Here is a 68,169-nt window from a genome sequence, read left to right as displayed (position 1 = left end):
AAATGCTAAATTACCAAACGTAGAAACATCGATATTATAATATAGAAACATCGATATTATAATATAGAAATATCAATATACTATATAATAGTATGTTTTGTATGCGAAATCAGAATGAGCTTCTTAACAGCAGGTAAGGGAAGTGGCTCGCCGAGGAGGCTCAGAAGAAGAAAATTAATGTCCGTCAAAAAGTAATAGACAAGCTAAGCTAGGTCTGTTTCTTATGTCGTTGATTTGAGAACTGTTACAGTTAAGAATTATATTTGACAGTTACTTATATATGTTCATTCTTATCAGGCACAATTGAGATCATGGCGCAAACAATGTTTGGAAGAGGCTGCCATAGAGCTTAATATGACAGTTCCTCAATAATAAATGGAAGCCTATTCCATGGGGGCATAAACCAACCACACTTCTTTTATAGCTTCACTCGTTTTGAGTTTGAAATCGCTTATTGTCTGCTTGTCATGGTCTCTTCCATTCTACATTTCTAAGTGGAACAAAGGATGGTCGCTCATGTCGTGTCATGTAAAGAAGATACAGATTTGATCAGGGTTAAAGGAACAACAAGAGAGGTACAGATGATAAGCATTTCTTGGACTTTTTGTCGAGTTTGAAAGAGTTGGAGATAGTTGCTGAAGAAAATGAAGCTACATTGTTTGACATCCCTAAATGGGTAGAACTTGTGGAGGAAAGACTGAGGTATTTCAACGAGAAGTCTAGTTGCAATGTCATATTCAGAGTGCACGCTTTCTTGTACTAGAAGTAGACTTGAAAGTGGTGGAGTCCTCGAGAATGAAAGTTTTCTCTTGCAATGTCTTTTTTTCTTTGGTTATTTTATATGTGAAGTATTATTTGATTCACGTTCGAGATGATACTACCATGTTGTTTCTCTGCAACTTCGAAATTTACTTTTTCACAATCCTTAATTATAAGGAAATCTCAGTAAATTGTTATATGGAAATCTCAGTTTACTACACAGGTTCAGTATGCCAAAGATGAAAAGATACCAAAAATTGGCTTTGATCGCTAGGAAAAAAATAGCGTATATTTCAACTTCTGTTAGGACAAAAGTATCACCGACACAAACTGTTACATGTAGTATATGTAAGAAAGAAATATACATCATACATCTTTGTTTCTAAAGTGGACAAACAACTTCATCGCCATACTTAACTTATCTGGTGACAGATGGATATGAGAATGTATGCGATGACTGCACATGCACATTATCATGATGATCTTTATGATGACATCACTTCACTTATGATCTTGATGATATTCTCCTAGCTAGCAGATCCGACGCATGTGGCTTGTGGCAGTAGGAAGCCCCATGTCACGAGCATCACTTTATTTTCCTCTTCGGAGCTCCACTAAAAAAAAAAAAAAAAACCCACCCTAATCACTTAAATCAATATTTTTTACCAAAAAGAAATTATATACCAAAGAAAACCATATTCAATTATCTTTGGATGTGCAAAATATTTCAAAAAGTGTATACATCCTTTTGTAGAATTAGCTTTTGTGTTTGTTTATGTGAACTAACTGAGAAAGAACAGCATTTCACATTAAAAAGGAAAGAATACAATTAAAAAACATTTCTCATTTCAAGATACATTCAAAACGTGTCCCATTAATGATACGTATGAATATACAATTCATCAAAGAAAGAAGTAACGAGATTAGAGAGGCAAAGGATGGTACAAAAGGGACCCATGCCCATGTAACCATTGTCTCAAAGATAAAACCGTCACACTGGGTCTACCTTGTTTGGTCCATATCTCTCAACCACATAAAAGAGAAGACAAAGTCATTTGCAACTAATAAAACCATAACATAACACTTGTTTTTTGTCCTCTTCATCTTTGTTTTTCTTCTTTTTTTCTTCCCACATAAAAGACCAATTATCTCAACTCCACGTAAACCTAACAACGCACATTAACTGAGCCTATTGATGTGACTCTTTAAATATTAATGAAATCCATTAGAAGAAAAGTTGCGTCTGAATAAATGAGCGAATGCGAAATCTGGCTGGCTGGCTAGGTAGATATATGGCCAACAAATATTTAAATATACCAGAATTGAGGTAAGTGTCAGGTTTGGTAGATGGTGAAATCTATTCTGTAAATCTCAATCCCAATAAACCTACCACTCTCCGTTCCCTTATTGGAAACATCACCTACTCTCTCTTTTTCTTATATAATACTAACTAGATTTTGACCCGCCCTTTTCAAGGGCGGAACAATTTTATAAAATTTTAAAAATAAAAATACAGATTTTTATTTATGTTTTAATTTTATTTGTAGTTCAATTTATTTTCAAATTTTTATGATAAACACGATACATGTTCGTAATTATGGTTTGAAATTAGATTATTTGATTTTGTTTTTTTCTTTGGTTTATGAAAAAGGTTAGTGCTTGTATGTGAATATTGTTTTTCTAATTATTCTATATATTTGGTGGTATATAATACTTAGAATATAAAAAAGGTTGGGCTAACTAATTAGTTTTTGGATGAAGTCCATGTATTAACATAATACTATTTAACATATAAAGAATTCAGTGAGAGGTCGTGTATATATAATTTAATTTGGTTTACTTATAAGAAATTAGATGTTGGTTTAATATAAGTTGGCTGGTTTGGTTTGTAAAAGAAGAGAAATATATGTAATAATTAGATTATAGTGTATTAAACTAAATGGTCCATAAATTATGCATTTTTCTAACAAATTTGAAAGAATCCAAAAGTTAACGACAACTTTTATGGTAGATAAATTTAGGATTTAATAGAGTAAATGGTTGTATTCACTTTGTAGCATCAGATAATATACAATCTATCAATTTCAGAGGATCAACCATAATAACACAATTGAAACAGCCCAAATTTAAATGTGAAACTTTTAAGCAGATAAAATTTAGTACCCCTAAATTAATAGATTACACAACTAATAATTTTAGATATATTAATGTTTTGTATTTTTCAAATACTTATTCGGCTTTTGTTCAGGTCGGAGTTGGTTCGGCTTTTGTTCCGGTCGGAGTTGGTGTCGGTTCTTTGGATATAACAATTAATGATATGTTCGAGTGTTTATTCATATATCCAATCAGATTTGAAACTTTTATTTTTGAGTCGATTTCAAATCGGTTCTTTGGTGTGGTATCTTGTCAAATCCTAAGTTTACTCATAATATTATATTGGTTCTAATAAATGAGTCCAAATATCATATTACCTTTTTGTATGTAGAGTTTCTGAAGATAGAGATAAATCAATAAGCAATATGAACTAACTATTTATTTTATTTTGTTTGATAAAAAACTTAGTAAACATTAATCAAATTTAGGCGTAATTACAATTCAGATGCACCTTATTTCAAAGTTTTATATATGTTAATCTACATCAAAAGTTTAAAGAGTTTAAAACTTGAGTAATCCAGAAACCAATCATCATTATGTCTTTACAATTATGGTTACTTGTCTTAACGAAAGAGAAAGTAAAAAAAAAAGTAAACAAAGTGAGAGAAAAAAAGTAAACAAAGTGTATCTAGCGTTGTAACACAAATGATCACGAAAGCTCAAGAAGAAGCTCCTTTCTTTGGCTTCTCTGCAGAATATATATAAAAAAGTGAGAAGAAAAAGATCAATGAAGATAGTGAAAATCAGGATTACATACACCCATTGAGGTGGATAACGTACCTCTTTCTCAGAGGCTCTTCCTTCTTTGACAAAATCAACTCAATGTGGCATGGGTTTGACATGTAAGCAGCAAAATGGAGAGTCAGCACACTGTGACTAAAACAAAAGTTGAAAAAAAAGTAGCATAAATAGAAAAAAATACTACGGATTCTTACAGTACACGATACGTCCTCCACCTCTGTTTTTCTGCTTGGTTCAGTTGGATGTGTGATATGAAAAAGGCATCAACATCCAAAACTTTGACCTGAAAATCACAATTGGCAATTAGCAACTGGACATATGGCCAAATCAATACAACACATAGCAATGGAGTCAAAGCTTTAAAGTCACCTCAGCATTGCTCTCAACATTCTTGAAAACATCAAGTCTGAACTGAGTAGATTTAACAGTGACCTTGATCTTTTGAATGCCTGATCCGCACGTCTAAAACCATACAGAAACGTGTGAAGGGAAAGCTTGCTTAGGAGCTTTCGCATCTTCTAAATATCTTTTGGCATTGACTCAAGAATTCACTCTTGTCTCTGTTCCACTCATATAGTGACTGACCTGAGCTTTGCATTAAACAAAACATAGCTCTGATACTTTGATTCAAGAGAAAATTCACGAAAGAGTGCATGGGATGGGATGATCAACAATCAAGGGTAGAAATCACAGATACTAACCTGAGCTCTCGTCTTTGTTTCTTGCCATCAAAATTCATATAGTTTTCTAAGGACCCGATTGTTATTTCTTATTTTGCTAGATAAATCGTGATCCTTTAGTAATGATTGAGCAATGGTCTCAACTCTAAGTTTTTGTTTTTGTTTTTGAAGATAACAATTTTGTAGAGTTTATGTGCTTAGTCCACCAAACCACAAACACCTTATTTTAAAGTTCTGTATACCTAGAAACAAAATTGCAGAGATTTTTTGTTTTTCATGATTCAACCTACTCAGTGAAACTATATAAAGCAAATTGAGGATTCAAAGGTAGAACTTGAAATCGAATGGAACAGATCTAATACACTTACATGGCCTTTCGTATGGATCAACCGGACCTGATATCTGAAGATTCCTTTCTCTAAATGATTGAAAGAAGCAAAAACTCTTGATCGAATCAAAGAGAATTGCTGGTCCACGAATCAGTCCACCAACCCTAATTCCACTTTGTTCTTTGTTTCATGCAAATTTATCTGTGTATAATGGTCGGAGGTAATGATGGTGGAATAGAGGAGAGGAGAAGACGACACGCTAGAAATAACCTAGATGTTGGATAGATTTTAATATTAATCACGAATGATTAAAGTTTGTTTAATGTAAATATATCGGTCATCAAATAAGTTGCATGTCATATGTTTTAACATTTAGTCACAACATTATTCAATAGACCCAAATTTAAAATATGCCAAGGTAAGTTCAAATAGGACTCTATTTTAATAGAGTAGATATGAAATTTCATACTACTATAAGTCTATAAGTCCTAAAGCACTAACAAAAGTTAAACAACCAACGCCAAATCTAATCTATGTTATCAAAAGAGAAGTACAAAAATACACCTCTTAATTTTTCAATTTATTTACAAAGTTACACCAATAAAGTTATTAATTAATATACCTTTTATGATCCTTTATTTTTTTTTATGTTTAATTAATACATTTCCAAAAACAAATTCTAACTAAAACTCATGGCAACAATAATTAATAAATCTAGATTTAGTATTCTTTGTCTTTTCCTATTTTATTATATGTATGTTTAGAAATAATTAATAAACCTAGTTTTAAATATTTAAAGAACAATATTGCTCTAAATTCTATATAATTATATTTTTATTATTTACTATTTAAAATAAAAGTCATATAAATGAATCATTTAAATATTATAAATCTATTTTCAAATGTTGAAAAATATAAATTATATAGCTCCATATATTTTAAATAGCATATACAATATTTTACTGTACATTATCATAAATTTAAATCCATAAAAATATAAAAATTCATTTGTGCAGATATATAGTCATATTCTAAAAATATGAATGATACAACTGATAATTTATAAGATAAAATAAGATTACACATTATAAACTATTAAATTATTGTATTTAGAAATGTCATATTAACCAATTATTTAAATGGGTAAATTTTAAAATATATACTATCACTTATACAAACAAATATTTATTTATAAAAAACTAAAAAGAAACATCCACGTGGATGCACTTTTCCGATGTTTGATTTGTTTATATGATGCCGATAAACTATTAACTGCCGCAAAAATAATTCAATGTAAAACAACTAACTTTGACAAATGCATCATTCAATACAAATAAAAAAACTAAAAATAAAAATAAATATATGTGCGGTTGCACGGATCAATGTCTAGTATTGTATTATTATATAGGGCTATATATGCTACATGTATCAAATAAACAAAATTTATGATTATGTACTTTCAGATTAAAAACAATTAATCCATATCAAATTTTCAATTAAACAACTAAATATGTATTTTACATAGAAATATATGTGTTACAAAAAAAAACATAGAAATATATTTAACTTTCAAAAGATCAAATAAAACTTGAACTATTTTCAAATTACTTCCACATCATAGGATATTATATGGACATAATTTTTATATAGTTCCGTATTTATTATTTATCTTCTAAACCTTCAAAAAAATAATTTTTTTGGTTGTGCAAACCAAATAAAATGATGACTTTGGGTTGTATTAAGTGTGAAACCAAATAGATTTATTTTTTTGTCTAATAGTTATCCACTAATATATGTATTATAACATGCTAGATTTATGTTTATATGTTGTTTCCAGATTTTTTAAGTGCATTAAATATTTTTCAGATGAAGGATATATCCTACCGTCAGTAAAGCTATAATACTCCTGGTAAGCTATTTTCCTGAAATCAAACATAAGAACAATTTAGGTATCATGAGCAGCTTAATAATTACGAGCAAATTAATTTCAGGAGCAGGTTAAGAATTAACTATAAGTTACTATGTCATTCTATTCATTGACGATAATAAAAACATGTAAATATAACTCTGCCATTTTATTCATAGACAAAAATAAATAAAAGTATATATATAAACTGAAACGACTCTAACAAAGTTTCATTTGTAACCCAAACATGTATAAGAAAGCTTACACAAAAAACGTCTTAACAAAAAAGAAAAGAAAAAGAAACGTCTTAAGAGGCACATGTGTTGAAATTACATATTGTTTGTTTGATGAAAGTTCTTTTGGAGAAAAAATGTTTGATGAAAGTTCATAGATGTTTAACTTTTGTGCTCCTATCCTTGGTGCTCACCTATAAAAATGAATCTCATTTTAGTCAAAAAAATGAATCTTATTTTTATCAACCGGCTCAAAATACATATAATTTTGATAATCAGATAAATGCCTATAATATTAAAAGATAAAAATAAATAGTAGAAGAGAGAGAGGTAAAATTACATGTGAATCTTCAAGATAGTTTGCTTCTGGTAAAAAATGTAGGTTCATGGCTAACAAGTAAAAGGTTGATTTATCTATTTAAGATATTATTTTATATCTTTTAGAATCTTTACGAGATTATGTTTACATATTAAAAGATATATAATTACAAAAAAAAATCTAGTTTTTTTCATTATCAATTTCTAATTTATCTATCATTTCCCTCTGCTTCTTTTTATTTTAATTTTATTGAATCCAAACAAATCGATCATCATGATATTGTTAATTGATTCATAAAAACATAATCATCCGGCCACAACTAACCATTCACCACCATAATCTTGAACAAGATCATGTGAAATATTTTTCAGAGTTTGAAAAATCCTCAGTTTTTTTCTACAATGATTAAGAAGATGTGTTTCATCCTGCCTCTAGAAACTCAAAAAATGTTTCTTTGAATGCCTACATGAATTATATTGAATCACTTTTAAATAAAATACACATGTATTTCAATTGATATGTTAATTTTTGATGTGTAATTTTAGAATCTGACTTGCTTTTCATGAAATTGTAAACTCTAATGCCGATTGGGGATTAATGTCATGTTAATGATAAGTTGCCAAATTATTAGCCGACCAATAATTTTGTTGGCCAGCTACAATATATGTTAGCTGGATATATTATTCATCATTAACAACAGTTTTATACGAGACATGCTATTAATAAAATTTAATTGATAACTTATTGATTAGATTATCAACTATAAAAAAGATGACTATCTTCACAAATTTATAAGTGAAAGTCATGCAGTAGATTTCGCTAGTGATTCTATACAAGGATAACACATTTTAAACCGGTTATCTATATAGTGACAAGTTACAAGTACACTTATGGTTGTGTCCACAATAGTTGTTTTCCATGATATAAAATTGATTAACAAGAAATACATATGGTTAAGCACCTACAAATTAATTTAACTTTGTGTTTTAAAAAAATACAGCTGTTGACATAACCAATATAATGATGATTATCATAAAAGACATTCACAAGTTTTAACCCATATTATGTGTTTGCTTGACTCGAAGAAAGAGATGTTCACATTGGTTTACAAGTTTTAGCTGACTCCATTTCACATTGTCATGATATAAAATTGATTAACAAGTTTCAGCCGACTCCATTTCATGAATTGGTTTCTGCAGATCGGAAGCAAGAGCTGTTGTAATCTCCTGCAAAATATATTATCACATTGAATCACCAAAAAGACTAGAACAAAGGACAACATCTGAAATGTTTCACTGTTATAAATCGCTGTCCCATACTGATCTTAATACATGCTTCTCCGGAAATAAAACGGGGTGGTCTTTTTCTATCACCATATCCATAAAGAGAGATCTATGATTATACAAGTGAAAATTTTCCAATGCATGTTATTAGAAAACTTTTATATGAAATATAGCCCGGCATTATAATTAAATATTAAGTTGCACATATGTTACCTTCTTCCACAAATATATTATAATTCTTATGGGTGGTTTAACAAAACATGTCCCGATTACAAAAAACTCTCTTTTCAGTAGAAAAGAAACCCTCTTGCTTTGTGGTATTCCCCCCCCCCTGCTTGTTTTGGTCTAAAGATGAAATTCTTAATGATAGTTTGTTATTTTTGCCAAACTTTTCAATAATAGCTTGTTCAACAACGGGATTAACCGCATTTTATATGTTTCGGATTTATTTACTTACTTTTGAAGGATATTTAAACACTTATTTATAAATTACAGAGGAAAAAGTCGATCCTTCTATTCAATCTCTTTATGGGGTAAAGATATATATAATGTATAAAAGCAGTAGCACATTTGGTGTGGTTGGTAGTATGCAGTTAGAAGGATCAAATATTATATCATGTAACAAGGAGTGGATCGAGATGTGGTTTTAGAGATCGAATCTTGTCTTTGGATCACGACTTTACGTCAGACATGAGATGAGTCACGTCGTCTGGTGCCGACGATTATTTGGGGTTTGAACTCGAAGAAGGTCTTGTAAAACTGAAAATTGATCAGATCATATCAGATGGGAAGGGAAACATAGATAGGATGTGGCACATAGGAATGTGACATGATGATGAACCGATGGTGGAAACAATGGAGATTTCAGATTTGCAGAAAATGAAGATTTTAAAAATAAAAAAAGTTTAGGAGAGAGAGAGAGAGAGTAAATAACATAATATTTTCACTCTCAACCAAAAACATTTGCGTATTTAGCTATATATACAATGTAGGAATATGTGCAGTAGGGTCATTGTAAATTAGAAATATGTGGGGGGGGGATGATGGAAATGTATATATAGCTAAATACATTATAATGCTTATGTTGAGAGTGCAAATACTCTTAACTTTTACTTTTTCCGTTTCTAGTAGAGGTTAGTTAAAAATTATTTCAAATTAGATGATGTTTTCAATTTTTAATGTAAAATTTATTAATTTTTATATTATATGTTTTTTAATTGCCGTGGTTATGTGGATATTTAATGATATTTTGTTTAAAATGTACAATAAATTGTGCAATTACTTGAAACTAATTTTTTGAACCAAGAACCAATGTACAAAATACTTCATTCTTTTCATTTTAATCGTCGTTCTAGGTTTATTATACACACAGATTAAAAACATGTGATTTTGTATATATAGCTAAATACATTATAATGCTTATGTTGAGAGTGCAAATGCTCTAAAAACTTTTACTTTTTCCGTTTCTAGTAGATGACGTTTTTAGTTAAAAATTATTTCAAATTAGATGATGTTTTCAATTTTTAATGTAAAATTTATTAATTTTTATATTATATGTTTTTAATTGCCGTGGTTATGTGGATATTTAATGATGTTTTTGTTTAAAATGTACAATAAATTGTGCAATTACTTGAAACTAATTTTTTGAACCAAGAACCAATGTACAAAATACTTCATTCTTTTCATTTTAATCGTCGTTCTAGATTTATACACGCAGATTAAAAAAACATGTGATTTTGTATATTTTCAAAATAAAAACACAATTCCTATACATGTAACCATATTTTAACCAATTAAAAATAAAATGAAAAATTTTATTAATAAATTTTGTATTAAAAATTCTAAAATAACAATTATTTTGAAACACAATTTTTTTTACAACGACAATAAAATTGAAATGGAAGCAGGTTGTAAAAACAAATTAAAAGCCTTGTCTTTATGGTGCAAAAAGAAACGTTAAAGGACGGGCCTTGTGGTCAAGTGGCAGTGGACGGGCCTGGGACGCTAACACGTTTCAGGTTCGATCCTCCTGCTATGCGAAACTAAGTCACATTGTTCTGTTCACCTAACGCGGATATGGGTCCATGCTTTAGGACCCATTTGAATGCCCAGGAGAAGGAGTCCATCCGCGGGCTTGCGACTCCCCCGGGGGTTAGATCTGGTTCCAATAGTGACCCGGGTTTAACCCTTTTCTTTGTCAAAAAAAAAAAAAGAAACGTTAAATTGGAGTAAATTGTGCACAGATTAATGCCGACATGAGCACGGCTTTTCTCCTCCTTTAAAATTTATAGACATTATTTAATAAAACTTCATAAATCTGAATTTCTTGGAATAATACGAGAAAAAAAAGAGTTGACACAAAATGAGGGATAGATTTATGGAGATTTCAAAAGGTAGGTTCCATAAAAGATGTCACGTGGCTGCCATGAAAGAAAGAAGAAGAAAGCATGTGAGATCTTCGGTGCAACTAGTAGATCATCATAGTATGATCGTAGTAGTAGTACGTCCACCACACACAGCTTCACTATCTACGACTGTATCTATTCATTCTATGTGTATATAGAGAAAGAGAGTGTTTTTGACCAAAAAAAAAAAAAAAGAAAGAGAGTGTGTGTTAGATGAAAGTAAAGAGAGGAAGCACATGGGAGATAGATCGAAAAAACTCTCATGTGAGCACATGTGCTTTCCTTTTCTCTTTTCCTTTTTTACGGGGCTTTTCTGGGTCCCCTCCTATCACTCTCTCTCCCATGCACCTGACGCAGGTGAATCCTCTTCTCCTCCTCCTCCGCTTTTACTCTCACGCGCCTCCACTCTCTGGCTCGTTTCCTTTTAGCTCGTTGTTGCTTTCTTACCATAACGTAATCATCACTATTAACTGGATTTAAGTCATTGCGTTGTGTAAATAATGATTATAATCATACTTAACCTATATATTAAGAATTTAAGATATATGTTCCATATGTTAAATTAGAGAGCACATCATCATTAAGACATAAACCCCATACATAAGATTAGTTGGTTTTTTTTTTGGTAAAAATAAGATTAGTTTGTTGTCATACATTATCTTACATTTCCAAATACATTTGTATGGAATCTTGATCCAAGAAAAAAACATGCATTAATATATACATTATCTATGGAATCAAGTGATTCAACAAATTAAAACAGTTAGTCAAAAAAAAAAATTAAAACAGGAATAAATCAAATACACACATACATTTTCTCTAATTAATCATCGTTTATTATAAATATTACATTTTCTTAATGTATTGCAAATTAACGTCTCTTCTTATATTAAAAAAATGTATTTTTTATTTAACTAAATTAAACTAGTACAACTTCATTAACTTTCACTCTGAAACACATTGATTATTCGCATGTACTGCATTTGTCTACATATTCATGCATTAGTTAGATTAGATATTATTTAGTTCTTGTTTGCTACCATAAGTTAAAAATACACCGAAATCACCATCCCTGTTTCCGAAAAGAATACTAAACAAAGACCCACACAAGTCAAAGTCTGAACTAAAGTTTAACACATGTCATTAAGTCTATTATTACTAAACTAAGCATGTTACTTATTAATGACTCGGCGTTTTCATTAGGTCTACTATTAGTACTAAACTAAGCATGTTACTAATTGTTGACAACGGAATGTGTTTTTCAGTATACATAACTTTCTGAATATATTAAAAACAAATAAAGATCCAATCTATCTATCTGTCAGGACCTCAGGAAGATCCACTTGAGTAAAGTGACGTCTCCAAAAACCACTCAAAATAGCGCGTGGTAATCACTGATCCAAATCACTCCAACAAAACAAAACAAAACAAAACAAAAAACACTTCATATATAATTCGAAAAACAGAAAAACCAAAATAAGAAAATCACAACTGGACCCAGCTTTGATGGCATTTACCCAATTTTAGAAACATAAAAACCAAACCACGATCTAAACCGAACCAAAATTAACCATAGAAAAGCAAAAGCATAAAAACCAAACCCAAAGCAAACCAAAACCATTAAGATTCAACTCCATAAATCCATTAAATACTCGAATAGGTCTCAAATCTATGGCAAATTTTTAGAGTAAAGCAATGTAAATTTAAACCGGGATCCGGTTTAACCGGTCCTACCTTCAACATACTGATTCTATCATCACTCATATTATAAATCACACACATCTCTTTACCCCTTTTATTCCAACACAGCCTCTCTCTCTCTCTTTGTCCCTCCGTCAATGGAGAAAACCCTAGCTACTTCCAATACCAAACGCTCTTCTCCGTCGCCTTCCACCGCCGTGAACACACGTCCCGCTGGTTTCAAGCGCAGAACCAGACAAAGATTGTCAGATTCAAGGGAGAGTGTAAGAGAGAGCAGCGTAGAAGATGATGATGAAGGAGTGGAGGAGAAGATTGAAGCTCTTCAGACAATAGTTCCAGGAGGAACGGCGCTTGGAGTGGACGCGCTGTTTGAAGAGACGGCGAGTTACATATTGGCTCTGCAATGTCAGATCAATGCCATTAAAGTTCTTACTTCGTTTCTTGAGAGTTGTGAGAAGGATGATGATATGAAGTTTGGTGGTTAAATGTTTAACAAACAAGTTGTAATTCTCTCAAATCGTTTATAAGAAGAAGTAAAAACAGTCTCTTTTCTGTTTTATTTAATTATTTTTACTTTATATTTTATTTTTGATTGTGGCTCACTAGCTCTTTTACCCGGGGTTCATAACTTATTTTGTTCTGAATTTTTTTAAATTCCGAATATTGAGAAAATTTGGAAAAGATCTCCATATTTTCCTTCAAATTCGGAAATTAATGGTTTAGCCATTAGATTGGTGCAAGATATATGGTTTTTTTTTACGGCAAACGGCTGTGCAAGATATATGATTAAATTTGCCAAATTTTAGCAAAAAAAAAAAAAAAAAAAAAGATATATGATTAAACAAGATATATAATATGTAAAAAAAAAGATATATAATATGTAGTCACAACATTATTCAATAGACCCAAATTTAAAATATGCCAAGGTAAGTTCAAATAGGACTCTATTTTAATAGAGTAGATATGAAATTTCATACTACTATAAGTCTATAAGTCCTAAAGCACTAACAAAAGTTAAACAACCAACGCCAAATCTAATCTATGTTATCAAAAGAGAAGTACAAAAATACACCTCTTAATTTTTCAATTTATTTACAAAGTTACACCAATAAAGTTATTAATTAATATACCTTTTATGATCCTTTATTTTTTTTTATGTTTAATTAATACATTTCCAAAAACAAATTCTAACTAAAACTCATGGCAACAATAATTAATAAATCTAGATTTAGTATTCTTTGTCTTTTCCTATTTTATTATATGTATGTTTAGAAATAATTAATAAACCTAGTTTTAAATATTTAAAGAACAATATTGCTCTAAATTCTATATAATTATATTTTTATTATTTACTATTTAAAATAAAAGTCATATAAATGAATCATTTAAATATTATAAATCTATTTTCAAATGTTGAAAAATATAAATTATATAGCTCCATATATTTTAAATAGCATATACAATATTTTACTGTACATTATCATAAATTTAAATCCATAAAAATATAAAAATTCATTTGTGCAGATATATAGTCATATTCTAAAAATATGAATGATACAACTGATAATTTATAAGATAAAATAAGATTACACATTATAAACTATTAAATTATTGTATTTAGAAATGTCATATTAACCAATTATTTAAATGGGTAAATTTTAAAATATATACTATCACTTATACAAACAAATATTTATTTATAAAAAACTAAAAAGAAACATCCACGTGGATGCACTTTTCCGATGTTTGATTTGTTTATATGATGCCGATAAACTATTAACTGCCGCAAAAATAATTCAATGTAAAACAACTAACTTTGACAAATGCATCATTCAATACAAATAAAAAAACTAAAAATAAAAATAAATATATGTGCGGTTGCACGGATCAATGTCTAGTATTGTATTATTATATAGGGCTATATATGCTACATGTATCAAATAAACAAAATTTATGATTATGTACTTTCAGATTAAAAACAATTAATCCATATCAAATTTTCAATTAAACAACTAAATATGTATTTTACATAGAAATATATGTGTTACAAAAAAAAACATAGAAATATATTTAACTTTCAAAAGATCAAATAAAACTTGAACTATTTTCAAATTACTTCCACATCATAGGATATTATATGGACATAATTTTTATATAGTTCCGTATTTATTATTTATCTTCTAAACCTTCAAAAAAATAATTTTTTTGGTTGTGCAAACCAAATAAAATGATGACTTTGGGTTGTATTAAGTGTGAAACCAAATAGATTTATTTTTTTGTCTAATAGTTATCCACTAATATATGTATTATAACATGCTAGATTTATGTTTATATGTTGTTTCCAGATTTTTTAAGTGCATTAAATATTTTTCAGATGAAGGATATATCCTACCGTCAGTAAAGCTATAATACTCCTGGTAAGCTATTTTCCTGAAATCAAAGATAAGAACAATTTAGGTATCATGAGCAGCTTAATAATTACGAGCAAATTAATTTCAGGAGCAGGTTAAGAATTAACTATAAGTTACTATGTCATTCTATTCATTGACGATAATAAAAACATGTAAATATAACTCTGCCATTTTATTCATAGACAAAAATAAATAAAAGTATATATATAAACTGAAACGACTCTAACAAAGTTTCATTTGTAACCCAAACATGTATAAGAAAGCTTACACAAAAAACGTCTTAACAAAAAAGAAAAGAAAAAGAAACGTCTTAAGAGGCACATGTGTTGAAATTACATATTGTTTGTTTGATGAAAGTTCTTTTGGAGAAAAAATGTTTGATGAAAGTTCATAGATGTTTAACTTTTGTGCTCCTATCCTTGGTGCTCACCTATAAAAATGAATCTCATTTTAGTCAAAAAAATGAATCTTATTTTTATCAACCGGCTCAAAATACATATAATTTTGATAATCAGATAAATGCCTATAATATTAAAAGATAAAAATAAATAGTAGAAGAGAGAGAGGTAAAATTACATGTGAATCTTCAAGATAGTTTGCTTCTGGTAAAAAATGTAGGTTCATGGCTAACAAGTAAAAGGTTGATTTATCTATTTAAGATATTATTTTATATCTTTTAGAATCTTTACGAGATTATGTTTACATATTAAAAGATATATAATTACAAAAAAAATCTAGTTTTTTTCATTATCAATTTCTAATTTATCTATCATTTCCCTCTGCTTCTTTTTATTTTAATTTTATTGAATCCAAACAAATCGATCATCATGATATTGTTAATTGATTCATAAAAACATAATCATCCGGCCACAACTAACCATTCACCACCATAATCTTGAACAAGATCATGTGAAATATTTTTCAGAGTTTGAAAAATCCTCAGTTTTTTTCTACAATGATTAAGAAGATGTGTTTCATCCTGCCTCTAGAAACTCAAAAAATGTTTCTTTGAATGCCTACATGAATTATATTGAATCACTTTTAAATAAAATACACATGTATTTCAATTGATATGTTAATTTTTGATGTGTAATTTTAGAATCTGACTTGCTTTTCATGAAATTGTAAACTCTAATGCCGATTGGGGATTAATGTCATGTTAATGATAAGTTGCCAAATTATTAGCCGACCAATAATTTTGTTGGCCAGCTACAATATATGTTAGCTGGATATATTATTCATCATTAACAACAGTTTTATACGAGACATGCTATTAATAAAATTTAATTGATAACTTATTGATTAGATTATCAACTATAAAAAAGATGACTATCTTCACAAATTTATAAGTGAAAGTCATGCAGTAGATTTCGCTAGTGATTCTATACAAGGATAACACATTTTAAACCGGTTATCTATATAGTGACAAGTTACAAGTACACTTATGGTTGTGTCCACAATAGTTGTTTTCCATGATATAAAATTGATTAACAAGAAATACATATGGTTAAGCACCTACAAATTAATTTAACTTTGTGTTTTAAAAAAATACAGCTGTTGACATAACCAATATAATGATGATTATCATAAAAGACATTCACAAGTTTTAACCCATATTATGTGTTTGCTTGACTCGAAGAAAGAGATGTTCACATTGGTTTACAAGTTTTAGCTGACTCCATTTCACATTGTCATGATATAAAATTGATTAACAAGTTTCAGCCGACTCCATTTCATGAATTGGTTTCTGCAGATCGGAAGCAAGAGCTGTTGTAATCTCCTGCAAAATATATTATCACATTGAATCACCAAAAAGACTAGAACAAAGGACAACATCTGAAATGTTTCACTGTTATAAATCGCTGTCCCATACTGATCTTAATACATGCTTCTCCGGAAATAAAACGGGGTGGTCTTTTTCTATCACCATATCCATAAAGAGAGATCTATGATTATACAAGTGAAAATTTTCCAATGCATGTTATTAGAAAACTTTTATATGAAATATAGCCCGGCATTATAATTAAATATTAAGTTGCACATATGTTACCTTCTTCCACAAATATATTATAATTCTTATGGGTGGTTTAACAAAACATGTCCCGATTACAAAAAACTCTCTTTTCAGTAGAAAAGAAACCCTCTTGCTTTGTGGTATTCCCCCCCCCCTGCTTGTTTTGGTCTAAAGATGAAATTCTTAATGATAGTTTGTTATTTTTGCCAAACTTTTCAATAATAGCTTGTTCAACAACGGGATTAACCGCATTTTATATGTTTCGGATTTATTTACTTACTTTTGAAGGATATTTAAACACTTATTTATAAATTACAGAGGAAAAAGTCGATCCTTCTATTCAATCTCTTTATGGGGTAAAGATATATATAATGTATAAAAGCAGTAGCACATTTGGTGTGGTTGGTAGTATGCAGTTAGAAGGATCAAATATTATATCATGTAACAAGGAGTGGATCGAGATGTGGTTTTAGAGATCGAATCTTGTCTTTGGATCACGACTTTACGTCAGACATGAGATGAGTCACGTCGTCTGGTGCCGACGATTATTTGGGGTTTGAACTCGAAGAAGGTCTTGTAAAACTGAAAATTGATCAGATCATATCAGATGGGAAGGGAAACATAGATAGGATGTGGCACATAGGAATGTGACATGATGATGAACCGATGGTGGAAACAATGGAGATTTCAGATTTGCAGAAAATGAAGATTTTAAAAATAAAAAAAGTTTAGGAGAGAGAGAGAGAGAGTAAATAACATAATATTTTCACTCTCAACCAAAAACATTTGCGTATTTAGCTATATATACAATGTAGGAATATGTGCAGTAGGGTCATTGTAAATTAGAAATATGTGGGGGGGGATGATGGAAATGTATATATAGCTAATACATTATAATGCTTATGTTGAGAGTGCAAATACTCTTAACTTTTACTTTTTCCGTTTCTAGTAGAGGTTAGTTAAAAATTATTTCAAATTAGATGATGTTTTCAATTTTTAATGTAAAATTTATTAATTTTTATATTATATGTTTTTTAATTGCCGTGGTTATGTGGATATTTAATGATATTTTGTTTAAAATGTACAATAAATTGTGCAATTACTTGAAACTAATTTTTTGAACCAAGAACCAATGTACAAAATACTTCATTCTTTTCATTTTAATCGTCGTTCTAGGTTTATTATACACACAGATTAAAAACATGTGATTTTGTATATATAGCTAAATACATTATAATGCTTATGTTGAGAGTGCAAATGCTCTAAAAACTTTTACTTTTTCCGTTTCTAGTAGATGACGTTTTTAGTTAAAAATTATTTCAAATTAGATGATGTTTTCAATTTTTAATGTAAAATTTATTAATTTTTATATTATATGTTTTTAATTGCCGTGGTTATGTGGATATTTAATGATGTTTTTGTTTAAAATGTACAATAAATTGTGCAATTACTTGAAACTAATTTTTTGAACCAAGAACCAATGTACAAAATACTTCATTCTTTTCATTTTAATCGTCGTTCTAGATTTATACACGCAGATTAAAAAAACATGTGATTTTGTATATTTTCAAAATAAAAACACAATTCCTATACATGTAACCATATTTTAACCAATTAAAAATAAAATGAAAAATTTTATTAATAAATTTTGTATTAAAAATTCTAAAATAACAATTATTTTGAAACACAATTTTTTTTACAACGACAATAAAATTGAAATGGAAGCAGGTTGTAAAAACAAATTAAAAGCCTTGTCTTTATGGTGCAAAAAGAAACGTTAAAGGACGGGCCTTGTGGTCAAGTGGCAGTGGACGGGCCTGGGACGCTAACACGTTTCAGGTTCGATCCTCCTGCTATGCGAAACTAAGTCACATTGTTCTGTTCACCTAACGCGGATATGGGTCCATGCTTTAGGACCCATTTGAATGCCCAGGAGAAGGAGTCCATCCGCGGGCTTGCGACTCCCCCGGGGGTTAGGTCTGGTTCCAATAGTGACCCGGGTTTAACCCTTTTCTTTGTCAAAAAAAAAAAAGAAACGTTAAATTGGAGTAAATTGTGCACAGATTAATGCCGACATGAGCACGGCTTTTCTCCTCCTTTAAAATTTATAGACATTATTTAATAAAACTTCATAAATCTGAATTTCTTGGAATAATACGAGAAAAAAAAGAGTTGACACAAAATGAGGGATAGATTTATGGAGATTTCAAAAGGTAGGTTCCATAAAAGATGTCACGTGGCTGCCATGAAAGAAAGAAGAAGAAAGCATGTGAGATCTTCGGTGCAACTAGTAGATCATCATAGTATGATCGTAGTAGTAGTACGTCCACCACACACAGCTTCACTATCTACGACTGTATCTATTCATTCTATGTGTATATAGAGAAAGAGAGTGTTTTTGACCAAAAAAAAAAAAAAAAGAAAGAGAGTGTGTGTTAGATGAAAGTAAAGAGAGGAAGCACATGGGAGATAGATCGAAAAAACTCTCATGTGAGCACATGTGCTTTCCTTTTCTCTTTTCCTTTTTTACGGGGCTTTTCTGGGTCCCCTCCTATCACTCTCTCTCCCATGCACCTGACGCAGGTGAATCCTCTTCTCCTCCTCCTCCGCTTTTACTCTCACGCGCCTCCACTCTCTGGCTCGTTTCCTTTTAGCTCGTTGTTGCTTTCTTACCATAACGTAATCATCACTATTAACTGGATTTAAGTCATTGCGTTGTGTAAATAATGATTATAATCATACTTAACCTATATATTAAGAATTTAAGATATATGTTCCATATGTTAAATTAGAGAGCACATCATCATTAAGACATAAACCCCATACATAAGATTAGTTGGTTTTTTTTTTGGTAAAAATAAGATTAGTTTGTTGTCATACATTATCTTACATTTCCAAATACATTTGTATGGAATCTTGATCCAAGAAAAAAACATGCATTAATATATACATTATCTATGGAATCAAGTGATTCAACAAATTAAAACAGTTAGTCAAAAAAAAAAATTAAAACAGGAATAAATCAAATACACACATACATTTTCTCTAATTAATCATCGTTTATTATAAATATTACATTTTCTTAATGTATTGCAAATTAACGTCTCTTCTTATATTAAAAAAATGTATTTTTTATTTAACTAAATTAAACTAGTACAACTTCATTAACTTTCACTCTGAAACACATTGATTATTCGCATGTACTGCATTTGTCTACATATTCATGCATTAGTTAGATTAGATATTATTTAGTTCTTGTTTGCTACCATAAGTTAAAAATACACCGAAATCACCATCCCTGTTTCCGAAAAGAATACTAAACAAAGACCCACACAAGTCAAAGTCTGAACTAAAGTTTAACACATGTCATTAAGTCTATTATTACTAAACTAAGCATGTTACTTATTAATGACTCGGCGTTTTCATTAGGTCTACTATTAGTACTAAACTAAGCATGTTACTAATTGTTGACAACGGAATGTGTTTTTCAGTATACATAACTTTCTGAATATATTAAAAACAAATAAAGATCCAATCTATCTATCTGTCAGGACCTCAGGAAGATCCACTTGAGTAAAGTGACGTCTCCAAAAACCACTCAAAATAGCGCGTGGTAATCACTGATCCAAATCACTCCAACAAAACAAAACAAAACAAAACAAAAAACACTTCATATATAATTCGAAAAACAGAAAAACCAAAATAAGAAAATCACAACTGGACCCAGCTTTGATGGCATTTACCCAATTTTAGAAACATAAAAACCAAACCACGATCTAAACCGAACCAAAATTAACCATAGAAAAGCAAAAGCATAAAAACCAAACCCAAAGCAAACCAAAACCATTAAGATTCAACTCCATAAATCCATTAAATACTCGAATAGGTCTCAAATCTATGGCAAATTTTTAGAGTAAAGCAATGTAAATTTAAACCGGGATCCGGTTTAACCGGTCCTACCTTCAACATACTGATTCTATCATCACTCATATTATAAATCACACACATCTCTTTACCCCTTTTATTCCAACACAGCCTCTCTCTCTCTCTTTGTCCCTCCGTCAATGGAGAAAACCCTAGCTACTTCCAATACCAAACGCTCTTCTCCGTCGCCTTCCACCGCCGTGAACACACGTCCCGCTGGTTTCAAGCGCAGAACCAGACAAAGATTGTCAGATTCAAGGGAGAGTGTAAGAGAGAGCAGCGTAGAAGATGATGATGAAGGAGTGGAGGAGAAGATTGAAGCTCTTCAGACAATAGTTCCAGGAGGAACGGCGCTTGGAGTGGACGCGCTGTTTGAAGAGACGGCGAGTTACATATTGGCTCTGCAATGTCAGATCAATGCCATTAAAGTTCTTACTTCGTTTCTTGAGAGTTGTGAGAAGGATGATGATATGAAGTTTGGTGGTTAAATGTTTAACAAACAAGTTGTAATTCTCTCAAATCGTTTATAAGAAGAAGTAAAAACAGTCTCTTTTCTGTTTTATTTAATTATTTTTACTTTATATTTTATTTTTGATTGTGGCTCACTAGCTCTTTTACCCGGGGTTCATAACTTATTTTGTTCTGAATTTTTTTAAATTCCGAATATTGAGAAAATTTGGAAAAGATCTCCATATTTTCCTTCAAATTCGGAAATTAATGGTTTAGCCATTAGATTGGTGCAAGATATATGGTTTTTTTTTACGGCAAACGGCTGTGCAAGATATATGATTAAATTTGCCAAATTTTAGCAAAAAAAAAAAAAAAAAAAAGATATATGATTAAACAAGATATATAATATGTAAAAAAAAAGATATATAATATGTATATATGTAATATGGTCAACAAGATATATGATTAAACAAGGAGGTACAAAAAAGGTTAGGGGAAAAACTCATTTCATAGAACGAAAGAAAATTAAATTGTGAGCGATTATTCTAAAGTTGGGCCTAGTGGAGCTTACCAATGTTGGGCCATAGAAGGAGAGAGAACAAAACTGATGTTGCCAAGTGGACTTTCTGTTCAGCACGTGGCTGGTTAACTTGGAGAAATGCAAGCCGGGGAGAAGGGCACACTGAGTGAACCTGAGAAGAGACAAAAGAAAACGGAATCCAAGAAGAAGGTTGAGGAAGCAAGGAGACAATAGTTGAGTTGAAAGAGAGAACCATGAAGCCTACTATCAGAGAGAGAGAAAAAAAAAACACAAAGGTTTCCATGGAAGTAGAGTTGAAAGAGCTGATTTGATTGCAGGACCGTGCACATATGATATTCCAAGCCAAGTTGATTTTGATTAATATGCTTCACCAGCGCTTTTTTATCCCAAGTCATCATGAGTACCAATATTGTTTGGTAAGAGAAAAAAATGAGAACAATTTTATATTGGGCCTTAGCCCACAGTGACAAATCAGCCTTAGCGTATGTATACTAAGCTTCAAGTGAATAAACAAGAAACCACTCAACCATTATATTATTGAAAAAGCTCCTTGGAATAACATACCAAAAGTCCTTTCAAGAAATGGATCAACTCATTATAGATTTAAGACCTGGAATCTTCTTATAGTTTTGTTTTAGATTCATAGACCATCTAAGGATTGCCATAAAAATGTGTTGAAAGACAGCAAATTAAGACAAGAGGGACAACATGAAAGTCAACAACATATAATTTGACAAAAGGTTTTGTGTGTTACTGTTCGTTTATATATTTGGAAACCAAAGCGTGTGTGGTCATACAAAGAGTCAAATCTGTTTTTGTTACTAAAACAATATGCTTCTTCGTGTTTTCCATGAACAACTTACACCTATTCTTTTCCTAATTTGGTTGATGTTTTATATGTAATTGTTTAGGGGAACAGTAACGGGTTTCTAACTGTATTACACTAGTTACATTACACTTTAGACGCATATAACTCTGTTTCTACATCACGCTTAATTTAGGTTCTCGAATTGTGTGTAGCTAATGCAGTTATTCATTTATTTGTTTACATTTGATGGAACAATTATTTTGCAGGTGAGGAGATTAGAGTTAGCTTTGTTGAAACATTGGTTGAGAAAAGGTTTGAAGCCTGTAGATCATAATTTAGTATCAAATGTAACACAATATGTTAAGGATCCGTCAGATCTATAAGAAGGATTCTCAGTTTGTTCAGTCAACTACTTTGTTCCTTATTTGTGTAATTTTTTTTTTATTTTAGATTTTGGCCAAACGCTTGAATATAATGAGAATGCTCATTTCTGCTATTCATTTTTATTCTTGTACGGTTTTACCTTTAAAATCTTCATATCAAGACTAATTCAAAGGTTGGGTTTCAAATCATTGGAAATACAAAGGAGCAAGATATAGAGAACAGTAAAGAGAACTGAAAGATAGATAATAGGCAATAAAAACAAGAGTTGTGTTTTATTATCATTGGAACCTAAACTATGCATAAGTAAAGAAGTTGCATACATTAATACATATAATATACTCTTGCTCTCTTTCTCTCGAAACGGTTTTGAGTGGAAGAAACAAGTTGCCATCGTGTTTAACCTTAAACAAGTTGAAGAGGAGGTTGGTCGTGACCGGAGAATTGTTGATTTGGTTCAAGAAGGTTCACCGGAATATAGCTCCGGTTATAATTCTGCAACTGGTCATGAGAAGAAGACAGACCAGATTCATAAACCGCAGTTCCTTGTATCACACTCGATTCCTGCTGTTCCGGATCCAGCCTACCGCAGTGTGCTATCTGCAAATAAAAACAGAAGTCAAAGATTGATTGTGAGACGATAGAATAGAGAGTGTAGAGACTGAAACTGACTAACCTTTGCTCGCAGGTACATGTTATCGTGTTGCAACTCCATTTCCTACAGGGATTTATTATGACAAAACTCAACTTCCAAGAAGTAGACACGAATGATATGGAAGAAACTTGCTTACCCTCTTGTGCATATACTCCATCTCTGCCACTAACAGCTCATTCTGCAAAAGTTTCATATAAGTGAGAAAACTATGTAAATTATATAGAGACAGATAGACGTAGTTGCATGTAATAAGTAACCTTCTTGGATCTGACGCGGCTTATTCCTTTTTCAAGCCTTCCTTCTAGGTTTTTGAGTTCCTTGAAGTTCAAGGAACCAAGTGATTCTCCAACAATATGCCTTCATTTTATAAACATGAACATAAATCAACAAAACAATTTCTTTAGAAAATTGTTTTGTTGATTTATGTTCATGTTTATACCTGTTAGAATTTTGAATGTCCCGAATCTGCCTCCGAAGCTTAGAGGCTTCTTGCTGATAATACTTCAGAGTTCCATGCATAGAAACACCAAAACATTTCAAGAACCCGCTCTTTTTGTTCGTAATGTTTTTTTGTAAAGAATAAACAGACAATAATTACTAAATAAACAGACAATAATGTACCTGAGTATTAGCTTCGGTGACGGTAGGAGGGTTGACGGCATCAGAACAAGCTTTCTTGTACCTTTCAATTGTACCCTTCACACTAAAAAAATTTAAGAAACCATTAGATTTGATTTAATAAATGTAAACTGTTAATTAAAATAATTAATACTATATTATATTTCTTGGTTTATGTTTTGGAAATTTTATATTTTCCTGCCGAAAAAAAAACTAAAACTCGACGAGAAAGGAATGTATGGCTTTGGACCAGTTTCTGATCACCACAGTACGAGGAGAAAGTTTTTAATCAAACACATTTTGCATGAGTAAAAGATTTTCTCGAGGTAATTAATTACATTTATGAATATGGCTGTTAATGCAATTAATTAAAGTAAGGATATAGTAGTAAGTAATTATACTATATCCTTACGGTTTGAGGAGGAATACACAACAAGGTTCACGCACAGCCACATTATATGATTCAATGTCATCAAAATATTATCTAGAGATCGGATATTTTTTTCAAATATAAGAATAAGTAAATAAAGCTCAGAATGCCAGAAATTTCCACTGGTTCGTACCACATTGATTTCCGACACTTCTCTGAGTTAACTCACTCTCATTATTATATATCAATGGACTACCGACTACATATATCAGCATATATACATTCCATTAGGGCCTATACATTAATATCAATATTCTTAAAAAATTCAGTGAGTGAATGTTAAACAAATTCACATATATGCGTATATTGTTTTAGAGGATTTCTTCAACTATCATACAATTTAAATATGAGAAATTAAAATAAATAAAAAAGAAATCTCATTGTGTGTCAAACGTAAAATACTAGCTTTCAGTTATATTACATATTTTCTCAAGACCAACTCAGAGTATAACTAATTCACAGTTTTCATTTGGTTTTGGGGGTTAGTTTAAATTATTAAAAGGATCCCTATTGATTGTGACAAAAAAAGGATCCTTATTTATGGATAACTCATCATTAGGCTTTTGTAAGTTTCCCAGATCGAAGGTTACATATATAAGCCTTGCACATTTACATCTCTATAATATTATTTGAGAAGTCAGTTTCCTATGTGTCGCGTTCATGTTAATTCTCGCGATGGTTGATTACAATCACACCCTTAATGGATTAAAAATATTAGATATAATTACTATATTAAAATCGATTTTCCTTTTTTTTAAATAATTCCTGTTAATTAGAAATTTCCTTTTAGTTAACATATATAGTTAAAACATCTTAAAATTAAAAAACAAATTTAAAATAAGAGAATATATTTATATATAATGTGATTTCATAAAAAAAAGGAAAGTTAACAAAAATAATTTTGATATTTAGTAAAATAGATATTTCTTTTAAAACATAACCTTAACCAATATAAAATATTTCCAAAGTAATAAAAATATTTTCCTTATGTCTATATATTTTCTCAAATAATTACATAAGAAATTGATTAGATAAACCAATATACCTATAGTTAAATAATAATATTTTAATTAGTATTATTGAAATGGTTTATTCATTATTATAATATTTATTGAATATTAATATTTATAATTAAAAACCTAAAAATGTCTATAAATTTTTTCTTACTTATGTAAAATAATTTCTCAATAAAAATTTATAAGAACTGATATTTATTTTTAAAAACGTTAATTGATATTTTTATGACAACTAATTTTATCACAAGCATATTTTGAACAAGAAATTACAAAAAAATAAATAAATAATATAATCCTAAAATTTTAATAACCTAAAATATTATATTTTTCCACAATTAAAAATTTATGTTTTACTTAATATATAGTTTGCTTTTTTTCCTTTTTCCTTATATTTGTACAATCCAATATACCTATAATAAAAGTACATAAGAAAATCTGAATTATTATATTCAAGAATATATTTAAGATTATTGAAAATAATTTTCAGTTTACTTTTATAAATCTAAGTTTTAATATTACGTAGAACTTACAAAATATTTTAATTATTATAAATACCAATATGCGTTTATGAGATTAAAATTTTTATCCGTTATTTTCTTTTATGGAACTTTCTACTGATTATTTATTTATTTTTAAAATATTTAAGAAAATAAAAATAACAAATTTTTATAAATATTACAAAAATATATTTACACATTTAAGATGAAAAATAAATTGATGCGATAAACAATCTAATTGGATGAATAAAAATAAAAATAGTTATACTTTAATATAAAAGAATATATGTCACCTTATCCACAAAATGAGTAATTAACATATTATTTTATAGTAATGTTTATTTATTTTATACATATATATTAATGGATGCTTCAAACGATACCAATAAATAAAAATAAATTAGTAACTAATTGTTACAGTTTATTTATTTTTTAAACATATATATATGAGATTTCAAAATATTATTGTTATATTTATTTATGTATTCTGAATAGACCAACACTTAATTTTTTTATTTGATTTTCAAAAATATATATAATATTATTACTAAAATATATACATATCTAAGGGAAAAATCAATCCAAATTAAATCACAAATTATTCATAATTTTAATATATTTTGAACAAAAAATACCATAGTTGAATTTGAAGAATTTGATGATATCTAATACACTAAAGTTATAATCAAACTAATAATATATTACATATCCAAAATCACACATCTAAGTAAAACAATATGATATGATTTATATAAATTATAGAAAAATCGAAACTAAAATTAAACTATTAATAAATTATTATAATATATTTACTTTATAAATATTTATACCCGTGCATGAGCACGGGAAAAACACCTAGTATATATAATACATACATGATGTTTCGTGGCAAGAGTTACCCAACTCTTTTCCTGATAAAATCCTAGCAATAATTTGAAATATAGAAAATTGTAGATCGTCAAAACTAAGTGTGGTATAGAACCAGACATGCATCAGGTTCTAATGTTTCATAAAATGAGTGAAACTAAAAAAAAGGCTAACGAGAAGTTGAGAAGACAAGCCAACTTTTTTCCTTCTCATATTTTTAGATACACAAACACACACATAATATAAAGAAATCTCGAGATAATGGTAGCTCTAGAGAAAAAAAATAATTAAAAAATCCATGATTGTAATTAACAAAAACCCTAATCTTGGCTCTAAACCAAGATAATTTGTAGTAGCAAATCAATCAATGGTGTAGGAGAAGCATACCTGTTGTTAGCGTACTCATAGAGACGGCCACGAGTGGAGAAGACAACAAGTGCAACTTCCGCATCACACAAGACAGAGAGCTCATAAGCTTTCTTGAGAAGACCATTGCGTCGTTTGCAGAAAGTTACTTGACGACTTGTCGTGTTCTCTATCCTCTTTATTTCTATCTTCCCTCTCACTAGCTTCTTGTTAGTCTCTGGGTCGTGACTACTCCCACCTTCCTCCATTGATTCTGCAATGTCACCAGATGAATAAAACATTAAAAAGAAGAGTGTGAGATAATCGATCTAGATCTCTAGAGAGAGCGAGGCTAATAAAGCTTTATGATCAAATCTTTTTGAAGATCAAGAATAGCCAAGAAATTAACAGATCATAATTGATTAGGTCCCTCAAGAACTAAAAGAGATTGTAACTTTGAAGGGAAAAAACTTTGATTACAAAACTTGGGGTGTAATTTTAGGGTTAATCTCATTAATATTCTACTGTAAAATGATCAAATCTCTTTGTAGATAAACAAAACCAAGAAACATATCAAACCCACGAATTGGTAACTCAACGATCAGACACAGAATTAGGAAAAAAAGGAAACTTTGTATTTTTAGGGTTGATCTCTCAAGTATAGTATTCACAACCTTACCTGGGTTTTAAAGATAATATGGTAGATCAGCACAAAGGAGAAATTACTAATGCGAAACTGTTTTGAAGAAATAATATATATTGCTATTATTATTGATCTCAGAATCACTTAACTGCTGCTGCTGCTTTTCCAAAAGTTATGTTGTTCTTGTAAAAATATCTCTCTTTTTCTTTGTAATTTTTGTTTTGGTTTATGAGTTTCATTTGAAGGAATATTGTTGTGCAGGTAATAAGACCCCACTTTCAGAAAAAAAGAAGGTTACAAGTTTTTCTTAGCTGAACTGTATTTATACATAAAAGAAAATCGAAAAAAAAACAGACCAATTATCTAGCAATTTTCAAAAAAGCATCCTGAGTAAACCTAGAAACTCACACTTTTATTCAATATGAGTAGTAAGTAGTAAGTTTTGAAAATTGTAAAAAATAATTAAAAATCATCCTGAATTGGGGTCATTGAAACTTATTTAATAAGTTTTATTGGAAACTAATTAATCAATAAATAATTAAAAAATATGAGTAGTAAGTAGGTGAGGACATTGAAGGAGGACCATCCAGTATCTTTCATGAGAAAGGGGAAAAGGAGAGGGATGGGCTATGTTTCATATCAGAACCATCTTTTGCAAACTCTCTTTTAATGGTAATCTTTCTCTCTCCTTTTTTAAATCCTTCTGCATTTTCAATTAATTAAGATGCTCCTCTCTCTATCCATCTATGTTCACATTTAAGAAAGTGATACTTCACACCAACGTGTATGATGCCATTTGAACCTAACCAAGCCTATAACAGTAACCGTGTTTTCTCAAAAAAAAAAAAAAACAATAACCGAGTTGGTTTAGTTGTAGTTTATAGTTTTAGCTTAGTTTTACTGAGTTTTGGTTTTATTTTTTGCTACATTTTACTTAAACGGAACAAACTGAAAATGATTTTTAACATATTCGAAAATGAAGTTCTAATTTGATCCTTTTTCTATCAGATGCTATGTTACTACTTGCTAGCTAGTAGGTTGTTGTGTTTATGTAGTCAATTTTGCTAAGACTGATGTATTCTTAAAAGTGTAAGATGTTTTTTTTTGATTAACCACGGGGTGATCCAAAGGCTTTTTAGGCACAAAACTAATCTCACTGAGGCCGACGGCAATCCACGTATTCTTGTGATTTAACGCTAGCTCCGGTAGCCAAGCGGAATCGAACTCAGGGCGGAAACTCCAGCCAGAACCCTTTTACCACTAGGCCAAGATAACTTGGTTAAGTGTACTATGTTTTAATTTGATAAATATACCACTTATGTTCACAAGAGAAATTCATGAATCCATTGTTTCCAAAGGAATACAAAATCTAGGATGCTGAGAAATCTGTAATTTGAGAGAGCATCATCTGGAGAGAAAAAAAAAACTGAAAAGTTTAGACACTAATGAGTTTATAACCATATATATGCATTTTATTTGATAACTCTAACTTAGGAACATATATAAGAAATGTAACAAAAAAAAAGTATTCGTGAAAAAGACGATGACAAAAATGTACACAAAGAGACGTAGGGAAAGAGACTTGCATGTGAAATTGGCATCAACTTCTCCTAGTACCTGAATCCTTTATGGGAAATAGGGGATAAATAGTAATTTATTGTGAATTCATCCTTTATATTTTTCTCTCTTTAATTTTATTCCCATTAAAACTGTTTTAATATCTACTCTTGCACCCCTTTATTTACATGCTCTACTGAAAACTCCAGACCAAGAACATCATACTAGTCTTTTCCTTCTTTGCGTGGGACCTCGCTTTGCAGTCACTCTGGTATGAAATATAAGTTAAATCCTGAGAATCTAGACTTTGCTCATCATTCAGCAGAGCATGCAAGTAAAGGGGTGCAAGAGTAGATATTTAAAAAAGTTTTAATGGGACAAAAATTAAAGAGAGAACAATATGAAGGATGAATTCAACAATAAATTACTATGAAATCAATACTATTAATTCTTCAACATCTTCGGTTGATAAATGTTGGCTCCAACGATTAATGACAACAAATAATGTATCCTATATTTTCGAATGTAACCACCCATGACACAATAGTATAATGTAACCACCCCCTTCACAATAATAAAACAATAAAAAAATTATATAGGGAACAATTAATACATGCACTTAAAATACGTAGGTTAACATAACCACCCCTTATACTCTCTTTACACTTATCTATTTAATAACTGTCATAATACAAAATTAATTATTTTTAACAAGGTTTTGTTATTTTAAAAAAAGTATTGTTTGAAAATAAAGTACCATATCAATACTATTAAAGTTGAAATATGCCCTATTGATATGAAGTTGTGTCCATTTAAAAAAAAAATTGATTTTTATATATAACTGCTTATACATATCTATATAACACGATATCTGTATATAATTTTTAACTGTCGATGGTTACAAAAACGATTGATATATATAACTAACAATTTATATAACTGCGTATACCCCATGATGCTGTTTGTGATCTTCAAAACCATTTTTGTGCTAGACGGTGGTTGTCCGTATCAGTGACCACCATATAGTTTTTTTGGAGTTTTGATTGTTGAAAATTGGATATTAGATGACAGATCTATGAACATGAGGCACAAACGGAAAAAAAAAAAGATTTTAATAATTTTGTTAAATATGGTCGTTGATTTCCATGGAAGAAGTTGCAAACGAGTGTGACTCAAATAAATTGGGGAAGATAAAGACTAATTTACAGTTACACTGTTCACTAAAAGATAAAAAAAATATAACAACTTATTTTATATAATTGGATATAATATAATAATCAATACTATTAAATTTGAAACATGTCCAATTAATGTTACTTGAGTCCAACTAAAAAAATAAGATATATATATAACTATTTATATGCCAATATAAATATAACTGTTTAACCTTTAATTTTATTTTAAAAAAATATCTTATTTTTTAGTAATACACATATAACAACTAACCGGTCAAAAAACAGTTACACAATCCGTTTTTAAAAAGTCTGAACTGATATGTGGCAGTTTGTTGAATGGACGACAGTTAATTGTTTCTTGCTGGTTACAACCTGTATTTTATAAAAATAATATTTCTTAAAAATATAAAACAGAAAATATATCCGTTCTTTTAACAGCGGATCATAAGTTTGGTCAAACTATTTGAAAAATCGATTTGCGGGTGCGGGTTATGAGTATTTTATGCGGAGTGAGTGTGGGTTGGTGAATTTTGGATCGCGGCTACCCGTGGACCCGCAAAGTATTTAAAAAATAAAAAATTAAAAAGTAATTTTTTTAAATACAAGAGTTTAAAATAGTAATTTAAAAATTTTAATCATGTATAAATTTTTATTTTAAATATATTTTTATAATAGTTAAATTAAATAATGATTTTTAAAATATATATATAACCCGTAGATAACCACAAAATTAAGCGGAGTGGATGCGGGTACAAAATTATTTGTTTTCGGGTTGTGTGAGTCAGATTTTTTTAACAAAACAAAACTGAAAACCCACGGGTTAACGGGTCAGTGGGGCGAGTTTAACCTCAATCTAACCTTAACCGTGCTATACTGGATCCATTTTTAAATTACTATTATTTAATAAAATATATTTTGGTTAAGATTTATATACAAATATGATTACAAAAAAAATACAAATATATTTACAAAAAAACAAAAATATCAAAAATTGAATTTAAAACAAAATATATACCCGCCCTTTTAAGGGCGGGTCAAAATCTAGTATAAGTTAAATCTTCAAAATCTAGACTTTCCTCATCATTCAAAGTTGTTGAGCATAACCGTCAAAAACGATTTGAAAATTTTTTTTAATAGGAACTAAAATTAGGTGTAGCAAGAAAAAATCTAACTGTATGATGAGGTAGCTGATGAACTTATCCTTCAAAAGAAGACTATATCTACTAAAATACGCATCTAATACTGAGTGTATGTTTTGTCCATATATGATAAAAGATACATTGAATCTAGATCTTGAGTTAATTCCAACTAAGTCGAGATACCGTAAACTTGCTTCTTGTCAGTAAAAACGACATGTGCAGAAGTTAAACGTTCAAAAGAGAAATTCACTATGAGAAGTTGACATGAATACGTTGGAGTTGAAAAATTTGACCACTCATATCGAAATCTACCTCCAAAAAGTCCAAATTTGAGACGATGGATGGAAAAATAGTATTTATGTTTCCGTTGCTTTTCATGCATTGTCTAAAGAGGGCAGATCTTAGATTTTAATATTGTAAACATTTAACAAAAATTTTAATAAAATTATTTTTAATATAATTTCGAGATTTACGTCTGTACATATAATTTGAAAAAAAATCGAGACTAATGGCAATGTTTTGTTGGGTTGTGTCCGGATCCAGTCTCGTGCTTAAACGCTGTGAAGTCGATGTGTGGAAGATCTCACAGGTCCAATTTAAATACTGAACTGTGACAGAAATACATATATGCGAACATGTTTTTAATTTTTTTTTTTTGGGGGTGGGGGGAAGGGATCTAAAAAATTGAAAGAAAGACAAAAAAAAGAGACGACAACATTATGACTTATGAGGGAAGAAGAAATTTAGGAATCCAGCAAATGGTGACTAATCATACGTATTGTCATAATCATCCACACAAAACCTTTTCATTGTTCACATCAACTATTTGTTTACAAGTAAGAAACTTTTTTTTGCTCCATACCTCTAGCATTTACTCTTATTATGAAATAATAAACTTCACAGTGAGAAAATGAGTTGATGCTGGTTTGTGTCCAGTGAGAATGATAATGTAACAGCAGAGATATCAGAAGGAAGTAGCATGGTTAAGTAGAAGCCTTTGCAAACCTAGAAGAAATACAAAAAGAAACTAGTTACTACTTTATACGGTCTTCGAGAATAAGACTGTTTAACTGTATAAACTTTCCATACGAAGCAGCTGGTGCTATGATCCTCTCGCCCCTTCTAACCAAATCTGAATAACTTTTGCCAGCAGAAACATCCTTTACCCATCAGCCGCATTGCTGATTGGGTGTTTTGTAAACACAAACCATCAAAGTTCGTAGCCATATTTACTTCAGGTGAAGACTCAGAGTATTCTGCTTGGGGAGATTGATTGTGTTGCTCCTCAGATTGACTTCAGAAACAGGGGAATGAACTGTTTGGCCGCACGCACTCTCCACCATTAGTGGAAATAGAAAACGCTTTTTAGGTGAAGAAGGTCTTTATCAAAGGCCTAGCCTAGCTAGAATATGACGGTTCGAATTATGTAACCAAAGAGGCAAAGATACGATCTTTGTCTCCAGTTAAGAAAGTATGTCCACTTTCATCAGAGCATCTCACACACTGAAAAGCACCACATAATAATAATAATACACCATGTTCATTTATGTTAGGAATATAAAACAGTCAACCATGTCATAAATACAAATAGACTAATAATTTGACATTGTTTTCCTCCATTTGAAGGCAAAACCAATCCTCTTCATTAAAAAAAAAGAAAAAGAAAAAGAAAAAGTAAAACCCAAAACTCTTGGAGTGGTCATCTGGTTATGGATGAACGGCTACTACTGGGATTCACATAATCTCGCTTCGTAAACAATCTGATTCTTGGAAGGCACTTTCCTAGCCTCACCTGTTCATAATCACACAAAAACTTTAATACTAGAGATGTATATATATATCTATATTGAATAAGAGAGGGATAGAGTGTGACAAACCTTCCAGCTCATTTTTCTTGCAATTCGATCACTTATCAACTCCAAAGCACTGATGATTTCTCTAAATGTTGGTCTTTTTGATGCCTCACTGTCCCAACATTCCTGGATTAACCTGGCGAACACAGACACATCCGTAAGCATCTCTCAAAGTAGAGTAGTCATCCATGTTTCAAAAACAGGCTCATGAATGTTTTGTCTATCTACGAAAAACTTACTCTCTTAACCCGAAAGGATATGATTTTGCTGGAGCATTGAATGGTGGACGTTCATCTTCAATATATGCTTTAGGAACTTCCGTTTCTTCTTTTAGATGGAATGGTACAAAGCCTTCTATCATCTGTTTAGTTTGTTAACCCCACCAACAACATTGTATTAGCCTCAAGACTTTGTAGCTCTGTGAATATAATCGGAATTTAATAAAAAGAAGTCTCATATAGCTCTCTCTCTCTCTCTCTCTCTCAGTTACTTTACCTCTTGTAAGATCAAAGCGAAAGAAAATACATCTACTTTTGTATCATACTCTTCATTCCTATACACTTCTGGCGCCATGTATCTCCCTGCGCATCCAGAAGAACAACAAGAGTATCATAAACATTCCAAAACACGGCCTTTATGTTCGAATCCGCCTTATATCTTGTCGAATTTCAGTTTTAGACACCAAAACACTAAACCTAAACCAAGGTTACCTAGCATTTTCTAAGCCAGCTCAAGGCAGGCCATAAACATATAAGTTTATCAGATAAGAGAACTTACAAGAACTGTCCAGCGAGGTAACAGGCCTGTCTTTTTTATCTTTCTTCTTAACTACCAGCAGCTTGCTGATTCCAAAGTCTGCAACTTTCAGATGTCCCGAATCATCCCGCAGTATGTTTCTGTTCTCTTACTTGACCAAATTAGAACCTTTCCGACTTTTTTGGATATGCAATATAGTAACAAATGAAAACATTTTGTAATGATATTATTTACAATGATGCAACAAAAGGGAAACTTACGGAGGCTCTAGGTCACAATGGATTATAGCTTCAGGTTTGTGCTCGTGCAAATAATTCATTCCCCTGCCAAAAGAAACAATTGAGATAATCAGAAGCCAATTTAATGTTTACTTCAACAGGTCGTGATATAAGATGAGCCTGCATAACGACGATTAATAATCAGCAGTGGCCACTTAACCTAGCAATTTCAAGTGCAAACTTCACTGCTTGCGCTGGCATTAGAGCCCCTTTCCTGTCTAGATATTGTCGAAGATCTCCCTACAGATAAACAAGAAATAATTTAGAACTGTAAAGCATAAATTCATGCAGTGAAGTTTCTCTTAAAAGTAAGTCATGCAGTCGAGGAAGTCGGGTAACTAGAGAAAACTATTGTTTAGTCCCAAAAAAACTTGCTCAAAAAAGGTTCTGATTGTATTTTGTAAGCTTTTTTTGAGATTTTCTCAACTCAATAATGCCAGGACATCTACAGGATACTCTCCAACTGCCAATGTTCATGAGCGATCTTTAAATCACAAATGTTCATCCTGATTGAGAAAGAATACCTTAGATAAATACTCTGTGACAATCATCATGGGGTTACTTTGAGTAACTGCCCCTAAAAACTGGACAACATTTGGATGGCGTATCTTTTGAAGCAATGCAAGCTCGTCCCTGAACGCATTCCTGGATACCAGAAGGATATTAAAAACCTTTTTATCACATAACTAGTTCAATAGTATTTAAAAAAAAAAAGAAGTGTAGTAAACTCACACTTTGTCTTCATCACTGAACATTTCCTCTCCAAAGGTTTTCACAGCCACATCAATTCCTCGCCATGAAGCCTTGTGAAAGGTACCCTATCGAGCCAAGACAATAACAACGAGGTGTGAATTAACCATACCTATAGGCTATAGCTAACACTCTTACTACTTACCTTTGAGATTTTGACAGAGTTAGAAAAATCAAGCTCTGAGGGATGAATCTCATACTCAGGAACTTCTCTATCAGTTAACACATGCATAGGAGGAATCTAAAAACCACAAAAAAAAACGATTATAACAAACAATTAATCATTCATCACACATCCATCAAACCAACAAGGGAGAGAACACGTCACCGTAGGCTTAGCACCATGCTTCTCCAAAAGCTGAATCACATCGTGATTTTTGTAATATACTGCATCTGCAAGAGGCTGTTAAGATCAATCACGAATCGTCAACAATCAATTATCATTGCACTTACAAATGTCAGATCACATAGCTCTGAGCCGTTCAACTATAATTCCTCTACTAAGATCATCCGATTTCAAAAGGATCGCTACTTGTGAGGCAATTCGTCGAACACATACTGAGCTATATGAGTCAACGAGAAGTCAAAATCAAAACCAAATATCAGAGTTCGAATCCGTACCGTACTTCCCCAACGATCCATGGAATTGACCTTAGCACCACGGCTAAGCAGCAGCTCAACGACGTCGGTGCGTCCCTGGCACGCGGCGACGTGGAGAGCAGTACGGCCGTCGATATCGCGGTAATCGACGTTAGTTCCCGAGTCCAGCATCTTGTTGATCCCTTCGATGTCGCCTTCGTTGGCTAGATACATTAGACGAATCGTCGGATCCACGATCCCGGCAGCCGCCGCCGCGGCGAACTCCTCGTCCTCGTCTTCGGTTAGGGCGTCCGTCGGGGTTCTTGAGTCCGGCGCTAAAGAAGATTGCCTTCCGAGCTTGAATCTCGCCGGAGATTTGGGCTTAATCGTTGTCATGTTTGGCAGAGAGAGCGAGATGAGCTGTAGATTGAACTGTAACGGCAGCAACCGAATAAATTAAATTAATAAATAAGAAAAAAGCATATCCAATTGGAGTAAGGTATTAAGGGTTTGCCTCTTAATGCGGGTCAAGTATCATACTCGTTTTGTACTCTAGGTTTTATGTACTTAAATGATTTAATTAATTATCTATTTCATCACTTGCTTTATTCAAATCTAATAACATTTTTTGTAATAAATTCATTAACTAACGAAAAGGTAACGAAAACAATACAAACAAGAACTACGATGATTTATGCAAAACAAAGAGATAAGGAGTGATACAAAAGTGTGAAAAGAGATCTAAATGAAATTAATTACCTAAGCGCTTTAAATGATGAATAATAGTATATTTAACCAAGGAATATCATAATTTGTGATTTCTTTGCATTTGTAATTTTGTATGTAAAGAGAAGTATGTCTTATGCGTTTAATTATCATAAATCTTGTAAAAAAGGAAGATAATTTTTGGAATAAACGTTAAAAGTTTGGTTGGGGATCATATAATTGATGAAATAGTACGTAAAGTTAACATACTTTTTTTTATAAACTGCATTTGAGAATATGTTGATGGTCACAGATAAAATGTGATATGTATATGATCTATAACGGGCCCGAGAATCATGTATAAATCGACTAACGTGCTTTTCCCTTATGAGCAGATCGATAGAGCACTTCTATTATTTATAAATTTTCATGATTATCTTCATTTATTCATTGCTAATAATACTGTTTCGTGTGAGAAGAAATGTATAAGGGTAACGGTCAGAGAATCCATTAACGTGTAATGAGAGTAGATTCACGCCAACCATGCCTCAAAAGCTAGAAGTATAGTGATAACAAGTGTGTGAATAGACACTATAAGAATAAGCATAGTGAGTTTCAATTAGCACTCACTCACCTCCTTTCTTCTTTTAAGGTGAAAATGGAAAAGGGGATTGCTCGTTTGGCCGTTCTCTCTGCCCACTTGGAGGTGTCTGATCAGGTCATGCAGCCGGGGATCGAGCCATGGTGCACATCGGGTGCTAGTGTACCGCATGGATCTCTTAAAGGAAGCTTGACCATCGTCGATGAGCGCACAGGAAAGAAGTACCAGGTCCCAGTCGCAGAGGATGGTACCGTTAAATCCATTGATCTTAAGAAGGTATAATTTTTTGAAAAATTGTTATTGACATGTAGAAAGTCCTAAGATTTAAGGGGTCATATTTTTTTTTGTGATTTATCTTAATATATAAGAATTAGACAAGTTGCGACCCATACGACATATATACAAAACCACTTTAAAGTTTGAGGACCAATGTGAATGTTTCATTTGACCATGCTCTTTTTTTTTCTTTTTGAACAACTCATTTGACCATGCTCATAAAGGACCATGTTGACAAGCATGCAGTTGATTAGAGATGCATGTTGTGTGTAAATTAAATCGATTATACATGTTGATTAGAGATGCGTGCAGTTGGTAAGAGATGCATGTTGTCAGTGGCGGACCCAGAGATTTATTTTACCGGTGTCACATATATATAATTTTTAAAAACAAAAAAATATGGTGTTATTAGGGGATTGAACGTGGGTTTATGGGGTGTCAAAGAGAGCAAAATAACCATTTTTGCTACAAATTCTTTAGAATACTCTATACAATTTCATATATTTGACTATTTTAGGGGTGTTAAGTGATCCCCCTCAGACCTTAGTAGATCCGCCTCTGCATGTTGTGTGTATATATTTTACCAAAAAAAAATGTTGCGTGTATTTTTAAAAAAAATTGTCTCAATATTTAAGAATACATGTTGTAGGCCTGGGCGTTCGGGTACCCGTTGGCGTTCGGGTCGGGTTTTTCGGATTTTCGGGTTTTCGGATTTACGCTCCTAGGTCCCATAGTAAAATTTCATTAGTACGGGTCGGGTTCGGATAATAACACTTCGGGTTCGGTTAAAAATTATATTGCATCCTAAAACCCATAAAGTAACCATATATCTTTCGGGTTCGGGTTATATCGGTTCGGTTCGGATATAACCAAAGTAAAAAAAAACAAAAACTTAAAGAAAAATATAAAGAAAAACAACTAAATTAATAAAAATTAATCTATCATACATAAAATTGCTAAAATAACAATAAAATGTTAAATCAAGCATGAAAACAAACATTATTTGTAAACAATATACATTATATTATAGAGAGTATACTTGTTATTCCAATGAACAAATTATAAATTACTTATTTATAACTAATTGTGTACTTAAAATATTTTTAATATTGTTAACATTGTTAATATTTATTATTATATATCATATTACCACGAATATTAAATTTAATAACTAAAATACTTATATATATATTTCAAAATATTTATATTAGCTATTAGTTTCGGGTTTTTCGGGTTACCCGTTCGGGTTCGGTTAATAACACTTCGGGTTCGGATATTTTTTATACCATCCTACAAAACCCATTCGGGTATTTTTACATTTCGGGTCGGATAACGGGTCGGATTTTTCGGTTCGGGTTCGGTTCGGATTTCGGGTTCCGGATATTATGCCCAGGCCTAACATGTTGTGTGCATATTATTTTTATCGATCAGAGGTGGATTTATATATATGTTTGGTTGGTCGTGCAGATAGCGACGGGGAAAGATGACAAGGGGCTTAAGTTATACGATCCGGGTTACTTGAACACAGCTCCTGTACGATCTTCCATTTCTTACACTGATGGAGATTTAGGAATTCTACGTTATAGGGGATACCCAATTGAAGAGTTGGCTGAGAGTAGTACTTTTGTCGAGGTTGCTTATCTCCTTAGTAAGTTCTGCATCATCATCATCATCATCATCATCATCATCATCATCATCATCATCAAGTAGCTTCTATTTGCATGTTGCTCATGGTATTTCTTGTTTTTTATCTTGCAGTTTATGGAAACCTGCCTTCTCAAAGTCAGCTAGCTGATTGGGAGTTAGCGATTTTTCAGCATTCAGCTGTCCCACAAGGATTATTGGTGAGTTTCTTGACAAATAACTTTTTTGACAATTTAGGAACATGCAATCTATATATAATAGCTTTTTAAATTTGTGAGTTAAAGCGAATGTTTTATATGACGGTTCCTAGAGCTGGTGGTTATCGTGAATATAACCATGTGTATACGATGTCTAACCATTTTACCACCTAACAGTTAATACGGACAAGTCACATCTATCTTTGGAAATATTAGGCCATTTTTTTTAAATTGAGGCATTTGTATATCTGATGACTGTAGTAATAGATTCTTGCTGTTGATTCTAATAATTGCATTTCTGAATATTTTCTTTAGGATATGATTCAGTCCATGCCTCAAGATGCATATCCAACGGGTGCCTTTGTCAGTGCAATGAGTGCACTTTCTCTCTTTCATCCTGATGCAAACCCTGCTCATATGGTAATTCTTTTTTTCTGAAAGCGCGCGTTCTTCATTTGCTATGTTCTTGATTTCATGAAAATTCATATTGGATGCAGGGCCAAGATGTTTACAAGTCAGCACAAGTTCGTGATAAACAGATATTTTGTATTCTTGGACAGGTATTGTTGTGTCTATTGATTTGGTGCCCTAATCAATGTATATATAACATAATTTATGTCATGTACAGGCATCTACAATTGCAGCAGCTGCTTTTTTGAGGACGGAAGGGAAGCCTCATGTTCTTCCTTTGAGCAACCTTTCTTATACAGAGAACTTACTCTATATGCTGAACTCAATGTAAGCCACTATATCTCCCCATCTTTGATTGGTTATAAACGCTTGTATCTGAAGGAAGTAAACTTACTACTTCAGTCAGTGTTGATGTGTTTTTTTCTTCAAACCTGTCCCTAACATGATATATATTCCTCTCATCTTCCATTGGTTACAGGGGAAATAGGTTTTACAAGCCTAATCCTCGTCTAGCTCGAGTGTTGGACACCATTTTCATACTGCATTGTGAACATGAAATGAATTGCTCCACTGCTGCTGCTCTGCATCTTTCCTCTAGGTATTAAGAGCACTTCCATCCATGGTTTGAGGATGGGGTTCTCAAAGAGTGTGATCAAATGCTAATTATTAGTAAAGTAATAAATGAGCTCTCAAAACCTTAGATACCCATTTAATAGTTTCTCAAATGATACTTTTGAGAACCCATCTATTACTTTACTAATAATTAGCATTTAATCACTTTTTTAGAACTCCATCCTTATCATGGATGATATCACTGTTCAGAGATTTTTCATTTAGGTCTGCTATGAGATATATGTTTTAATCAGTATATTTGTATTTGTGTAGTGGCGTTGATGTATACACTGCTATTGGGGCAGCTACTGGAGCCATTAATGGTCCACTTCATGGTGGTGCAGTTGAGGCTGTGCCTAAGATGTTATCAGAGATTGGGACTGTTGAAAATATTCCAGAGTTCATCGAACGCGTGAAGAATAAGTAATTCAATATACTAAGACTCGATAGTATCTGGACTGCGTCGAGTCATTACATTAATGTTAATTATTTTCTCTCAGGAAGAGGAAGCTATCAGGTTTTGGGCACCGCATTTACAGAAACTACGACCCAAGAGCAAAAGTCCTTAAGAAACTGGCAGATGAAGTATTCTCCATCTTTGGAAAGGATCCTCTCTTTGAGGTATTTTAGATTCTTGTATCTATCTTGGTTGGTGGTTTGTTGAAAATGTACGGTTTAAGAAAGATTTGATTTATGATGTAATTAGGTAGCAGCTGTTCTTGAGAAGACGGCGCTCACTGATGAATATTTTATTAAGAGAAAGCTTTACCCAAATGTTGATTTCTACTCTGGATTAGTCTGTAGGTAAGAGACATGGATGAGTCAATCTGACTAAAAATCTTGCTAACCATTAAGTTCTCTACCTGAAACTTTTGTTTTGTCAACTGAAATGGGCAAAAACACAGGGTAATGGGAATTCCATCACATTTCATCATAGTCTCGCGTATTGCTGGATACTTGTCACACTGGCGTGAGTCGCTAGATGATCCTGACACCAAGATCATGAGGCCCCAGCAGGTAAATACACTCTCTGATAAGTCACTGGCTTGAAAAGGTTGTTTGGCTCATGGTCAATAATATATACATTATGCTTCTTTGTTATATCAAGATGCTATTAGTTTTTGCTCATGGCTCATTGTACTGTGTGGCTGCACAGGCCTATAATGGAGTGTGGCTAAGGCATTACGAGCCAGTGAGAGAAAGAATTATCAAGTGATTTGGATTCAAATAAGGTTGGTTATTGAAATGGGCACTACCAGTGGGTGAGACAAAGAACTTCAATATATATATTGTATCTGTATTATGTGAAAATAAAATATGTTGGTGTGGATATAATTATAAGTAATTTGTAAGATGTGAAAATAAAATGTTGTATTTGTGTGATATATGAACTTTTTGTTTTTGTAATATATATGTGAAAACAAAATATGATGTTGAGGATATAATATTTAAGCTTTGAAAATAAAAATGAAAATAAAAATCTAGGTGCCACAGCATTTTTAAGATTATTATGTTGTTTATAACATTCAGAGTCAAAAGTAAACCAAATGAAAACAGTAAGATATAGCTGAACACCAATCTCGCATCCAACATGAAAATTTATCCTCCTCAATCATTTGGAACTTTTTTTTTTTTTGGTAAAATGTTAATATTATACCATTTTCAATTTTTCACATTGTTGCAAGCAACTTATTGCACAGGAAAGAAACAACAACAACACAGCACAACAACTCAAGCAACTTTTAAGGAGGTCTAAAAGAAGTAAAATAAAGGAGGAGGAGAGAAGGGCCGACTGGAGATGAAGCTGGGATTGATAGAAGCCGGTCACGGAGTAGTCTGTCGAGAGCCAAGCTGACTGCGGAGGAGCTTGTTGACACTGACGTGAAGATGCGGGAGTTTCTTTCCTTCCAAATCAGGTAGATAGTCGATTGGAAGATGAGCTTTAGGAGAATGACTTGGTCCCTGCTAACAAGGCGAGAGGGAGATAGAATCCAAGCTGCAGCTGCGTGCAGGTCCGCGGGAGGGTTGCCCCTGATTTGAGACGCGAACCCCTGCCAGATAGCAGCAGAGAAACTACACTCAAAGAATAAGTGGTGGTGCGTTTCCAGAGCAGATGAACACAGCACACACTCAGCCGGAACATTTAAGCCCCACCTACGCAGTCTGTCCTTTATGGGAAGACGTCGCAGCAGAGCCAACCAAGCCATAAATGTGTTCCTAGGAATATTTTCCTTGAACCAAATAGCTTTCTGCCAAAACACAGTTGGTGTCGGAGTCCGCAAATACTCCCAAGTTGCCTTAGAAGAGAACGCTGGACGGAAAGTATCCGGTGACTTCCGCCATAAAAATCGATCAGGACCCCTAACAGAATCTGGTGGCTCTATTGCAGTAATAGCAATCTGAATGGACTGCATCTCCTGCGATCTTGCAGCTGGTAATCTCCAAGAGCCATTAGTAGTTGCATCAAAGACAACCGCACTCTTCCTAACCCGAAGCCCACGAGGACCAGAAACTCCTGCAATCTCAAACAATGGTCCCAAGCTTGTCCAAGAATCAAATCAGAAACTTGCCACCTTGCCATTCCCTATATCACATCTCATAAGATCAGACAATAAAGGTCTCAGTTCCAGCATACTCCTAACAGTGGGAGAATGTCTCGGCGAATCCTGAAGCTGCCAGTATCCAGTCCGGTAGAATATATGATTTTTCATCCATTTTGCTAGCAGCGATTCAGGCTCAGAGAAAAAAGACCACACTCGCTTTAGTCGGAAGACAATCTCAAATTCCTCCAGGTGTCTAAGCCCAAGCCCTCCTTCTGTCTTTGGCTTACAGATGTCTGTCCAAGCAACCCGAGATCCCCCATCATTTGGAACTTCTCACCACAAATTATTATAAACTTCTGCCCCTCAATCTTCGAAATAATCTTCATCTTTAAGATCAAAACGCTTTCTTGAATGCATTCTTTTTTTATTTGATCAAAAAAAAAGAATGCTAATTGTAATTTTAATGAGGGGAAAATGTTAATTTAATGATTGCCTGAATTTTTGTCCGTAGCTGTGTGGCACAACGTGGGATAAGTGCAAAGAAGGGGCCCACAAAGGGTCCAGATTAAGACACGAAGTCAGGTCCCACCATAGATGAGCTGTTTTATTAATTTTATCATGTTTTAGCAAAACAAGCCCTTCATATTTGCAATTAATTACACAATAACCCCCAATCTTTCATCCACGATCTGCGACGAGGTCGAATACGATCGTTCTCTCTTCTCACGCCTGTCGACACTTCTTAAAAAAAACAAATTTTCAATTTTCTCCACGGCCATCTCTCTCCTCTGTCTTCTTCTCAATCTATCTCAGTGATCTACTCGCAAAGAAGTCTCCTCGAGAAAAGCCCAGGTATGTCATCTTGAATCTTATTCTTGTCTCTCTCAATTGTGATCAAGATTTCATCTTTAGAGGATCTGTGCAAGGATATATCCTAGAAAATTTATCTAAAGTCTTAGACTTTGATTCATTATGGTAACCGTTGATGGATCTCTCTTTTGGATCCTTAGAGATGCTCTGTTTTCCGATGAAACAGAGTTGCTCTGTTTCTGATGAAACAGAGTTTACTAGATTTAAAGATTCATCTCTATTTGTCAATGATCTTATGTTGTTGTTGTTGTTATCTGATTCGGATTGGTTTCATTTTGAGTAGTTTTTGAAAAATGGCTGGCCAAAACGCGCGTTTGAATGTGGTTCCCACCGTTACAATGCTCGGCGTAATGAAAGCTCGTCTCGTTGGTGCCACAAGAGGCCACGCTCTCCTCAAGAAGAAGAGCGACGCTTTAACCGTTCAGTTCAGGGCCCTTCTCAAGAAGATCGTAACGGCCAAGGAATCAATGGGAGACATGATGAAGACATCGTCTTTCGCTCTAACCGAAGTCAAGTACGTCGCTGGCGAGAATGTCAAACACGTTGTCCTCGAGAACGTCAAAGAAGCCACGCTCAAAGTTCGGTCCAGACAAGAGAACATCGCTGGCGTGAAGCTCCCCAAGTTCGATCACTTCTCCGAAGGCGAGACCAAGAATGACTTAACCGGTTTAGCTAGAGGTGGACAGCAGGTGCAAGCGTGCCGTGTGGCTTACGTGAAAGCTATTGAAGTGCTTGTTGAGCTTGCTTCTCTCCAGACTTCGTTCTTGACGCTTGATGAAGCGATCAAGACGACTAATCGGAGGGTTAACGCTTTGGAGAATGTGGTGAAACCGAAGATAGAGAATACGATTAGTTACATCAAGGGAGAGCTTGATGAGCTTGAGAGGGAAGACTTCTTCAGGTTGAAGAAGATTCAGGGATACAAGAGGAGGGAAGTGGAGAGACAAGCAGCTAATGCGAAGGCGTTTGCTGAAGAGATGGTTCTTGAAGGGATCTCTATGCAGAGAGGGATATCGATAAACGCTGCTAGGAACTTGCTTGTTGGTGGTGGAGAGAAGGATGCAGACATTATTTTCTGAGCTGATTGCTTGGTTTCTATTTTTCTTTATTCATCAGACTGATGTTTCTTCAAATAAATTGGATTTTGATGCAGATGAAATATTGAATCATCTTTGGATTGTGCTTTTGCTATAATTTCCCTCATGAAATTTGTGATTATACTGGTAATGGATGAACTTTATGAGTTATTTCAATAAGTTTGAAGATGTATTACTGATGATATTATTAACTTGATGTATATTCTCTAGTTGTGAATGTATCTGAGTTCGTTGCCGGTCTAAGATGTAGGTCCATAATCTGTTTACATGAAACTTACTCAGGAGAGAAGAAATGGCATCACACACTAGGCCAAGTTCTTTGCTTAATGTATCAGCTTCAACGGTATCAATATAAGTAGAGAAAAAACAACTCAAACCAAGAAGGGATATAAATTTCATTACAATACAAAAAGCTTATCATATCCCTTGTTTATATGTTTATCGAGCCCAAGGAAACAGTGATGCTTATTTCTTGCTAACATATGTTTCATGAAAAATGTATAGTTCCATGGTTATAGAGGAAAGAAAATTGTCCTCAATATAGTACCATCATACTCAAGCCAGCAAAAAGATATTCTTATCCGGCTTCTAGCTTTAAACTCTACGCATTAGAGCTTTACTCGCTGTGCCACAGGTAATGGAGGAAACTTTCCTTTTTGGTCGTCAATGCTGCCTGTAGATGAAATACTGTATCATCTTGGATTGTGCTTTACTAGGAAGATTTGTGATTATTCCTGGGATTCAAACTATTGGTGGGTTGAAATACAATTACAAATGAGATAATGATGTGAAAAAGTACTTGTGAAGCTTTAAGGATAAGTCATGTAAACATACTGTTTTTTTTTTTCACATACTTGGTAAACATACTTAGTACCTTCATTTTCATAAAGAAACAACTATCTTGGCACACTAGCTAGGACACACAATAGCAAGCTTTTTTCTTTCAAATCTGATATAAAAAACCTAATCTATCAAAACACTGTAATAATGTATATATAGTAAAAAAGAGAACTGTAGATCAGTAGATGTTACACTGATGATGACAGTAGTAGCTTTTGATGTATCCTTTCCTGTTTGGCGTCTCTAGTTGAATGAAAGGTTTAAATTCGTTATGGTAACTATATATAAGACACAAATGTACACGGTACAAACGTGACTTTTCTCAGTTTTCTGGTATGATTCTTCCTCAACATCACAACCACTTTAAGATTTAGGTCATGATGTGAGCATGGTACTTGTTCACGAGAGAAGACATGGCATTATCATATGACACTAGGGTATTTTCCTTGCTTAACTTATCAGCTTTTACGGAATTAATATAAGTGGAGAAAGAATAACTCAAAGCAAGAAATTAAAAGTGATATGAACTTGCATTACAATTACAAAAACTTCACATCCCCTATTTCTAACAAAAAGGCCATTTATTCAGCTATGAACAACGCCAGAAATAGCTACCCTGATGTTCCAAATAAATCCGATAAATATGACTCGGATACAAAATCATCATCAGGTCCAGTAGTGATTTAGTCAGTAGACTTTCTTTCCTAATCATATATATATTAATGTCTTGGTTCTTATACTACATTAACAAGAACTTGAGAAGCGAAACCTCAAGAAACTCTCAACGTTATTCCGGTGAAGAAGACGAGAAGAGATGCAGAGTGTGTTTAGAAGACTTTGAGTATTTGAGCCCAAGGAAACGGTGATGCTCGCTCACCCCATGCAAACATATGTTTCATGAGGAATATATAGTTCCAAGGGACAGTGTCCACTTTTGTAGATTCATCATTCTCAAGCCGACAAGACCTGACTATTAATCGAGTGTTAGCTCAGATCTACCCGGAGACATGACAGTAAACGATCTCTACACTTTAGAGTTCAGAGTCTTCAGACCTAATTAATCTTTGTGGTTTGAGCAATGAAGGAAACTTTTTGTTAGTTCCAGGATGCGTCTTAAATCTCTATGCACGCCAAAAAATGCATTTGTTGGGTCTAAAAGAAGATTATTTTTTATGACTACTATTAATATGAGTTTAATGAATTGTAAAGTGATTTGATTCACATAATAATATTCAAATTCTAAAACGGATATCTTTTCCTAATACATTTTTGCTCTCCTGTCCGTTCCTTTCTTCATAAACGCTTTGTTGTATCAAAAACATTATTTATTTTTGGTCAAAAACATTATATTTATTTTATTACTTATTATTTTTTATGAATCATATGAATCCACCATTGATACACCTTTACAGTGGGACAAGAAAAAGGTTCCATTCTTAGGTTTTGGCTACACACAACTCATCTAGAACTATCACAGAAAGGAACGGCGCCAAAATCACACATCTGTCTTTGCTCCTCCGTACCCACCGTTCCACGGCGGAACACGGAGGCGCAGTCAGGCAAATCTCCAAGATCACCGTACAGTGATTCATCTTCCTCTCCCCCTACTGAAAAACCACTCTCTAGTGTTACGTCCAAGAAACTCCCACCGTAAGAAGAACCAGAGGATGATGAGATGGACGCGTCGTAGAACCACCCGAACTCGCCGACTTCGCTGTAGCAGCCACCTAGTAGCAACGGAGAATCCACGTGGCTTAGGTCTAGTCCCACCGGTTCCTCGGCCGCGACGGTTGCTTCTTCTTCCTCTTCTTCGTCTTCTTCCATGTTCTCTTCTTTCTTGGCGGTTTTGAGGACGACGGCGGTGGTTCGGTGGTGATGGTGGTGGGATTTGTTGTTGGCGGCGGAGGGGAAAGGGTGGTTGTGGTCACAGGCGTAAGTTATCATGAGCTTTGAGGGGTCCACACGACTTCTCTCCACCTGCTTCCTCGCCGGACATCCTTTTGAACTGCTACATCTGTAATATCCCCTGAGAGATCCACCAAACACAAAAAGTGATTAAGTTTTAACTTTTTAGCAAAAACCAAAAAGACAAACTGGATAATACACAAACTAATAAAGTAAATAGAGATTAATAGTAAAATTAACAAATTTTACGTTTTTAATTAAATATGTAAATATCGTTTTAATAAAATGAACAAAAGTTTTACAAAGAGTTTGTAGACAAATTGTAGGACCTAATCTAATTGGTTTAACTGTAAAAAAGGTAAAAGAACATGGAACGAACACGACAATCGGTAAAGAGAAAATGTTTTAAAATCATGAAAAAGTTAAATTAACATGTTTGATCAAAAAAAGAAGAAGTTAAATCAACATGATTGTTTTTTTTTTGGTAAAATAACATGATTGTTAACTTGACAATATAATTTTCTTAGAAACAAACTGCAGTCAGATAAAAAAACTTTAAAAATATTTTCCATAAAATCCAGCTCAAAAGAAATGAAATAAAAAATTTAGAATATAAATATCGGCACGTTAAACACATGTATGTAAAATGCTTTTCCTTTTTGTGCGCATTACCCTTTGTAGCTTTTGTCTTAGATTAGAATCAAGATCTAGACCTACTTTAATATTTTCATCACCTCCAAGGTTATTATTATGAAAGTAAAGCAAAACCTTATAGATAATTTAATTTAACTAATGATGACTCATCAAATCGTTTGGTAATTAAGATTTATTAACGTTAGAAAAGAGACCAAGAACGAAGGAGCTCGCGCGTGAAACCACGCAATATCAGACGCGATCCGTTATTTTAAAAACTCAACGATGTGCGCATGTTAGGCCAACCACCGTCTAGACTTAACATACGCAGCCGCCACTGAGGATAAAACGGTAAATTTACCTGGGATAAGGCGAACCTTTGATCGGCTTTTGTCCGTACTTTCTCCAAGCCCAGGAATCAGACGGTGGATATACCTCTCCTCTACTCTTAGATCCTTCCACGTCAGCAATCGGAACCGAGACAACTCTCTTCTCCATGTTCCTCCTACTATACACAACCGTCACATTTTCAGACCATTGTTGTCTCGAAAAAACATTAACAATTCGTAATAGCATAGAGCCAAGCTACAAAACCTTTTCTTTGGAGTTGGTTTTGAGATCTTGGAGTCTTCACAAGAAGAAGGAGACTCAGGAACGACGTCGTTGTATGTCTCATCTTCTTCGTCGTCAGATTCTTGAATTCCTCTACGGTGCATGGTTGATATCTCGACCGTACGATTCCAGGGAACGAATGATGTTTTTGTTTTCTGTTGGTGGCGATGATTAAGAAGGTGATTAGTGAGAGGGTTTTAATCAATGAGATGTGGTTATTATTCTAGACTTGTTTTATGGGACGTGCAGGCAAATATCAAAGGTGTTATACTATTATTATATTCGGTATTTGAATAGAATATGACCAGTTGTTTTCTAGTCATTTGTTTATTTCTTTTGAAAGGTTCTCTCGTGGGAATTATTATTTTTTATACTATGAGGTTTGCTTATTGCTGATCAAATGATTTATTTAATTAGCTGGACATTTTGATTAAGTCTATGCAAATCTTTATTTTAGTTTATTATCCGCATCTGATCTAGTGTAGACTGTGATCTTTTAATTTTTGCTGTCCATGTAATATAAAAAGAAAATCATATATGCACACACATATGCTCGTTTTTGTACTATCCAAAATGAAGCTAAGTACAACTAAACTAACTCTAATTAATAAAAAAAACCTCACAAATCAAAGATGATTTAAACACATGATGCTGTTAAGTTGAAACTATCAACTTTTAAGTGCGATCCTAAGTTTCAAAAAAAAAAAAAAAAACTTTTAAGTGGGATCTTAAGCTGTCTACAGTCTAGTGAATCCGATTAGTATGTTTGTGACCCCTTATATAATGAGTTGATTTGGTCTGTTTCAATCTCGCGGAATGAATCATGTTGGGAACTTGCCATGGCATTTTTGTATATATTAATGCATATTTATTAGTTTGTAATTAATAACTAATTTGGGAGATATATATGATTTATCTATGTACACTAGATTCCTATATCAGAAATTAATCTATCTGGGTTAATTCTATAATAAGTCATTTTCATCCCAAAATTCTAGTAGTTCAAAACTTTGTGTATAATAATTTTTCTATTCCATAATAAGTCATTCTAACATTTTTTTCTTGTTATACAATAAGTGTCACTTTAAATTTTCAATGCAAATTATATTTATTTTCAATTGAAAATTAACTATAAATTGTATTGACTTAATAAATAATTTGTTTATATCAAATATTATTGATCAAATATGTGTAATTAATAACAAACTAAATACATTTTAATAATTTTCTTAATTTGTGTGAGAAAATGTCAAAGTGACATTTATTATAAAATGGATGAGCATTTTTCTTACAGATATTGCCCAAAAGAAAACAAAAATAATATTGACCAAAAAAACAAAACAACCATATTATATAACTAAATAATTCATTATTAATTAGTTTTCAATTGGAAATATATGAAATTATATAATACTATATATGGACTAATACACTCAATTGAATATACCGGTTACAAAAAAACTGAGATGTGGTCCGAATAAAATGAGTCAAAGAACTATCATTCTATCAAAGTTCATATCATAAAATGAAAGAAACCAGTACTAACATTTAAAAGACTTGGAATAATAAACTGATGAACCTTACACAAGCAACTAATTTACATCAATTGTATGCAATGATGTATTTGCTTTCGTGTTTTGGCTCGGACAAGTCGTACCATCCAACAGAAAGAGATTATGAGATCTTTACCAAAAAGTTTGTAGAGAGCGATGGACCCTTTCTATGACACATAGATGTAGTTTATGATTGACACATCTGATTGTGTTTGTTCAGAGATTTGGCTTTAGATAATAGCTGCAACTTATTTGTGATAAATAGGAAAAGTATAACGAAAAACATGACTTTATATATTTGTATAAATGTGTGCAGAAAGTTGGCTGTCAATGGTTCTCTATTATAATATGTGTGGGATCAAGTCAAGATCCCTCCAGTCATTTATTAAATTGTAAATAATAAATAGATAAAAAGTTATAATTGCTTGTGTCATAATTATTAGTTTAATTACTCCATTATTGTCTCCAACGTCTGCCATAATGCAGCCAGAGTTTTATTTTCTGGTTGTATAAGTTATTCATTAATTTATATATTTAAATGTTTTGATTTGGTCATTTCTCTTCATGATAGTTAATGTGGAACCATTCAATAATATTCGCTCGAATCTGATGCAGATGAGGAATGACAATGGAAACATGATTGGATAATGTTTTTGCTCTTGTTATATTATAATGGTGTACAAGTACAAGGTAATTTGTAATCGACACGTCTTGATATATATATATATATATGCATATAATCACATTATTGGTATTTTATTATAAGTATCTTAAAAATTATGAGAATTTTATCTCTCAAAGTATCTCATTCATAATATTTATTATAACATTTCGAGAACTTCTGTGAGAAATTTCTATTGTTGTTTTAAACAAATGAACTGTCTTTTCCTTTAAAATTCACATTGTGTACGTTTTTTTTTTGAAAAGTCACATTCTGTCGTATGTTTCACTAGAAACTTTATTCAAACTAAAATAAAATATTAAATAGATCGATAATAACAGATTTTGTATGTTTTGATATAAATGATTTATAAATATTTTTGTTTCAGTATAGAAATTATTTTATATTTCTATCATTTAAATATGTAGTGAAGATTGTATCTAATCTATTAATTTAGGGTTCTATTTTTATCTACTATTAACAAGTCATAGTAGGACCACTTAAAGAATTAGTCAATATGACATATTGATTATTTGTATTAACAATAAACCAACTATAAATATATTAACAATAAACCAACTATAAATTTGATTTTTTAATTATAATAAAATCTGTTGAGAAAGAATCTAACAAAATCTTAGTTTAAAATTTAATTTTTTTTTTATAAATAACACATTAATATATTTCGAAATTAGTAATATAATATTATTATAAGTAAATTTAACTAAAACTTATTATAAAAAGAAAATAAAAAATTCTTTATACTAACTTTTTTATAGATTCTATGATATATTCCGTATTATATAAAAATAGAAGTGCTATATGAATTAAATATTAAAAATATATTAAATAGGTAAATTAACAAAAAAAATTAATTTTATTTTTTAACTTAAATAAATTATTGATCATCATTATAATGGATTAAACTTCGAAAACTATATAATACTTTTATATTAAAATAAATGTATTAACATAAGTTAAAATTGTATATTTACAGCCATATATTATCTTTTTATTTATTTTGAAACTATTAGCAATATATTGCTTAAAAATGTTTACATACAAAAATATAATAGTATATAATAACCTTTAGTTCATATACTATTTAAAAATATGTTATTAGTAAAATATGAAATTTCAGTAATTCATTTAAAATATTAGTGACAAAATCAAATTTTAATTATAAATTTTATATTATTTTAATTGTAACAAAATTTGTTGATAAAAGAATTAAAAATATCACCAAAAATTCAAATATTTTATAAAATAATACAGTAATGTAGTACCAAAACAAATTCAAAATTCATGTATTATTCCAAACTCAAATAGTTGTGTAATTTTCCAAAGTTGTCTCGAAAAAAATATATTATTTTGAAAATAAATATTCAAACTCAAAATGATAATATTTCAAATTTTACAAAAGACAAAATCATGGATAATAAAGATTAACTTTTTGAAATGTACCTGAAAAAAACTAACTATATATGTTGTAAAAATTTAAAGTAACCTAATGTTTTGACGTCTTAATTTAAAAAAAATAGAACTTAATATCATAACATCCAAAACAAATATCCTATATAATAAATTTAATAAAATAGTATGATAGATACTACTATGTATAAAGTTTACTAAAACAATAGGATTATATTATTTAAAATAAATAAATCCCGTAAAATACTAAAATGAGATATGTTAAAATATATTTTCTTAAACACAACATGTAAATATAATTATTTTAGTCATATTTATTTTCTATAATATAAATAAATAAAATTTAAAAATGTATTATATGCCAAATTTTTAAATTAAAGAAAACAACATAATTTGAATGGGGTTCTCTATTTGAGTATTTCATATTTTTATTTTATTTTACCTAACTCGAAAATATATTAATAAGTAATAAAAATCAATAACAAAGTAATTTTTTTTTAAAAAAACCATTATATATTAATAATACTGAATAAGAAATATAAACAATAATATGATATAGTAATACAATATATAACACTAAAATAGAAATTATATATTTAAAACATTTTTAATAATATAAAATATATTTAAAAAATATAAATATATCCGCACGAACGTGCGGGTTAAAATCTAGTAACCAATTAAATTGCGCTGATTTTTCATTATTAGTCTAATTATATTGATTTTTACATTATATATATAATATTTTTTGGAAAAAGTAATTTTCTGTTTTTGGTTAGAACTTACGAAATAGCTGAAGTATTATATCTCCTTTGTTAAAAGAAAAAAAAAAACTGAATCAGATTAGAGCCAAAACACAAATTCAGAACTCATTTTGAACTATGAAGTAAAAAAAAAGTTAATGCAGATTTTCTATAAGAAAAATTCCTTAAAAGAATCGTCTTCGATAATTTTGGAGCTATGGAATATTGATTTACAAAACATGGTTTGACTTTGAGAGTTAACTTGATTACGTCTAAAGAATGTTCATTACCTATATTCATGGAACTAGTTCGAAAAGAAATGATTAGATCCTGGACAGTGTTTTAGCTCTGTTTTGATGGCAATCATTGTAGATAAGCAATGTCTAAAAAGAAACCTCAAATGTCTGAAGAACAAAGAAGCAAAAAAACAAAACTGATAAAATAAGATTCGAACCAGGGGTGGACAAAACACACAGATTACATCTCTCTCTAACTGAGACATTTTGTTGTTTAACCAGTAATGTTCTGAGACTTGTTGAGAATGACTCCTTCGTATTTAACTTGGAACCATTTCATGGCATCATCCTTCGTGACTCTGTGCTGGATTCCAACACGAGTCTTGCATCTTCTGCGACGCGCCACACGGTAACCAGGACGCTCAAGAACAACATAGAAGTCCATACCGTAGATTCCAGTGGACGGGTCATACCTAAAGAACCATACAAATGATTGATTACACAAAGAGGGTATCTTAAGTTGTTTCTATATCATCAGTGTTAGAAAGAGCGGGAATTACTTGATACCAAGGTCAATGTGCTCCTGAATACCGAAACCAAAGCAACCAGTGTCGCTAAAGTTCCTTCTCAAGAGCTCATACTCTTTAACCTTGAGACCACTTTCAAGGAGCTGCATAGCTTTATCTCCTCTGACAGTAACGTAGCAAGCAATCTTCTCGTTACGTCTGATACCAAAAGAACGAACAGTGTACCTCGCTGGAAAAGACAAAACTCAGAACACTATTTCGATAAAAGAAAGTAAACTCAAAACAGGAACAAGATGATTGTCCTAAACATGTCAGAACTCATTGCCAATGTTCTATTCACTATACTCATGACTGATTCAACTAGTAGTAGGAAGACTCACCTTTGGAGAAAACAGGAGTCTGGCCACTCAACTGTTCCAAGACCTTGGAGGCTCTGGTGAGACGATCTCCGCTCTCGCCGACGGAGATGTTGAGCACCAGCTTCTGCACTTTTATGTCCCTCATTGGGTTTGATAGCTTCTTCTCCGACGCCTGTTTCAACCACGAAGGATCAGTACAACAGTGTTTACTAAGAAACATCAAAACCCACAAGAAGATAACTACGACGGACCATTTGCGATTAAGGTTGCGAGAACACTCCGGAGTACGGCAAAGCTGGAAGCGAAAGAGAAGACAAAGAAGCCGCAGCAAAGATATGTAAACCCTAGATCTTATCGACTACTGAAATGACGACTTTAGCCTCATCCCTCCAACAAGCCCACGTTCCCCTCACGTGACCTAGCAGCGGTTCTTAAACATTTGATTTCGGTTAATACCCGGTTTGTGCTCAAAATAGGCCAGGATTGGTCCATAGATTAATATAGAGATTTGCTCTTTCTATTATTGGGATCAAACATTTCTTTGTTTTATTTAACAGTAATTTTGATGAAATTGTTGTTCCAGTATTGATCACTCAAATAAAGTGTTATATAGGTTTTAATTGATCACTTAAAGCCTAACATTTGTTGTTTTTCTCTGGTTTATTGTAAACCGACGCTTGCTCTCTACCGGGTGAATTAGGAGACCGAGCCAAGCTAAAGCTACTAGAGCAGCAGCCCCTACAGCTTCGTGGCGCGGACAATACTTGAATTCACGCGAACTTTACATATTGGTCCTTACACTTCAGTTTGGTGCAGCTAAGTCCCGAGAGTTAATATCGATCAAGCCTACGCTACACGTGACTAAGGCTCAACACTGGATAAGCAGGGCTCGAGATTGCATATCATACTTCTTGCAAACTTACTCGGACCAAATCAAACTCCAATTACATTTATCAATCATTACTACTCCTGGATTGATTGATAGTTCTTACGAGCGGAATAAAGATTTTGAATTCTGAATCACATTTTGTGATATGATGATATGTAAAGAGAACGAGCGGATTATTTATAATGACAGAAAGGTTCCAAACAGCTTTAGTTTCTTTGTTTTCTTACAAACCATAAAAGATTCCACACAGAGCTCTCTACTAAACCATTAAACCAGGCACACAGTTACTACAGCATAAACTGTAGTGAAACAGCGACTAGCTTTTTTTTCTTAACCTTTTGAGGAGGTTTTGTTATTACTTCTTTCCACGGAGTTTAGCTCCGAGTGCCCTCTCCAGCTTAATCAGGATCTGCTGGTTCGGTATTGCTTTCCCAGACTCGTATTCTTGGATCACTTGTGGCTTCTCATTGATCAGCTACACAACCAACCAACACATATTCATATTACAATCATGAATCAAATTACATGAAAACTAGAGAGACAGAGTGAAGAGAGAAAAGTAATATATACTTGAGCGAGCTGGGACTGGGTGAGCTTCTTCTCCCCTCGGGCATGCATGATTGCTTTCTTCAACTCAGTAGGCACACGTTCATCTGTATTTTAAACAAAACAATACACCTCATAAATACGCTGTTGAAGACAACCAATACACTTAAATCAATCTAACACAACAAAGAGAAACACGGTGATTATATGTAAAGGTATTGGGCTCATTTTACTATAATCCATCTACGAACAAAGACTTCATCTCACTATAACTACTGTGATTCACATAATACAGAGGAAGATAATACTAAACTACTAGCATTCAATACAGATATGAAGTTAATGATATTCATTGTGAATGAGAAGAGATTAGAAACTAACGAGCTAAGTTCTCAGTGTCATCATCAAGCCTCTTGGTGTTCAAAGAGGTGCCGCTTGAAGCCGCCTTGTTCGTTCCAGCATTGTCTATAACGCAACAACAAAACAAATCCACGTTAGATTTCAAAACCTCATACGATCACACCCAACAATAATCACCGTCAAATCGAAATCACTACAAACGAAAACCCTAATTTTTGAACCTAATCTCGATTCACTCGCCGAATCTCTCAACCTAGAACCAGATCTAAAAGAAAAAAACGCGAAGATCGAGAAGAAGAAGAAGGTAAACAAACATTTTCTGACGGATTCGATATCGGCGCCGCTTCTACGAGCAGCGTTGACAGTCTTCTCGTCGCGCTTGGCGGCGGCGTTGGGGGTTTTCTTACGGATCACCACGGGCTCCCAATCCTGAGTCATCGGTCCTACTCCTGCCATGGCTTCTTCTTTCTTTCTTCTTCGACCGCCTTTCTAGGGTTTCTTCTTTGTGGATGATGATAGAGAGAGAGAGTCTGGATAAAGCAGACCCAGCCTTATCGTTTTGCTTTTTTATATCTACGTTGTTTATGGGGGTAGTTTAGTAAATAGCCGACATTGATGGGGTCCACGCGAATTTTCAGCAAAATATCTTGACGAGACACTTGAGGCTTTCTTAAAGCCCGTTTGGACCTGGTAGGGAGGCCAATAATAGAACGGGCTGTTAACTTCTTTTTTTTTCTACCATCATCATCTGAATTATAATTTTGATTTATTTTTTTATATAAGAGAAATTTTATACTAATAAATAGGAAATTCACTCCAGTATATTTATTTAAAATAATAATATCTAAAATATGGAAAAATAAAAATTATTTATTTTATCTATAAATAATAGAAAAATAATAATTTCTGTTTTAAATGAATAAGTATTACCTCTAAATATTATTGGAGTAATTTTATCTCTAAATATTATAATAGAAAAAATATAAAGATATGTTATAATACACAAAATGTGGGCTTTGAAAAAAAAATCCACAAATGGTTACTTTTTTTTACCATATCTTGGATTATTGAATAGTATGAGATTTTGTTTGATGCCTTTTTCTTCTTTTTGCAAATATAGCAAATCCAATCAATGTCAAAATGTTGTCATATCTTCTTCATATAACTCAAAAGGGGGAATGTATCATCAATTTGTATATGTAACTTAACGTGTGTAACTGTTGCTGATTAGCAACAAAAAAAATACAGCTTAATTGTTGGTGTTTTTTTTAAAGACAACTTATTCTATTAAATTATAATCATAACTAATTGATATATATATATATATATATATTAATCTGTTTAATTATTTATATCTAAATAACTACTTTCTAAAATTAAAAAAAAAATATCCGTCCTTTGATGCTTTTTATTTATTGTTATGAGATTTTGTATGATGCTTTTTTTTTTTTTTGCATATATAGCAAATCCAATCAGTGTCACAATGTTCATATAACTCAATAGGGGGAATGTATCAATTTGTATATGTAACTTAACGTGTGTAAACTGTTGCTGATTGGCAACAAAAATTACAGCTGTAGTTGTTGGTGTCTTCCTTCTATCTTGTCTTCCTACAAAAGACAAAAGTCTAGAGAGAAGAAAACGCCAGTGGGAATTGATTCGAGCTACAAAGCAAGGGTTTAAATTGACTATTTCAAAAAGTGAGGGCAAACAAAGTGAATATCTAATATTGAAGGAGTCCCTGCGAATTCTCAACAAAATATATTTGCCAAGACGCTGAGGCTTTCTTAAAGCCCGTTTGGACCTGGTAAGGAGGCCGAAAATAAAACGGCCTATTAACTTCTTACCATCATCTCTAATAATGTATTTTTACTATAATAAATATGAAATTTGATTTAATATATTTATTTAAAATAATAATGTCTGTGATATAAAATATTTCTTTCTATATAAATAAAAAATAGTAATTTTTATTTTGAATGAATATATAGAGATAAATAGGAGTAATTTAAGTCAATATTATAGAAACAAATATAGAGATAATTTAGAAGTACTCTAAAATCCACAAATGGTTACTTTTCCTTTACCATAACTTGGATTATTTACGAGATTTTGTTTGATATTTTTTATTGCATATACAGAAAATACAATCAATGCCATTAAGAAGTTGTCATACCTACTTTATATAACTCAATAGGGGGAATGTAACTTAACGTGTGTGTAACTGTTGATTAGCAACCAAAAAAATACAGCTGTAATTGTTGGTGTGTCTTCCTACAAAAGACACAAAAAAGTCTATGGAGTCTTGACAGAAGAAAACGCAGTGGGTGGGAGGAATTGATTCGAGCTATACAAAGCAAGGGTTTAAATTGACTGTTTCGAAAAGAAAGGGGCAAAGAAAGTGAATCTCCAGATTGTTTAATGACCAATAAAGCAAAAGAGACAAGAAAAAGGATCAAATTCTGATTCTTCCTCCTCCGATTTTGACTCGATTCAATTCCTTCTTTCATCGTCGCCGTTCTTCTGATTTTTTTCAACTCATCTGCTCGAAAGGTCCCTCTCTTTTTTTATCTCTGTCTCTATCTCTTTAATCATTTGAAATTGAAATCCACTTGTCTTCTCCTGCTTGGCTGCTTCTATTCTAAGCTGTTCTTTTTTTGCTTTGCACCATTCATTTCGATTTAAGATTCAGTGAAATAAATAAAGTTTGCTTTTCAGTAACATCACTTTGCTTTGTTAGAGAGAGAGACCCTTAGCTCTCTGGATTTGTGATATCTGTTTAAAGTTGTTGTCTTTTTGTCTTTTATTCAGGGCAGGTGCTTGAGAATATCATTTGAAGAAGGTGATCGATCTCTGTTGCCCTTTTTTGTAATAGTAACGTACCAAAGTCCAAACCTTTAACACAAGAGTGATAGGAGGAGGTCAAGAACTTGGGAAGTATTGTTATCATGCCGTATTATATTCAGAGGCTTTTCAACACTTGCAAGGCCTCTCTCTCACCTAATGGACCTGTGTCTGAGGAGGCCTTAGACAAGGTTCGCAACATGTTGGGTACGCACTACGTTTTTTTGAAGTTTCGTTCCTGACTTCTGTCTTCATTTTTGAGTTTGCTTCCATCATGTTCTTTTAGGCACTCTGTTTTGCAGCTCATGATGTCTGAATTGCATTATTATGAAGCGAGACTAGTCTTGTAGCTGTCTTGCATGTTTTCTTTTAACTTTCTTCCATTTTTTTCTGTCTTGGAATCTCGCTTGCTCCATCATTCGTCTTCTTTTGGAAACTTTTTGTTGAGCATTGTGTCTGAATTGCAGTGCTATTTTTGAGTATCTCAGATTCTTGTGTCCTTAGACTACCGTTTTTTCCTTCTTTTGTCTTCAGTTTTGAGCTTGCTTCCATGTCTTTTCTTTTATCCTCATGTTTGAATAGCACTGCTATTTTGGGGGTGTTTTTGCACTCTCTTATGACGCCAGGCTAGTTCCATTTTTTGAGCATTATGTCTGAAATGCAGTGCTGTTTCTGAGTATCTCAGTTTCTTGTATCGTGATACTTTGTATGTTTTTTTAAAACAATTTCAGAGAAAATCAAGCCGTCTGATGTTGGTCTCGAACAGGAAGCTCAGCTGGTGCGTAACTGGTCTGGTCCTGGGAACGATCGTAATGGAAACCATAATTCTCTGCCAGCCATCAAATACCTTCATTTACATGAGTGTGACAGCTTCTCGGTATAAGCAAAAACTTTCTTTTGAGATTTTGCTGCTGCTGCTTTTAGCCATTATGTTCTAAGAAGTGCATAGTCCCCCTAGCTATGAAATCTTGAGATCATTCATATATCCAATATAAATCTTTATCCACCTGATAGGCTTGTATTCATAGTCTTTGCCCATGATAGGCTTCTCATGTTGTAACCAGAAGTACTAGTGATTATCAGGGTTTCTTGATTTTCTTGTCTGCTTATTATGACTTGATCATTGCTTTTCTGTCAGATTGGAATTTTCTGCATGCCACCTTCCTCTATCATACCACTTCATAATCATCCAGGCATGACAGTGGTAAGCAAGCTAGTCTATGGTTCGATGCACGTGAAGTCATATGATTGGGTTGAGCCTGATCCATCAGAGCTAGACGATCCATTACAAGGTAAAAAAAACATGTAAACCGTCCAATGTAACTTTCCAATATATATATATATTTTTTTCAACAAACTTTCTTTGAGTAAATCTATTATTCTCCATTTTATTCATAGCAAGACCTGCAAAGCTGGTCAAAGATACTGACATGACGGCTCCTTGCCCAGCAACCACACTATATCCAACAACCGGTGGCAACATCCATTGTTTCAAAGCCATTACTCACTGTGCAATCTTTGATATCTTATCTCCTCCCTACTCTCCTACTCATGGAAGACACTGCAACTACTTCCGCAAATCCCCAATACGTGACTTACCTGGTAATTAGATCTATAGCTTAACATAATTGGTTTAGGGTTATTGTTAACTATGGAAAATGTTGTTGATGATGATGATGATCTATGGAAAACAGGTGAGATTGAAGTGATGAATGGAGAAGTGATATCGAATGTGACATGGCTTGAAGAGTATCAGCCTCCAGATAACTTTGTGATATGGAAAGTTCCTTACAGAGGTCCTGTGATTAGAAAATGAGTTCATGACAAAGCACAGAAGAAATGAGCAGAGGAAATAAGAATGGAGCTGGAGAATAAAATTGGTAAACCATTCAGAAGGCTACTGGTTTGTGGTCAAAGAGGTTCTTTACGTATGATAATGTTTTACTACTATTTACATCTTTACTTTACTAGTTTTAATAATGATAATATTTTTGTCTACATAAAAGAACAATTGTCCACAAACAATGTAATTTAGTTTCATAAATTTACGGTTTCATCGATCCTTTTATTTTTCTATTTCATCCTCTTAAATATCAAAAATCATAGCAAGTTCATAGTTCATCTTGTGGCTATAAGTTACACATGAGAAACCTAACACTTGTTTTATAAAGAAAAAGCTAAATCAGAAATCCTCAAAACTGGTGTCGTTTGATTTCTCCACAAAACCACCAAACAACAGTAACACAGGTTCAACATTTAAATGATAAGCATCAGTACAAGACTATGAGAGTCCAAAATGTAATCAGCACTAAGATAAAACATAAAATCACCCAATTGAAAAACGAAACAAAAACCTTAGATCTTTCTTCTAAGCACTCGTCTTCCTCTTGGGTTTCAAACCACCACCAGACTCTTGTTTCGTAGCCTTTGTCTTCTTCTTTGGCTTTAACTCATCCTCACCCTTAGCCAATTTCTTCTTGGGTTTCTCAGCTTCTGCAACCTCAGCCACCTCCTTCTTCTTCGGCTTTAACTCATTCTCTTTCAACTTCCCCTTGGCAACTTTCTTCTTAGGTTTCTCACCCTCTGCAACCTCAGTCACCTTCTTCCTCTTCTTCTCAACACCAGCAGGCTCAACAATCTCATCATCATCAAGCACCTCAGACACATTACTATCCATATACCTAACCTCATGAATCCTACCCTTCTTCTTCTTCTTCTCCTCCTTCACCACACCACTCTCCTTCTCCTCTTCCTCAACAACAACACTCTCCCCACCATCAATCTTCAGCTTCAAATCAGGCACACTCTGATAAACAGGCAACGCCACGCTCCCCGACAGCTTCAAATGCAAAGACCTAACATACTTCCACTTCCCCGGCAACACCTCAACAACCCCCTTCAACGTCTCCACCACATTCTCCACAATCTCCACTCCTTCCATCGACAACTTCCCAACCTTCACAACGCTACACGTCCCCGTCCTAACGAAAAACATCGCCGATCCACAAACCTTCTCCACCTGCTCCTTCCAGTTCCTATGCTTCAAATCCACAGCCGCCGGAATCTTCTTTGTCTCAAAAAACTTCTTCCCGATCAGCCTCGGCAGGAGAGGGATCACTCTCCGATCCGCCAAGAACATCTCGTAAGAATCGCAGAGCTTCCGCTTCGACTCGAACGCCTTGTAATCGGGTTTGAGCTTCGAGAGCTTGAGGATCTTCGCGATCGGGACGTTATCGGATTCGATCTTCTTCCTCGCGTCTTCTTTGGTTAGTCCGCTTTTAGGTCTGTCGTCGATGATGAGGCAGAGCTCCGGGGAGGAGTCGATGAGGGGGTGAGGGAGGGGGATGAGGTGAGGCTTCGTGCGGTTTGTTTGAGGGATCTTCTTTAAGGTGACGATTAGGTAGACGAACTCGTCTTGCTCCAGGAGCTGTGGCTTCTCTGTTTTGGATTTCTCGGTTCTCCATTTGAGTAGGGCGGTGACGGCCGCGTCGACGGTCTTGGGGTTTACTCTTGAGGTTTGTGCGAGTTGTTGTTGTTGCTCTGGGTGCTGTGGCGGCGGCGATGGTGCGGTGGTGGTGGTCATTGATTTGAGATTTAGGGTTTAAGGAAAGAGGGAGAGGGAAGAAGTGGTGTGATTTGAAGATTTATGCATTGCTGATTCTGTGCCCTGGATGTTAATGGGCCTGACTTTCTTCGGCCCGCAAGTAAACTTTTTTTAGGACATGGGCTCAACTTTCAATCATGCTTGTATTTTTGTGATTTGTTTCTCTCTCTATATGTTTTCAAAAATGATGAGTGATTTTAATCATTTGAGTTATTATTTTATTTACTTTTGGAGAATTGTAGAGATGTTTGATTATATGGCAGATTGATTATTTGATTTGAGGTTCAATATGATGATAATTAACAGTTTGAGAATGAACATTATGACAGATTAACAGGTTGAGATTCTTAGGAATTTGATTTAAAGAGCAATATATATATGTGGAACAGTTTAATTATAAACATTTTGTGGAAGTTTAATTTTCAAGTAATTAGAACTTTAGAATTACATAAGGCTTAGATAAGATAACCAAAGGTGCATATTACAAATATTCAAAGGAGATTCAAGAATCATAAAATAAAACAACAAAAATCCCCTATATATTATTTGGGAAGCATTTAAAAAATATAAACCTTAATTTTGTAAGAATTAGAAAAGTACCTCATCCTACGTGTCAATCAATTAGAACTTTAATTAATCCTATGTGGCATCATTACATTCAATTGAAAAATTGGTTGGTTTACATTAGAATTTCATTTATCGCTAGATACATTCAATATTAAACTATATGATATTATGTAATGCAATGTACAATATTATAGAGGATAGGAGCGTATGATTCTCTTTTATGTGTCAGAGATAAAAACACAAACTATGAACCATGATAGAAAAACAAACATTAAGAGATGATCATTAATATGGAATGTTGCAGTTTTGTGATTAAAAATATATGTTAACCGTTAATATGAGTTTTGGTTTTCTAAAAAGACCATTGTCGCCATATGTATCTTTAGTCGGTAGGTTAACAATTCAGTATCAACATTAGTTAGAACGTAACCATTCAAAACCATCAAAGAACATGTAAACCAAGTTACATATCGATGTACATAAGAATGTAGATGAAAGTGTTCGGTTTGTTTATTGTGTTACGTTTGGTTTGATGATAAGTCATGGGTTTCAATTGAACCGAACGGATTGACCGTTGAATATGTTCGGTTTAAGGAGTAGTTAATATCGATGATAGTGATTTAATTCATAAATGAGAGTTACCAAAATACGCATAAGAAGATTTACATTCATAGATATTTATGTTATGTATTTGTTTTATTATTAGAAAAAATATTCTTACTTGATACTGAATTCGAAATAATTGTATCACGGTAAGTCCATATGTAAAATGGAAAAACGTGGTCACCAAAGTAAAACATTATAATATTTAGATGTGAATTAAGTTAAGTTTTAATAAGTGCAAATATCCCTTATATATTAATTGAAAAACTTTACAACATTATTTTGTAGACACGTGTCACCATGAGAATGAAATTCAGAATTCTTAGAAAAATAGGTTCGTCCATCTTAATTTATGGTATACTTTTTATTAAACTAACTATCAAATTGATAAATAGTATACAAAAGAATATTCTTACGCTTTCCTTAAATAAAAGCTACGGAATCACCTAATATGGTTAACGTATATATGACAATTAATGATTATGAATAATAAATATTCGATAACAATTTTTGTATTCTTCTTCATTTTTGTCTAATTTTATATTATTAAAAAAATTAAACAATCACATTAACCATACAATAATAAAATGTTATATTTTAAATTTTTTAAAACGACTATATTTAGAAATTTTAAAATCTCACTTTGAAAAATTTGTGACCAATAGCTTAATTTGTTTTGTCGTAACAAGATACAAATGCTCATAAAATTGTATTAATGTAGATTTTATTTAATAAATATTCAAATTAAGAATATATATTTCAGCTAACAATTTAAAGCAAGAAAAGCTGCATCAACTTAGTCGTTCCGTTGAAACCCTTCAAAAATTTTTGTGGAAAACTAAGGTCAAAGTAATTTGATTTTAGAAACAATACTAAGTTGATAGCTCTAAAACCATTAAAATGTTTTTTAGTGATGCTAACGTAAAGTATTAAAAAAAAATTGTAGAACCTGTTTTTGTAATAAAAATTCACTTGATAACTACATAGCGGTTTTTATAGGTATTAACAAGGTGATAAAAGATTTAAACCCAAATCGATCAAGCTCATTATAAATTTAAAATAGATTTCGGTCTACAATTACAATTACAATTACAATTACAAATACGGTCAAATATATAGATGATTATATAAAAAACATAATTGTATGCATATTAAAAAATATTCAAACATATATACATATTTAATTTATCAATACTATATATTTTAATTTTTTATTATATAAACCCACTTTGCGCAAAACGCATGTCTTGTCCCAGTGGAATTATATTTGATACCCACTGCACTGCTTACTATAAAGCTGTTGCCTTTATATTATGTTCTTCAACAGAAGTTTTTTTAATAAATTGTGTGTTCTTTGTTTGTCCCCATAACCAATTCAAAATTCATTTATGTTTGAAACTAGAAAGTTCAAATTGAAACGTATACATTGACTACTTACCGGAGTCATATATAAACAATATTGACTTCATTGGATGCTATGAAAATTATCAATCTATAGATGCCACTCTCTATGACACAAACGCCAAGTCGTTATAATAGAGAAAAGATTTGCCTTTTGTGTGTAGAAAAAAAAAGGCTAAACTTTTCAAAACTCTCTCTGTCTATATATCTTTGCAACGGCTCTCTCTCTCTCTCTAATTCAAATTCTTTCGCTTAACGTCTCCTTGCTGCTTCTATACTACTTGGAGCTCTCTCCCAATCTCAAATGCTCAAAACCCTCCATCTCAAATCTGTATGATCTTTCCTGATCTGACCCACTTCTCTAAAATCTCAGATCTTCTCTCTCTCTCACATTTTCCAGATCTGAATTTACACTTAATGGATGGATCCATAAGTAAAAGGCTAAGACTTTAGAATCCCTGTGAAAGTGAAAGGTACGAAGACTGGTCGTTTAGCTTAATTCAATCAGTAATTCATTACATTACTTCGCAAAGTCTGTTCCTTTAGCTGATTCTCACTTTCCTTTAGCTAATTCAATCATTAATTCATTACCCATTAATTTGCAAAGTCTGTTCCTTATTTGTGTCTGTTGTTGTCTTGATTGGATCCAGCTACTTGTAATTGCAATCCACTGAGACTGATTCGCAAAGACTGGTCCTTTAGCTCAATTCAATCAGTAATTCATTACATTACTTCGCAAAGTCTGTTCCTTTTTTTTTGTGTCTGCTGTAATCTTGATTGGTTCCAGCTTCATGTAATTGCACTGAGATTGATTCAGTTCTTGTTACCCATATAGGTGAAAAATAAAATGGACATTGTTGAGAGGAAACGACCTAGAGGAACGTTTCTAAATCTGTTTGATTGGCCTGGCAAATCAAGAAAGAAGCTTTTCTCATCCAATGTCTCCCAAATCTATGGTATGACACTTCACCCTTATCTTTCCTGCATATACAATACATTTTGTAATCTAAAGTCTTTTGTTTTTTAAAACAGAAAATTTAAAGCAAGCAAAGGAGAATGTTCAAAACCCACCAACTATACCACATTCTGTTGTAAGCCTTTTGCTCTCTATACTATTTTCTTTTTTTTTTGTGCATTGTTTTTGTAGTTGTGTTAGTTTAGTGAATGACATGAACTGGTTGTGATACACCTCTACTGTGATCTGTTTCGACAGTTGTAAGCCTTTTGCTTTCAATACTCTGTGCAATGTTTTGTGTGTGTTAGTTTAGGAAGGACATGAACTGATTGTGTTACATCTCTGGTGTGATCTGTTTCAACAGTTGTAAGCCTTTTGCTCTCAATACTATTTTCCTTGTTTTATGCAATGTTTTTTCTGTTGGTTTAGTGAATGACATGAACTGATTGTGTTACACCTCTGGTATGATCTGTTTCAACAGTTTGAGGTTGATCAGACTATAAAGAACTCAACTTTCAATCCAAGAAGCGACTCGAGCTGTTGTGCATCCTCTGTAACTAGTGATGATGGAAATGTGGCTAGAGCACCAAGTGTGGTAGCAAGGCTCATGGGTTTAGAGTGTATACCACAACCAAACGTTATGGAACGTCCTGATACTGATCCATACTTTCTCAGATCCTTGCGTCAGGCAAACACTTTTGATGTCAATGCTGATCATAAGAGTGACGTTTCTTGGGATCATTTGGATTCAAGAACAGTTAAAGGACCACGTAAGAGGATGATTGAGCGGTTTCAAACCGAAGCCTTACCTCCAAGAACCGCTAAACCGATCTCTGTCACTCACAGTAAGCTCTTGTCTCCTATAAGGAACCCTGGGTTTGTTCCATCTAGAAACCCTGCTTATGTAATGGAAGCTGTTTCAAGGATGATAGAGCCAAGTCCACCACGGATGATGGCTAGAACAAGGGTGATCACATCATCTGATTCTTCTTCTCCAGTTCCCTTAAGGATCAGAGATTTGAAAGAGAAACTAGAAGCTGCTGCACAGAAAGCTCCTACTTCATCCCCTCAAATCTTCAGTGACAGTAAGAAAACTAAAGTTTTGGGGAGAAACAGTTGTGATGGGTTAAAGGCCAGGAGTAATCAGAAGCTTGACAGCTTAATAACGTCCTCAAGTGGGAACAGAAGGAGCCAAAAGGAGAAAGCAGAAGCTAAGAGCCGTGCAGTGAAAAGCCAAAATGGTCTCAAAGGATCTTCCTTAAGCGCAGGGAAGAATGTGCTTAAGCAGAATCACCAGAAGCAAAACTGCAGAGACAATCAGCAGAGTAGGAAAGCAATGAACAAAGTTGTAAACAAGGTTGTTGTTGTGGATAGTGGATCTACATCGAAAAAGAGTGTTCCTCGAAGCAAGAAACCGCGAAATGGGGTGCAAGAACCTGGAATCAAAAGGGGTGAGAAGTTGATAAAATGCAACGTTTCCATCGATGGTGAATCAAGAACAAGTAAAGATGATCAGAAAAGGGAAACGGATGTGGTTTCTTTCACTTTCTCGTCTTCAATGAAAGGTTTATCATCTCACTCACAAGGAAACAGACAAGATGCAGACTCTGCTGTTAAGTTTAATGTGATAGGTGGTGATTCATTAAATGCGCTTTTGGAGCAAAAGCTCAGAGAACTGACCTCAAAGATTGAAGCTTCTAGCTCTAGTTTGATCCAAGCTTCTAGCTCTAGTTTGATCCAAGAAGAG

General features: G+C 32.6%; 13 protein-coding genes and 1 long non-coding RNA gene across 21 annotated transcripts in view; 6 read left to right on the top strand and 8 right to left on the bottom strand.

Annotated features, from left to right (window-relative positions):
• Positions 1 to 3,411: 3,411 nt before the first annotated feature.
• Positions 3,412 to 4,952, bottom strand: LOC130512026 (uncharacterized). 2 transcript variants are annotated; one of them, XR_008945590.1, is made up of 5 exons: positions 4,703 to 4,951; positions 4,024 to 4,239; positions 3,849 to 3,937; positions 3,694 to 3,731; positions 3,412 to 3,601 (listed from the first exon to the last, which is right to left on the bottom strand). It is a non-coding gene; the product is annotated as an uncharacterized LOC130512026 (long non-coding RNA). The 2 variants fall into 2 exon arrangements; XR_008945589.1 differs by having other exon boundaries at positions 3,694 to 3,937; positions 4,703 to 4,952.
• Positions 4,953 to 12,455: 7,503 nt separating this feature from the next.
• On the top strand, positions 12,456 to 13,069 carry LOC130510820 (transcription factor PAR2-like). Its single transcript, XM_057007491.1, has one exon. The coding sequence runs from the start codon at positions 12,648 to 12,650 to the stop codon at positions 12,993 to 12,995; it is 348 nt and encodes a 115-aa protein (XP_056863471.1). The 5' UTR covers positions 12,456 to 12,647; the 3' UTR covers positions 12,996 to 13,069.
• A 7,738-nt stretch (positions 13,070 to 20,807) lies between these two features.
• Positions 20,808 to 21,421, top strand: LOC108838330 (transcription factor PAR2-like). Its single transcript, XM_018611283.2, has one exon. The coding sequence runs from the start codon at positions 21,000 to 21,002 to the stop codon at positions 21,345 to 21,347; it is 348 nt and encodes a 115-aa protein (XP_018466785.1). The 5' UTR covers positions 20,808 to 20,999; the 3' UTR covers positions 21,348 to 21,421.
• A 1,869-nt stretch (positions 21,422 to 23,290) lies between these two features.
• On the bottom strand, positions 23,291 to 27,908 carry LOC130510515 (agamous-like MADS-box protein AGL1). Its single transcript, XM_057006898.1, has 7 exons — positions 27,510 to 27,908; positions 24,316 to 24,397; positions 24,134 to 24,195; positions 23,952 to 24,051; positions 23,831 to 23,872; positions 23,716 to 23,757; positions 23,291 to 23,639 (listed from the first exon to the last, which is right to left on the bottom strand). Exons 1-7 carry the CDS (start codon positions 27,767 to 27,769, stop codon positions 23,445 to 23,447), a joined length of 783 nt encoding a protein of 260 aa, XP_056862878.1. The 5' UTR covers positions 27,770 to 27,908; the 3' UTR covers positions 23,291 to 23,444.
• Positions 27,909 to 33,502: 5,594 nt separating this feature from the next.
• Positions 33,503 to 36,691, bottom strand: LOC108851617 (integrin-linked protein kinase 1-like). Its single transcript, XM_018625074.2, has 12 exons — positions 36,240 to 36,691; positions 35,947 to 36,021; positions 35,764 to 35,859; positions 35,601 to 35,686; positions 35,393 to 35,513; positions 35,029 to 35,108; positions 34,851 to 34,913; positions 34,612 to 34,730; positions 34,330 to 34,415; positions 34,074 to 34,195; positions 33,859 to 33,970; positions 33,503 to 33,773 (listed from the first exon to the last, which is right to left on the bottom strand). Exons 1-12 carry the CDS (start codon positions 36,591 to 36,593, stop codon positions 33,681 to 33,683), a joined length of 1,407 nt encoding a protein of 468 aa, XP_018480576.1. The 5' UTR covers positions 36,594 to 36,691; the 3' UTR covers positions 33,503 to 33,680.
• An 869-nt stretch (positions 36,692 to 37,560) lies between these two features.
• LOC108851251 (citrate synthase 2, peroxisomal-like) lies at positions 37,561 to 41,913 on the top strand. Its single transcript, XM_057008432.1, has 12 exons — positions 37,561 to 37,779; positions 39,247 to 39,427; positions 39,538 to 39,623; positions 39,936 to 40,040; positions 40,118 to 40,180; positions 40,249 to 40,358; positions 40,510 to 40,629; positions 40,917 to 41,066; positions 41,144 to 41,264; positions 41,350 to 41,447; positions 41,549 to 41,660; positions 41,800 to 41,913. Exons 1-12 carry the CDS (start codon positions 37,561 to 37,563, stop codon positions 41,857 to 41,859), a joined length of 1,425 nt encoding a protein of 474 aa, XP_056864412.1. The 3' UTR covers positions 41,860 to 41,913.
• A 472-nt stretch (positions 41,914 to 42,385) lies between these two features.
• On the bottom strand, positions 42,386 to 43,506 carry LOC108851250 (uncharacterized). Its single transcript, XM_018624656.1, has 3 exons — positions 43,474 to 43,506; positions 43,210 to 43,315; positions 42,386 to 43,158 (listed from the first exon to the last, which is right to left on the bottom strand). Exons 1-3 carry the CDS (start codon positions 43,504 to 43,506, stop codon positions 42,386 to 42,388), a joined length of 912 nt encoding a protein of 303 aa, XP_018480158.1.
• A 360-nt stretch (positions 43,507 to 43,866) lies between these two features.
• On the top strand, positions 43,867 to 45,325 carry LOC130511982 (V-type proton ATPase subunit D). Its single transcript, XM_057009994.1, has 2 exons — positions 43,867 to 44,038; positions 44,340 to 45,325. Exon 2 carries the CDS (start codon positions 44,350 to 44,352, stop codon positions 45,133 to 45,135), a length of 786 nt encoding a protein of 261 aa, XP_056865974.1. The 5' UTR covers positions 43,867 to 44,038; positions 44,340 to 44,349; the 3' UTR covers positions 45,136 to 45,325.
• Positions 45,326 to 47,314: 1,989 nt separating this feature from the next.
• Positions 47,315 to 49,469, bottom strand: LOC108852431 (probable WRKY transcription factor 69). 2 transcript variants are annotated; one of them, XM_018625935.2, is made up of 3 exons: positions 49,126 to 49,469; positions 48,893 to 49,036; positions 47,315 to 48,019 (listed from the first exon to the last, which is right to left on the bottom strand). In XM_018625935.2, the coding sequence occupies exons 1-3, from the start codon at positions 49,245 to 49,247 to the stop codon at positions 47,452 to 47,454; spliced, it is 834 nt and encodes a 277-aa protein (XP_018481437.1). In that variant the 5' UTR covers positions 49,248 to 49,469; the 3' UTR covers positions 47,315 to 47,451. The 2 variants fall into 2 exon arrangements, with proteins under 2 accessions (XP_018481437.1, XP_018481436.1); XM_018625934.2 differs by having other exon boundaries at positions 47,316 to 48,019; positions 48,893 to 49,039; positions 49,126 to 49,464.
• A 4,413-nt stretch (positions 49,470 to 53,882) lies between these two features.
• On the bottom strand, positions 53,883 to 54,998 carry LOC108852166 (60S ribosomal protein L11-2). Its single transcript, XM_018625669.2, has 4 exons — positions 54,905 to 54,998; positions 54,675 to 54,825; positions 54,328 to 54,523; positions 53,883 to 54,240 (listed from the first exon to the last, which is right to left on the bottom strand). The coding sequence occupies exons 1-4, from the start codon at positions 54,905 to 54,907 to the stop codon at positions 54,042 to 54,044; spliced, it is 549 nt and encodes a 182-aa protein (XP_018481171.1). The 5' UTR covers positions 54,908 to 54,998; the 3' UTR covers positions 53,883 to 54,041.
• A 698-nt stretch (positions 54,999 to 55,696) lies between these two features.
• Positions 55,697 to 56,990, bottom strand: LOC108851610 (multiprotein-bridging factor 1b-like). The gene is made up of 4 exons (XM_018625064.2): positions 56,763 to 56,990; positions 56,470 to 56,553; positions 56,113 to 56,195; positions 55,697 to 56,017 (listed from the first exon to the last, which is right to left on the bottom strand). The coding sequence occupies exons 1-4, from the start codon at positions 56,902 to 56,904 to the stop codon at positions 55,898 to 55,900; spliced, it is 429 nt and encodes a 142-aa protein (XP_018480566.1). The 5' UTR covers positions 56,905 to 56,990; the 3' UTR covers positions 55,697 to 55,897.
• Positions 56,991 to 58,749: 1,759 nt separating this feature from the next.
• Positions 58,750 to 61,354, top strand: LOC108853946 (plant cysteine oxidase 5). Of its 2 annotated transcripts, none has more exons than XM_018627423.2 (6): positions 58,750 to 59,001; positions 59,265 to 59,499; positions 60,024 to 60,169; positions 60,431 to 60,584; positions 60,691 to 60,894; positions 60,987 to 61,354. In XM_018627423.2, the coding sequence occupies exons 2-6, from the start codon at positions 59,397 to 59,399 to the stop codon at positions 61,106 to 61,108; spliced, it is 729 nt and encodes a 242-aa protein (XP_018482925.1). In that variant the 5' UTR covers positions 58,750 to 59,001; positions 59,265 to 59,396; the 3' UTR covers positions 61,109 to 61,354. The 2 variants fall into 2 exon arrangements, with proteins under 2 accessions (XP_018482925.1, XP_018482924.1); XM_018627422.2 differs by having other exon boundaries at positions 59,260 to 59,499.
• A 172-nt stretch (positions 61,355 to 61,526) lies between these two features.
• On the bottom strand, positions 61,527 to 62,923 carry LOC108852039 (uncharacterized). Its single transcript, XM_018625529.2, has one exon. The coding sequence runs from the start codon at positions 62,873 to 62,875 to the stop codon at positions 61,661 to 61,663; it is 1,215 nt and encodes a 404-aa protein (XP_018481031.1). The 5' UTR covers positions 62,876 to 62,923; the 3' UTR covers positions 61,527 to 61,660.
• A 2,640-nt stretch (positions 62,924 to 65,563) lies between these two features.
• The window catches only part of LOC108851249 (uncharacterized), a 3,812-nt gene continuing 1,206 nt past the window's right edge, over positions 65,564 to 68,169 (top strand). For 2 of the 5 annotated variants that reach the window (XM_057007743.1, XM_057007745.1), the window contains exons 1-4: positions 65,564 to 65,940; positions 66,303 to 66,423; positions 66,500 to 66,558; positions 66,904 to 68,169. The exon at positions 66,904 to 68,169 is cut by the window's right edge and continues 93 nt beyond it. In XM_057007743.1, the coding sequence (XP_056863723.1) occupies positions 66,315 to 66,423; positions 66,500 to 66,558; positions 66,904 to 68,169 (1,434 nt within the window). In that variant the 5' untranslated portion in view covers positions 65,564 to 65,940; positions 66,303 to 66,314. Of the gene's footprint in view, positions 65,941 to 66,117; positions 66,183 to 66,302; positions 66,424 to 66,499; positions 66,559 to 66,903 lie in introns of all 5 variants that reach the window. The other 3 variants (XM_057007742.1, XM_057007744.1, XM_057007741.1) reach the window with 3 other exon arrangements.

This window comes from Raphanus sativus, chromosome 4 (genome assembly GCF_000801105.2).
Source record: "Raphanus sativus cultivar WK10039 chromosome 4, ASM80110v3, whole genome shotgun sequence".
Lineage (NCBI taxonomy): Eukaryota > Viridiplantae > Streptophyta > Magnoliopsida > Brassicales > Brassicaceae > Raphanus > Raphanus sativus.
Note: the sequence above shows the minus strand (reverse complement) of the source record. Positions and strands in the feature narration are given on the sequence as shown.

Excerpts from the sequence above, each read along its gene's own strand:
- LOC130510515 (XM_057006898.1), bottom strand. The coding sequence starts at position 27,769 with ATGTTTTATTCATCTGGTGACATTGCAGAATCAATGGAGGAAGGTGGG. Across the intron at positions 24,196-24,315 it reads TCACCGAAGCTAATACTCAG|TATTATCAGCAAGAAGCCTC; the intron begins GTACATTATTGT and ends GGAACTCTGAAG. Across the intron at positions 23,873-23,951 it reads GCCGCGTCAGATCCAAGAAG|AATGAGCTGTTAGTGGCAGA; the intron begins GTTACTTATTAC and ends AAACTTTTGCAG.
- LOC108838330 (XM_018611283.2), top strand. The coding sequence starts at position 21,000 with ATGGAGAAAACCCTAGCTACTTCCAATACCAAACGCTCTTCTCCGTCG.
- LOC108852039 (XM_018625529.2), bottom strand. The coding sequence starts at position 62,875 with ATGACCACCACCACCGCACCATCGCCGCCGCCACAGCACCCAGAGCAA.
- LOC108852431 (XM_018625934.2), bottom strand. The coding sequence starts at position 49,247 with ATGCACCGTAGAGGAATTCAAGAATCTGACGACGAAGAAGATGAGACA. Across the intron at positions 49,040-49,125 it reads AAACCAACTCCAAAGAAAAG|TAGGAGGAACATGGAGAAGA; the intron begins GTTTTGTAGCTT and ends GGTTGTGTATAG. Across the intron at positions 48,020-48,892 it reads AAAGGTTCGCCTTATCCCAG|GGGATATTACAGATGTAGCA; the intron begins GTAAATTTACCG and ends TGGATCTCTCAG.
- LOC108852166 (XM_018625669.2), bottom strand. Across the intron at positions 54,524-54,674 it reads GACTCCTGTTTTCTCCAAAG|CGAGGTACACTGTTCGTTCT; the intron begins GTGAGTCTTCCT and ends TGTCTTTTCCAG. Across the intron at positions 54,241-54,327 it reads CACATTGACCTTGGTATCAA|GTATGACCCGTCCACTGGAA; the intron begins GTAATTCCCGCT and ends ATGGTTCTTTAG.
- LOC130510820 (XM_057007491.1), top strand. The coding sequence starts at position 12,648 with ATGGAGAAAACCCTAGCTACTTCCAATACCAAACGCTCTTCTCCGTCG.
- LOC130511982 (XM_057009994.1), top strand. The coding sequence starts at position 44,350 with ATGGCTGGCCAAAACGCGCGTTTGAATGTGGTTCCCACCGTTACAATG.
- LOC108851610 (XM_018625064.2), bottom strand. The coding sequence starts at position 56,904 with ATGGCAGGAGTAGGACCGATGACTCAGGATTGGGAGCCCGTGGTGATC. Across the intron at positions 56,196-56,469 it reads TGACACTGAGAACTTAGCTC|ATGAACGTGTGCCTACTGAG; the intron begins GTTAGTTTCTAA and ends TTTAAAATACAG. Across the intron at positions 56,018-56,112 it reads CCCAGTCCCAGCTCGCTCAA|CTGATCAATGAGAAGCCACA; the intron begins GTATATATTACT and ends TTGGTTGTGTAG.
- LOC108851617 (XM_018625074.2), bottom strand. The coding sequence starts at position 36,593 with ATGACAACGATTAAGCCCAAATCTCCGGCGAGATTCAAGCTCGGAAGG. Across the intron at positions 35,514-35,600 it reads TTCAGTGATGAAGACAAAGT|GAATGCGTTCAGGGACGAGC; the intron begins GTGAGTTTACTA and ends TCTGGTATCCAG. Across the intron at positions 34,914-35,028 it reads TTTGCACTTGAAATTGCTAG|GGGAATGAATTATTTGCACG; the intron begins GTTAAGTGGCCA and ends TTCTTTTGGCAG.
- LOC108851251 (XM_057008432.1), top strand. The coding sequence starts at position 37,561 with ATGGAAAAGGGGATTGCTCGTTTGGCCGTTCTCTCTGCCCACTTGGAG. Across the intron at positions 39,428-39,537 it reads CGAGGTTGCTTATCTCCTTA|TTTATGGAAACCTGCCTTCT; the intron begins GTAAGTTCTGCA and ends TTTATCTTGCAG. Across the intron at positions 40,041-40,117 it reads ATGCAAACCCTGCTCATATG|GGCCAAGATGTTTACAAGTC; the intron begins GTAATTCTTTTT and ends TATTGGATGCAG.
- LOC108851250 (XM_018624656.1), bottom strand. The coding sequence starts at position 43,506 with ATGGGGGATCTCGGGTTGCTTGGACAGACATCT. Across the intron at positions 43,316-43,473 it reads GGTTGCTTGGACAGACATCT|CTTCAGGATTCGCCGAGACA; the intron begins GTAAGCCAAAGA and ends GGATACTGGCAG. Across the intron at positions 43,159-43,209 it reads AGGGAATGGCAAGGTGGCAA|GAGTTTCTGGTCCTCGTGGG; the intron begins GTTTCTGATTTG and ends TTGAGATTGCAG.
- LOC108853946 (XM_018627423.2), top strand. The coding sequence starts at position 59,397 with ATGCCGTATTATATTCAGAGGCTTTTCAACACTTGCAAGGCCTCTCTC. Across the intron at positions 59,500-60,023 it reads CAAGGTTCGCAACATGTTGG|AGAAAATCAAGCCGTCTGAT; the intron begins GTACGCACTACG and ends AAACAATTTCAG. Across the intron at positions 60,170-60,430 it reads ATGAGTGTGACAGCTTCTCG|ATTGGAATTTTCTGCATGCC; the intron begins GTATAAGCAAAA and ends CTTTTCTGTCAG.